The 71,279-nt window shown below is 49.7% G+C and overlaps 1 protein-coding gene and 1 non-coding gene across 2 annotated transcripts; one reads left to right on the top strand and one right to left on the bottom strand.

Moving 5' to 3' along the window:
* Nucleotides 1-17,142: 17,142 nt before the first annotated feature.
* LRFN2 (leucine rich repeat and fibronectin type III domain containing 2) lies at nt 17,143-59,537 on the top strand. The gene is made up of 2 exons (XM_065913351.1): nt 17,143-18,542; nt 58,574-59,537. The coding sequence occupies exons 1-2, from the start codon at nt 17,143-17,145 to the stop codon at nt 59,535-59,537; spliced, it is 2,364 nt and encodes a 787-aa protein (XP_065769423.1).
* On the bottom strand, nt 43,932-44,035 carry LOC136152007 (U6 spliceosomal RNA). Its single transcript, XR_010660167.1, has one exon. It is a non-coding gene; the product is annotated as a U6 spliceosomal RNA (small nuclear RNA).
* Nucleotides 59,538-71,279: the final 11,742 nt, after the last annotated feature.

Here is a 71,279-nt window from a genome sequence, read left to right as displayed (position 1 = left end):
TGGAAGAGGACTCAGAGATCGCCTTGCTCCCAAACTCCTCTCCCATGTACATTTGAGGCAACAGAGGTTGGTAGGCTAGCCATGGTTGGCTGTGGTCACACGGCAACAAGGATGGCTCCCCCTTAGCTTCAAGTTCACTCTGATCCCCTAATTTATCAGAATAATGATTTTTTTAACTTTACCTGAATTGGGATCTCAGAAGGAGCACTGGCTTGCTCAACACTGAACTGCCAAGGTTTACAGGAAAACATAAAACTTACTACCTCAACAGAGCGCTGATCCACTTCTCCAGTTCATAGCAGGAAGGTGTGAATCCTTTCCCTGTGTTGGCAGCCCCCCTGAAGCCTGAGGCCAAGTGATGGTGTGATTCAAACTCTCCCACTAAGGCCAGTAGGAAGGATACCACTCAGGAACAACCAGCCCCTTGACCTCTCATATACTTGTGTTCAAATTCTGGAAGCACTCTGACCTTTACATATCGGGGCAGGGAACCCCCACCCTGAAATTCTGAGATGAGCTCCCCATTTTCCTTCAGTTAAGTGTTTGATAATAAAGTGAGTGTGCTGAGTGTTGGGCTACAGCCCATCTGCATTTTGTTGGTTGGCTCTCCTGGAGAATGAGTGAGTCCTAGGGTCCCGAGACTGACGATATTGACAAAACTCTCGATTTGTCAACCCAGAGGGACCAGCGGCCACTGACTAAGAGGAGGATTTGGCAAGTCACCTAGACACCTCTCTGAGCCTCACTTGCTTCATCTGTAAAAGAGTAATGATTACTCTAAAGTGTTCACCATTAGATCATGATACATGATATTGATGATGGTGATGGTGTCATGTGCATTTCAAGTGCTGAAGAGTAAGAATTACTGAAGCCACATTCAAGTCATTGGCCTTCTGAGAAACATACCAATTTAAGGACAAACTTTTTCAAGATTCTCTAAGCACAGGTCCCCAATTAGTTCAGGTGGGAGAAGGCATCAGCAGACAGTGACAGCTGTGCCTAAGGGAGCCAAGTTTGGGGAAATAAGAGACACTGAAGGTGAGGCTCACTTCTGAATCTGAAGTTAACATCATAACATCACAGTAACTTTAAATCTAATGAATGCCCGCATTTACATGGGGGAGACAGATGCATGGACTGGGAGAATGCTGAGCTTGAGATTAATGAAAAGGTCAATTGGATATTCAGGTCTTTTTCTTCTATTTATTTGTTTGTGTCGGGTCTTAGTGGTGGTACTTGAGATCTTCGATGCATCTTCTGGAAACTTTCACTGTGTCTCACAAACCCTCTAGTTGTGTCATCAGGACTCAGTAGTTGTGGCTTGTGGACTAGTTACTTCACAGCAAGTGGGATCTTAGTTCTCCGACCAGGGATAAAACCTGCAACCCCTGCATTGCTAGGCAGATTCTTAACCACTGGACCACCAGGAAGTCCCAGGTGTTCATTTATTGCATGAAAGAAGCATAAACAGAGTATTTATGAAGAGTTATTATCATGAGAGTGAAATACAGGATTTGGGTACAAGGGAGCCCCATTTGCTGAGAGGAGACACAGCCCATCTTCAGGGAGCCCCAGTCTGAGGGGAGACACAGCCCTGTCCTCAGGGAGCCCCAGTCTGAGGAGAGACACAGATCAGCCCTCAGGGAGCCCCAGTCTGAGGGGAGACACAGCCCCACCCTCAGGGAGCCCCAGTCTGAGGGGAGACACAGCCCTGCCTCAGGGAGCCCCAGTCTGAGGGGAGACACAGCCCTGCCTCAGGGAGCCCCAGTCTGAGGGGAGACACAGCCCTGCCTCAGGGAGCCCCAGTCTGAGGGAAGACACAGCCCCTGTTTCTGGGTGAGTTGCAGGGTGAGGAGGAGACAGGGCAGATTTTGCTTCTGTCATTTGTCCTCTGCCAGGCACACCTCTCCCTCTTCCTCAGGGCTGGCTCTTTCTGTCTTGCCTTGAGTAGGTTGCAGTTTCCCAGAGGACAGGAGGAAACTGTTTATTGAGAAATTTGTATGGTGCCCAGCACAGCAGGTGCTCAATAAATTTATAGCTGCTTAATGATTTAGGACAATGAATATGTACACAACACCTAAATGGTGGAAGCCTAATGAACAGAGCATGGGGCTGCTGTTCTGGTGGGGTCACTGGTATCAAGAAACGGGCTGGGGATGGAATTACTAAGAAGCCTGGAGTGAGAAGAGAGGAGAGGCGGGGACACTTTCTCTATGGCCCCGTAGTGAGTGGCCTTAAAATACTTTGAGCAGAGCTTCATTATGACTTTCATAGGTTCTAAGCGCTTTTGCCTTTGAAGACTCTTTCCTTCACTTAAAAAAAAAAATTACTCTCTCTTCATTTCTGGCTACCTTTTCCCTGGGCTGGAGGCATGCTCCATCCAAAGCAACCCTCAAGCCTAATTCTGGAATCCGAGCAGCTGTGTTGGAGGAAGATTCAGTTATTGCTCCTAGACCCCAGCTTTCCTGGCCTTAACTCCTCCCATGGAGCCTACAATGACTAGATTTCTTAAGCTAGTGGCTGAGGTCCCCTGGGGGTGCTGAGTTCTATGAATTTGTTTTACCTTTTAGTTTTTGATTTTAGTAGCAACCTAAGAAAACATCCAGTTGTGACTTAAAGACAATCCCCAGAAGAAGAATTATAGTGGGCGACACAGGAGATTTCACTGTGTGGCCCTGCTGAGGTGTTTGACACGGGGAGGCCCAGTCAGCGTTCACAACTCTGTGAGATCATCCAGTTTTACACATGTGCACACCGAGGTAGTGGGAGGGGAAGCAACTTGCCCAAGGTCACGCGGCTTGTGAATGGTAGCCCTTGGCCCTTCATGGGGCCGGGCTGGACTCCGGAATCCACGTGCCTCCAGGTCCAGCTTCTAACCACAGTGCTTCTCAAACTGGGGCCTTCAGAAGCGCCTTCCTTTTAAAAGGTTTCTGTAATTACCCAGCTTCATTAAATCCTCCTTAGTCTACTGAGTACTGTGATTCTTTGTTCTTCTAGGATAGTCTCTCTAAGAGAATCAGCCTTAGTTGTTGATATCCTATCACCCATCCTTCAAGACCACAGTTTACGCCCCTTCCTCCAAGGGGGATTCCATCACTCTAGTTAGGAGGGATGTCTTCTGAAGAATTCTGTGAGGACGGTGCCATCCGTGGTAGGGTAGGGCATATCTGGACTGAAATTACAGCTCTGCCTTCTGTCTTCAGTCATTGTGCAAGTTATAGAAGCTTCCCAAGCCTCAGTTTCTCCCCCTGTAAAATGGGTAAATAGTATTGCAGCGGCAAATGGTTTAACTGAGATGCCATGTGTAAAGTACCGGTTGCGCTCTACACACTCCCCTCTTCTGGTGGCTCCCAGTTATCCAAGTATATGTGTGTAAGCTCCTCTTGAAGAGAGGGGAGATATCCCATCTGACTCTGTCCACCCTCATCCCCACGCCCTGCTTGCCACATACAGCAGGTGCTCCACGGAAGCCTGATGGAACGACTGAGCCCTTGCTGCGGGATCAGGCTCATCCCCCTGTCTGTAGGGGTGGGTGGAAGGTCATAGTGGGGAGGGATTGACTGTACCATTCTAGATCTCGATTCCAATATCTCCAGAGAGGAGGCCAAGGGCGAAAGGAAGGAGAGGATGGAGCATACAGGCAGAGGGAGCTTGGGAAGGATGGAGGATTATGCGAGAAAGAGGAGCAGGAAGAAAAGAAAGGAGGTAAAGAGGAGGGAGAGATGAGTCTGCAAACAGAAAAAAATAAAGGAAAAAAAGAAGTTCTTTGAGATTTTCAGACATTAGGATGGAGAGGGAGGCAGCCAAGGTCTCTCATTTCCCACATGTGAGGAAGGGACCAGGTTCGGAATGGGCTAGGGTGCTCAGCTGGTCTGAGTCTCCTTTGCTCCCCACCCAGATCTCACCAGGCTGGGGCAGGAGATGGATTTGAATAGACGACCCCTCACAACCCCGGCCCCCCACACCATCCAGCCAAATTGCCCAGATGAGGAAACCGAAGCCTGCAGAGAAGAGGCAGCTTGCTGAAGCCCCGGGCAGGGCCAGGATGGGACCCAGGTCTCAGAACTCCTGCACCGAACTCTTCCTGCCGAATGAGTCTGCCCCTGGGAGCCAGAGTGCTCCTATTCCGACATGAAGAAAGGCAACATTAGGAATGCAGAGAGCAAATCCCAGGGTAATGGAGCCTGGTGTTTGCAATAAAAATTTAAATGTGCCATCCTGGTGGCAATAGAGGCTTTTATCTGATCAGCCTGTCAGCGCTTAAGAAGGCTGGGCTGTGTAAATGGCAAAAGCAAATTGAATTCATATTTACTGCCCTTGAGTCTGTGGGGTTTATTGTTTCCAATGGATTCATGTCTCTCTCCTCTTTCTCCCCTTCCTCCTTTTCCTCCCGGTTCTCCTTACACTTACAAGTACTTTTATTATCCGACAACTCACTGGGAAAGTTGACAAGAGAGGAGGCTCTCTCTGTGTGTGCAGATTTTTTTTTTCCATCTGCTGCTCCAAGTGAACTTTCCCCCTTTATCTGCCCTGCCCTGTGTCCCGGGAGGCTGGTCTATATGAACTGCCTCCTCCAGTATCCTTTGTCCTCTGGCTTCCTGCATATGGTTGCTGGGTCAGTGGGTTGTATCCATCCCTGTCTCTCTCCCGTGGCTGTAACCCTGCATGGGTTCTGGGAACTGCCCTCTGCCTTCACTCCTTCAGGCCAGGGGTGAAAGCGTTTGACAAGCCCCCCTTCAGTTGCCAGCCCCTGGGGGCCTCATCACCCCTCTTGGATTTCCTTAACCCTGCCCATATGTGCATGCTCAGTCGCTTCAGTTGTGTCCAACTCTTTGCAACCTCACGGACTATAGCCCGCCAGGCTCCTCTGTCCATGGGATTTTTCCAGGCAAGAATGCTGGAGTGGGTTGCCATTCCCTTCTCCAGGGGATCTCCCCAACCAAGGGATCGAACCCACATCTAACCCTGCCCACACCTCTGTAAATAGTCGCTTCATGAAACATCTCTTAAGTACACCTTCGATTCTATCATCTGTTCTCCCTGACTGATGTTTCTTTGTCCCTTCTTTTCAGAAATGGGAGGGCACAGAGGATGCTTTTCATAAAGTGGGAAGAAGCCTCAGGGGCTGGAGCTAGACCTGGACTGTGAGAAGGAGTTTGCAGGGAGGTGGAGAGGGCATACAGGCCTGGCACCCCAGACGACCAATCACCCAGAAGGGCTGAACAGCCCTGCCTCACCACCCCTCCTGCCCTGGTAGTGCGGCTTGCCTGGGGCATGCGACACAGGCCTTTTCTCTAGCGAGACTTTTTCTCGAGACTTATGTCTGCTGAGGGAATTTGTGGGGTTAGGGTTAGCAAAGGTAGCCCCCACTGAAAAGTCCTCTTGCTTTCATGTGTCATCTTGTGAGTCTAGGTTGGCCAACAGGTGATGAGGATTCTGTCCCAAGGCCAATTAAAGAGCAGACATTGGAGGCGGCAGCATGGGAATCCTTGTCTGTAACTGTGTCCCCGTTGCAGCAGCCCCCTCCCTACTACCCACAAATAACCAAATAAACTCCCATCAAGCCAATTTGATTGCCTAAATTCTTTTTATTTGAATAATCAGAGGTGTTATTAGGAGTCCAAGATTAAATATGCTATGCTCGATGTTGTACCAAATGCACAATAGCAAGGAAGGGTCGTAACCACCGGCCTGCGCAATGAGACGGCGGCCTGCTCAGAGCAGCCTGTCAGCTTCCATGATAGAATGCCGGCGGGCAGCCCCTGTAAGGCCCAGCCGTGGACCTGTGGGGAAGGGCTGCTGCAGGGAGGCCGGGCCCTCACCTTGGCTTCCCAGGGTGGGGCGAGGAGAGGGGGCTGTGAGGAGGAGGAGGACACTGCTAATAATCCTCATCCTAAAGGAAGAACTGTGGGCAGATGCTAGACACAGCCCTGCCCCTCAGGGAGCCCCAGTCTGAGGGGAGACACAGCCCTGCCTCAGGGAGCCCCCGTCTGAGGGGAGATACAGTCCTGCCCCTCAGGGAGCCCCAGTCTGAGGGGAGATAGAGCCCTACCCTTCAGGGAGCCCCAATCTGAGGAGAGACACAGCCCTACCCTTCAGGGAGCCCCAATCTGAGGGGAGATACAGCCCTGCCCCTCAGGGAGCCCCAGTCTGAGGGGAGACACAGCCCTGCCCCTCAGGGAGCCCCAGTCTGAGGGGAGACACAGCCCTGCCCCTCAGGGAGCCCCAGTCTGAGGGGAGACACGGCCCTGCCCCTCCCTCAGGGAGCCCCAGTCTGAGGGAGATACAGCCCTGCCCCTCAGGGAGCCCCAGTCTGAGGGGAGACACGGCCCTGCCCCTCAGGGAGCCCCAGTCTGAGGGGAGACACGGCCCTGCCCCTCAGGGAGCCCCAGTCTGAGGGGAGACACGGCCCTGCTCCTCAGGGAGCCCCAGTCTGAGGGGAGACATGGCCCTGCCCCTCAGGGAGCCCCAGTCTGAAGGGAGACACGGCCCTGCTCCTCAGGGAGCCCCAGTCTGAGGGGAGACACGGCCCTGCCCCTCAGGGAGCCCCAGTCTGAGGGGAGATATGGCCCTGCCCCTCAGGGAGCCCCAATCTGAGGGGAGACACGGCCCTGCCCCTCAGGGAGCCCCAATCTGAGGGGAGACACGGCCCTGCCCTCAGGGAGCCCCAGTCTGAGGGGAGACATGGCCCTGCCCCTCAGGGAGCCCCAGTCTGAGGGGAGATACAGCCCTGCCCCTCAGGGAGCCCCAGTCTGAGGGGAGAAACAGCCCTGCCCCTCAGGGAGCCCCAGTCTGAGGGGAGATATGGCCCTGCCCCTCAGGGAGCCCCAGTCTGAGGGGAGACTCACCCCTGCCTCTCAAGAAGCCCAGTCTGCTGAGTGAAATCCAACCCCTACTTCTACTGACCTTCAAGGCTGATATCCTAGTCAGATGTTAGCCTATAATTAAGTTCCCTAGCTGGACTAAACTTCAGTGCTATTCCACCGTTGCCTACATTGTAGCCTGGGTGGCTTGAAGAAGAAAAGCCAATTTTAATTTTAGCCAGAGCCAAACATAATGAGGAGAGTAAATCATAGAGTAACATTCCCCAGCCAAATGGAAATGAGTTTTGGATTATCTGCCGCTTTGAATTATCCACCCCACTGCTCCTTTCATCACCAAGGTCCTAGAGGGGACCACACACTCCATTTGCTCCCCTGAGTGTGGGGACTAGGGAGAGGCTAGGGGTACTTGAGGGTGGTGCTGGTGAGTCAGTGAACCTGGGGATGCTCTGTGATTTAGAGCAGAGACGAATCAAAGGGCTAAAATGGCAGACTGGGTCATTGGATGTGAATCTGCTGAAGAAGTCCTTGGGAGAGAGAGCTAGGACTGAAAGGCTGGATTGACTAGAAGTGCATCCCTGTGTATCCACATTCTCCACACTCCACCTCTGAGGTACAAAGGAAGCAGACCACCCAGGTTCTGAGAGCTGAATGAAGCCTTGCTTGAGGCTTCAGGCGACAGAATCGAAAAGATGCTTGAAATGGGGGCAGGGGGTATCGCAGAGATAGAGTCTTGAAAGTCATGACTGAACCAAAGCACAAAATCTCTATGTGAAACCAGAGCCCCCACACACTCATACCTGAGGGCTGGAGTGGACGCTGACAGGAGGATTATGGGGAGGAATGCCGAGGCCTAAACTGCTGTTGTGAGCTGCCAGCCCTGTGGGCTGTCTGTGTCCCCTAAGCAGGGCCAGATCACAGGCAACCATGGAGATTAATGCATTCATAGTTGACAACACGCCCACAAAGCAGTATTTGTCCCTATCAAAGCCGAACGAATAAGCTCGCCTCCCGTCCCTCACACACCCTCTCCTCGCAGTTAGCCTCATTCACATCCAGGCCCTCATTCGTAAAACCAGGCCCTCCTTCACCCACACAGCCCTTCATTCACAAAGCACACAAGTTCTCTCAGTCATCACCTCCATTCATGCTACGCCCCCTCTCTCACACACAAAGGCACATTCAGTCAGACACGCCCGCTTCTTCACACATACACACACCTCTCCACTCACACTCCACACCCCTCCGTTCACAGGTCTTCTTCATTCACACATAAACACTCACCACGCACAAACACTCATCCACATATTGGCTCACACAGGTCTCAAGACAAAAGAGGACTAGTGTTCCACAACCCCGGTTGTGACTACACTGGGGAGAAGACATATTTCCATTCAACTCTCAATACCGACCATTTGCGTGGCAACTAAAAGTCCCTTTCCTTCAGTGAGTGGCCTGTTTGTGCTAGTCTTTGACAAGAATGTACATGGCTTTGGATCAACATTTTTTTTTTTATTCCCAATGGTCCAGGCTCAGTGGATATCTTAAATCCTGAGAGTTATAATTAAGAAGTGTCCCCTGGGCTGGATTCCCCAGAAATGGCCTTGAAACAAGGATTTGAGTATGAGTGGTTTATGCGGCCCGTGATGATAGGGCACCCGGAAAAAAGGAAGATGGGTAGGAGGTGAGAGAAGGAGGGGGACACAGCCAGGTCAGGATGTGTAAGAAGCAAGTTACTGCGAAGGGCCCCCAGGGCTCATTCTCACTGGGGACCTGAAGGAGAGTGTGCAGAATATGCTTTGAAGTGGTCCCGCCCAACCAGTGAAGAAGCTGAGGGGTTTATCCTGCATCCCCCTTGCTGGCCTTGGTTGGGGGTCTTGCTCTCCAGAGCATGAATTTGCCCCAGCCTGCCTGGCCTGCCCCAGATGGGAGTGAGCACGCCCCTGCAGTAAGAGGGCGTGAATAGAGCATCGAAGGTGCCCAGGTATATGCTGAAGCACTCATCCATCCATTCATTTGGTCATTCATTCATTCCTTCTCTCCTCGATCGTCCCTGGTGCCTGCTCTGTACTAGGTACTGGCCTTGCTACTGGGGATTCAGAACTGAACAAAATACAGTTCCTGCCAAGAAGAGGTTCCCAGGTGAATGGGGTAGAAGACAGAGAAACACATAATTACACTGCAATACAATAAAAGCTACCGGGGATGCTTTACACGGAGGCAGAGTGCTGTCACCCAGAACAGAGAGGAAGCAGTTCTGAGCTTAATAACTTACTTACCGTAACAACTGCTTACCTTGCACAATAGAAGTTTACACAGAATCTAAATGGGCTCAATCTGCCCTCGGATGTTTTAGATTCCATTTCCCCTTTTCTTTCCTGTTACCTCTGCTATCTAAGACCACTCTTTCCAGCTAGTTTATGAAGCAGTCCCGGGAGTCAGGATGTGGTTTCTGTCTCTGTGGCCTTGCCTGGGGACAGCACAGGGAATGTTTTTGCCCATCCTGTGTGGGTGTCTTTCTGCAGCCACGGAACTTGGACTTTCCAAGGGCCGAGGAATCCCTTGGGGATTTCGCTTTTTCTGTTTCTCTCTCTCTCTCTCCCCTTTTCTCTCTTTAGACTAGAAGCTGTGATTCCAATATCAAAATTGAAGCTGCCTGAGGTCAAAGACTGAACTTCCCAGGTGGAGCCAGTGGTAAAGAACCTGCCTGCCATTGCAAGAGGCATGAAAGACGCAGGTTCGATCCCTGGGTCAGGAACATACCCTGGAGGAGGGCATGGCAACCCACTTCTGTATTCTTGCCTGGAGAATCCCAGGGACAGAGGAGCCTTGTAGGCTGTAGTTCATGAGTTTGCAGAGTCAGACATGACTGAAGCGACTTAGCATGAGGTCAAAGACTATGCCTCCCCCATCAGATAAAGAGATCTCTGAAGTCAGGAGCTATCTTCTTCTCCAACACATTCATTGAACTTGCCCCCTCCCTTCTTTCTTAAGGTTCTAGAAGGATTCCTATACAAGGCAGCATCCGAGAGGGGAATGGGAAATATCAGTTCTCTGATAATAACTCATTTTCCTTACCCTTAGAAGAAACCCCAAACTGTTACTTCTGGATGGCCTGGAAGGTGGTGGTGCTGGCGATGGGGCAAGGGCAGGGCTGGAAGCTTCAAACTGGAACCACACACCAGGCTGGGGGCAGGGTCGCCACCTGGCAACTCCTAGACCAGAGAAGCAGCATCTTCTGGAAGGCCATGTCTGGAAATCAAGTTTCCTTTTCCAGTCCCCTGGCTCCAGAGTCGGTCCCTTCAGGGCTGTCTTGAGTGGTATGATTTATGGGGAACAGCCAGCTCTCTGCGAGGGTGAGATGCAGGCCTCTCCTAACAGATTCAAACCCCTCCCACTCTTATTAATTCACACTTTCCCATCAGCCTGGAGCACCCTGGAGGGGCCATTTCTTTTTACCTGAAGCAGAGACAGGCATCTTACTTGATTTACAGGCTCCAGGGGCGGGTGGTTCCTCGGCTGGTTGCTAAGGTATCTTTTAAATGGAAATCGGGGTGGAGAGATATCACATATATCGTGCCAGCCATCTGCTAAGTGTTGCCTCTTCTGTCTGGAACAGCTTGAGGTGGTTCTGACAGGGAAGCAAGGCCCAGGGGCTGGGGGAAGTGGCGGAGGGAAGTCTGTGGTCTCCACATCAAGTGAAGGAAGGGGAACTTTCATTTTATGCCACCATGTCTGCCATGTCCCTTAGCTTTCCCCTTTCTGTCCTCATCTTTCTTTTTTCCCTTTTGTTTTAAATGTAAAATCCCATCTGGAGATTCTGATTACAAACCACCAGCCTCGTTCCATAACTGTAAATTCATTGCCAGTATATTTAATTGTGTGCGTGCATTGCGTGCGTGTGTGTGTGTGTGCGTGTGTGTACATGAATGAGTCACTACTGTTGGGCCTGACAGGTGGGTCTCCCTGAGCCAATGAGGCCTCGGCTTCTGAGAACACCAACATTCCTTCCAGGCCCCTCCCCAAGCAGGAAACACAAGTGCCCAAATTTAGTTGAACAGCTGGGCCGTCCCAGGTTACTAAGCAATCTCGTAGTAGAGGCAGACAGTTTCTATGTACACCAGGCACGTGGAAGCCTCTCGAGTGTCTCTTCTCTATCAGGTTCTCCTCTCTCCTCTTCTACTATTATGACGGCCCGGAGCTAGACTTTCCAGAGTTCAGACTGTGATTCTTCTTGGGGGAGCTGGGAGAGTTTGGGCAGGTCCAAACCTCTTTGAACCTCACTTCCTGGTGGTTAAAATAGGGGTAGCAATACTCAGGTCGTCAGGTATGGAAGGGCAGGTTGCTCACTGGACAAGCCTGCTCAGCTAAGGAGCTCTCCAAACACCCAGTGGGGACACCTCTTTTTAATTACACAAAAACACCATTGGACCAGCCTTAGCACTCACCTTGCAGAGTTGTGAAAACCAAGTGCAGAACCTAGGGAAGGAGAGAGGAGGAGACACCGTTCCTATCCTGGGTAAACTCCTAGAGCCGTGCTGATTTTCTCAGGCACTGTAGGTCCAGAGGAGACTGTTTCTCTTCCTCTCCAGCTCATCGCCTCTGTTTCTCTGGCAAGTTCCCCGACTCACCCCTCCCCTCCCCAAGTCCTGGCTCATAGACATTCTGAGCAGACAAGGTCTGGCTCCCTTGCAGATGGATTCTTCCCATGAAGGCTGATTCTGACATTTGATACCAGCATCCATTTCACAGCCTCCTTCGGATCCCCACGCAACTCTCTCAGTTTTGCCCACAAATAATCCTATGGCCCCTCCTGCCTGCTTTCATCAGCTTCTTTGTTCCTGATCCCAGCCTTCTACTCCTAATCTCCACCTCTGCGTGGTCCCCTCCACCACCTACACCATTCTGAGATGCTAAGAGGGACCTGGGTTGCTCCTTCTAGCATTTGCTAAAATCACTTCTCAAAAGAGAGAGCCCTCTGCCCCCTAGGGTGTGCACTAATTGCCTGTTATTCACCCTGTTCCTCTCACCTCCCTCCCAACTTGGGGTTTAAGCTGCTTTTTGTTGGCTATATGAGAGTAATATATTAAGTGACAGTTCTCAGAATACAATTTTAATTAAGATTCAATAGTCACGTTCTGTCAGTAATCTTCCATGCTGATTACTTAAAATATATTTACCCAGCTCTATTATGTCACTGATTTGAATTCATTAGACGTTTGTTAATCCTCAACAAACTTTTTTTATTGTAATGTGGTTTGTTTAGCATAATTTACAAGGACAAAACTGTTTGAAACCATGGGCCCCATGCATCCCAAAGTGTCTAGGGATGCCTTGTCACTCTCTCCCAGAGGGCAGCCAATGGAGGCAGGTGGGAAAGGGACAAGGATGCCGTGGGACAGGGCGGTCGGTCCATGTGACACTGATGTTGCTTGCCCATACTGGTCAGCCTTCCAGAACGCAGGGCAGGGCTGGAGAGGGTGGAGAGAAGATATGGAGGGGCAGTGGTGCATACCCCCCACAGGCCACCAACAGCCTCGGCCCTGAACTCATACATACCTGACAATGATTATTACCGATTCCTGTGTATGCTATGATGGGAAGATGCTGGGTAGTGCTGCTGAGCCTTCAAAAATGCAGGGTTGATGGTTGCCAGAGGGGAAGGATGGGAGGAAGGGAAAGTTAGGGAGTTTGGGATGGACATGTACACACTGCTGTATTTAAAATGAATAACCAACAGGGTCCTACCATATAACAGGGAATTCTGCTCAATGTTATGTGGTAGCCTGGATGGGAGGGGAGTTTGGGGGAGAATGGATACATGCATATGTATGACCGAGTCCCTTTGCCATCCACCTGAAACTATCACAACACTGTTAACCAGCTACACTCCCAATACAAAATAAAAAATGTAAAAGAAAAAGAAAATGCAGTGTGACAAGAGCTCATGAGGAGGATGCCTTTCTCAAGCCCTGTCCCCTTCCTCCATAAACATACACATGCACATACATACATGCACACAGTCACCTCCAACTTAACTAGCAAGGGATATCCTGGGTGTGACTGTCACTGTCCCTGTGTCCCCAGTGGGTACAGGGGATACCTCTCACCTCTCCTTGAGCAGATGCAGTGGCCAGAGACACATTCTATGACCACAGTGAGCCAACCTGGAGAGTATAGCAAATGACTGGCAGAAGATGCTTCTGAAGCTTCTGTGTGACCAGGCCATCCCACAAAAATGGTTTTCTCAGCTGATTAGCCAAGTGAGTGTTGGCTCTGCCCAGTGTTGATACAGAACTCAGTGACAATACCAGAAATTCACTGGGCTCAGCACCACAATTCAATCATTCATTCATTCATTCCATACCGATTGGGCAACTTACTATTAGGTAGGTGTGGTATTGGTGCTAAGATACAGCGACAGGTGGACATGATAAATACATTCCCTGCCTCATGGAGTTTCCAGTCTAGGAAGGCAGACATGTAAGTGATTAAGGAACTATGTCAGTGTGGTGAGTGATACATAGGACAAGTATAGGGCTGTTGTCGTTCAGTCACTCAGTTGTGTCTGACTCTTTGCAACCCCAAGGACTGCAGCATGCCAGGCTTCCCTGTCCTTCACCATCTCCCAGAGCTTGCTCAAACTCAAGTCCATCGAGTTGGTGATGCCATCCAACCATCTCATCCTCTGTTGTCCCCTTCTCCTCCTCCCTTCAGTCTTTGCCAGCATCAGGGTCTGTTCTAATGAGTCGGCTCTTCGCATCAGGTGGCCAAAGTACTGGAGCTTCAGCTTCAGCATCAGTCCTTCCAAAGAATATTCAGGGTTGATTTCCTTTAGGATTGACAGGTTTGGTTTCTTTGCAGTCCAAGGGATTCTCAAGAGTCTTCTCCAACACCACAGTTCAAAAGCATCAACTCTTGGTGCTCAGCCTTCCTTATGGTCCAACTCTCACATCCATACACGACTACTGGACAAACCATAGCTTTGACTAGATGGACCTTTGTTGGCAAGGTAATGTCTCTGCTTTTTAATATGCTATCTAGTTTTTTTGAGTATAGGGTACTAAGGGGAAAATAGCAGGAGCATCTGTTTTGGTCTAGAGAGGCTTCCTGGAGCAGGTGATATTTAAGCTGAGCCTGGAGGTAGACTAGGAGTTTGGTTAGGCATGACTGGAGGTGGGAGAGAAACCAGTAAGAGACCAGAACAAGGAGGAATTCCCAGAGCAAGAGCAGCCTGGCATTTATAAGTGAAAAAGGCTGAGTGTACTTGGAGCAAGAAGAACAAAGGGAGACAGAGTTGGGAGAAATAAAGTGAAAAAATAGGCAGAACCAGCTCTTGCAAAGACTTGTTCTTATGCCAAAAAGATAAGAAGGTCAATGTGGATGGAGGATATTCCTGTTTGTGTTATTAGGACTCAGTTAAGTGTGAACCTAGAAGGTCAGACATACTTGCTTGTTGAGAAAGTGGCAAGCGGACACCTCTGGGGCAGATGTGCCTGGTGGGACCAGGGTCAGGGCAGGCTGGTACCCTTCATGGAAGAGGTCAGTGAGAGCAGGGACTGGCAAGGTGGGCAGTTGCTCATGGGACTTCAGAACAGAGTCGCATGGAATTAGGCATGTTGACAAAGACTTTTAATGAGGGTGACCGTAATGAAGATGAAAAGGAGAGAAATCCTGTGGAACAGAGGTAAGCAATTTTTTTCTGTAAAGGGCAAGACAATAAATATTTTAGGTTTTGCTGGCCCCATTCTATCTGTTGCAACTACTTACTCCCACCATTGTAGCATAAAAAAAGAGCCATAGACAGTTTGCAGACATGTGCAAGGCTGTGTTCTAATAAAACTTTATTTACAACTACAGGTGGCAGGCTATATTTGGCCCCTGGAATACACTTAGCTAAACCCTGCTCCAACGGTGCTGTCCAGTGTGGAAGCCCATAGCCACGTAAGGCTATTGAGCACTTGAAATGTTCTCTAAGTGTTAAATACTCTTAGATTTTGAAGACTTAGTACAAATAAAAAAGAATGCTACATACCTCATTCATAATTGTTTGTATTGATTACACATTGAAATAATATTTTAGATACAGTAGGCTAAATTAAATACCTGACAAAAATTGATTTCACTTGTTTCTTTTCACTTTTTTAATATGGCTGTGTAATTTAAATGTAATTTAATATGTATGTAATTTAAAATTACATTTATGGCTCATGGTACATTTCTATTAGACAGTGTTATTCAGGAATAATCCTATAGATGAAATGTAGAGTAAATTTCTAGCCCTAAAGGATCTCAGGTGGGAGATTTACCTTTAAAGAGATACAATGATGGAATTCAAATCTTAACAATAAAGTAATACTCAATTGGAATAGGTTTTTTTATTTACAAAGCATTTTTTTTTAGAAAACCATAAACATTTACTGAGATGTGAAAAGAAGTCTTTCTATATAAAGAGATGTCTCATATTTCATAGAAGATAGGCTGACAAATATGTTAATTATTCTAAATTAATTTAGAATGGGTTTTAAAATTTACTATATATCTGGGTTTTTTGTATCAGCTAGTTGTCTGCATCTGTGCTCCTCAAACAGAGCAATGGAGCTCTGCTTTCTCAAGATATTAATAGTTGTTATGAAAAAAGGAGTATATTTAACTAAAAAAAGAAGCCACACGGAATTAAACATTAATCCAAATTTCTTTACTGCCACAGAATTTCTCAACCCTTCTGAACTTGCTAGTGTGTAGAGAGCTTTCGCTAGAGAGGGTGTGCTTCCCAATTCACTGGCCTTAGGCATTTTCCTTGTAGAACTCAATTCACACTCCTAGAAGGCAAATTGAGACGTGCTGGTCCGTGTGATGCAACAAAACCAGTGTGCATGATTTTCCAAAAGTCCAGCTCAGTGGATGTTTTTAGCACCACGTAAATAGAGCCACACTGGGTGCAACATGGAATCATGAGAAAACTAGAAGATTTGAAGGTTCAAAGACCTGAACCAAAGCCCCACCCCTTCCTTCCCTGGATAGCCATTCTTGCAAAAGCACGTTCTATGTGCCAGGCTGTGCTTTAGGCCTTTTATTCGGGGGTGAGTTAAAAACAAGTCCCAAATGTTTGGAGCTTTGTTGCCATTGAAGAAGACAAACAGTAATAAGACACATAGATGAAATCTACAGTAAGGTAGATAGTGATCGATTCCAAGGAGAAAGCAGAGCAAGGAAGAGGGATATGCACAGAGGGTAGGGCCTTGCTGAGAAAGTGACTTTTTCATAAGGACCTGAGGGAGGCTCTCAGGCTGCGGACAAGTTCTCATCTATATACACTGATAAGTCCTTCTCTGTGAAGGGTGTTCCTGAAGCTCAGATGAGGTAATTTATATGAAGATCTGGGCAGGGGATCAGTACATACTGAGTGCTCAGAAGAAGTCTATGCCTTGGTTTCCCATCCCACCCCCTTCTTCACTCCCCCAAACTCCCAGAGACTTACCCACTCTGTGGATTCTCCATGATGAAGAATTTATCCAAAGCCAGTTCCCCACTTACCCTGGCGGCTCCCAGGGACAGCTCTCTCCTTGTCCACCTTCTTGTTCTTAGGGGATGCTGGTCCGATCTGATTTCACAGTGAGCCTAATCCAGTTAGCAAAACCACTTCAAAAGGCTGCTATAATGTACGTTTCAAATCCAAAGATTACTAGACAAACCACCGCTATGGAATTATCCATTCATCCATCCATCCAACAAGTATTGAGCACCTACTGTGTTCCAAGCACTGTGCTAGATGCACTGTTGTTGTTAGTCACCAAGTCGTGTCCTACTCTTTGTGACCCCCTCAAGGGCTGCAGTCTGCCAGGCTCCACTGTCCATGGGATTTCCCAGGCAAGAATACTGGAGTGGGCTGTCATTTCCTTCTCAAGCGGATCTTCCCGACCCAGGGATTGAACCCATGTCTCCTGCATTGGCAGGCAGATTCTTGACCACTGAGCCACTGAGTGATTAGAGTGATGAACAGAACAGACAAAAGTGCCTGCCCTCCTGGAACTGACATTCTAGTTGGGGAGATGGAAAATATTCCCTAAACATAATTAACAAGTAAATCAAGTAGGCTGTTCCAAGGTGATAAGAGCTAAGGAAAAAGGAAACAGAATAGTTATCAGCAGGATTGCTAGAAGAGATCACTCCTGCATGAGCAGCTGCCGTTCTCTCCTGCTCCCTAGGGCAGCCGGTAGGTGTAAGGGAGGGTGCTGGGTGTGAGGGCGTTAGGAAACCACCTCCTGACCCTGACCTTGTGTCCCTCCATTCCAGGCACCACGGCCTGAGTGACCAGACCATGGAGACCCTGCTTGGCGGCCTGCTGGCGTTTGGCATGGCGTTTGCTGTGGTCGACGCCTGTCCCAAGTACTGCGTCTGTCAGAACCTGTCTGAGTCACTGGGGACCCTGTGCCCCTCCAAGGGGCTGCTCTTCGTGCCGCCGGACATCGACCGGCGGACAGTGGAGCTGCGTCTGGGCGGCAATTTCATCATCCACATTGGCCGCCAGGACTTCGCCAACATGACGGGGCTGGTGGACCTGACCCTGTCCAGGAACACCATCAGTCACATCCAGCCCTTCTCCTTCCTGGACCTGGAGAGCCTGCGCTCCCTGCACCTCGACAGCAACCGGCTGCCCAGCCTGGGGGAGGACACGCTGCGGGGCCTGGTCAACCTGCAGCATCTCATCGTGAACAACAACCAGCTGGGTGGCATCGCCGACGAGGCCTTCGAGGACTTCCTGCTGACACTGGAGGACTTGGATCTCTCCTACAACAACCTCCACGGGCTGCCCTGGGGCTCCGTGCGGCGCATGATCAACCTGCACCAGCTGAGCCTCGACCACAACCTGCTGGACCACATCGCCGAGGGCACCTTCGCCGACCTGCAGAAACTGGCCCGCCTGGACCTCACCTCCAACCGGCTGCAGAAGCTGCCCCCAGACCCCATCTTCGCCCGCTCCCAGGCCTCGGCTCTGACCGCCACGCCCTTCGCCCCACCTCTGTCCTTTAGTTTCGGGGGCAACCCGCTGCACTGTAACTGCGAGCTTCTCTGGCTCCGCAGGCTGGAGCGGGATGATGACCTGGAGACGTGCGGCTCCCCGGGGGGCCTCAAGGGCCGCTACTTCTGGCACGTGCGCGAGGAGGAGTTTGTGTGCGAACCGCCACTCATCACCCAGCACACGCACAAGCTGCTTGTCCTGGAGGGCCAGGCGGCCACACTCAAGTGCAAGGCCATCGGGGACCCCAGCCCCCTCATCCACTGGGTGGCCCCCGATGACCGCCTGGTGGGGAACTCCTCCAGGACCGCCGTGTATGACAACGGCACCCTGGACATCCTCATCACCACGTCTCAGGACAGCGGCGCCTTCACCTGCATTGCCGCCAACGCCGCCGGGGAGGCCACGGCCACGGTGGAGGTCTCCATCGTCCAGCTGCCGCACCTCAGCAACAGCACCAGCCGTGCGGCGCCCCCCAAGTCCCGCCTCTCGGACATCACCGGCTCCAGCAAGACCAGCCGCGGAGGCGGAGGCAGCGGGAGTGGGGAGCCTCCCAAAAGCCCCCCGGAGCGGGCTGTGCTGGTGTCCGACGTGACCACCACCTCGGCCCTGGTCAAGTGGTCGGTCAGCAAGTCTGCCCCGCGGGTGAAAATGTACCAACTGCAGTACAACTGCTCCGACGATGAGGTACTGATTTACAGGTGAGCCGGGGCTGCCGCAATGCAGGGGGATGTCCAGATGGGCCTGGAGGAAGTGATCAGGAGGGTTTAGAGCTGTTCCTACCTATGCCACGCCCCCCCGCCCCCCAGAGGTGTTTGTGCGATTCCAGGGACAAACTGTGCCATTTGTGCAGGTGAGAAGAAATAGAATGAACATTATGTACAAGTTTAAGGAGAGGGTACCCTACATGTGCAACCTGAAGCGATGTGTGTGTGGGCAGATGGTGCCTCCCAGAGGTCTGACGGTGGTAGATGGTCTCCAAGACTATGAGCTCCGAGTTTTCTTCTTATTTTTTTTAATTAATTATTTTAATTGGAGGATAATTATTTTACAGTATTGTGATGGTTTTTGTCATATATCAACCAGCATGAATCAGCCACATTTGAGCCTTAGATGGAGGGTACGCAATAACCATAAACAGATCTCTTGGCCAGAGGATCTGACTCCCTCAATGAAGGATGAATTTGGCCTTCATCTAGATTCATAGGCAGTCATGGCTAAGGTCAGGAAGTGTAGAATTCAGATCATCACTCTGCCATTTGCTAATCATTTAATTCTCTTGCCCTGCCTCAGTTTTCCTCATCTGTAAAATGGGGATAATCCGTGCCTGACTTAGTCTGCAGGTGAAAGTGAAACTGTTAGTTGCTCAGTTGTGTCCAGGTCTTTGCAACCCCATGGACTGTAGCCACCAGAGGCCTCTGTCCTTGGAATTCTCTGAGAATACTGGAGTGGATAGCCATTCCCTTCTCCAGGAGATCTTTGCACCCAAGGGATCAAACCTGAGTCTTCTGCACTACAGGCAGATTGTGTACTGTCTGACACACCAGGGAAGCCCAAACTGGCTGAAAGAAGAAAAAGGGAGAGGTGATGTTCACGTAACTGAAAACTCGACAGCCTGCCTCAGACCCAGCTAGATCAAAGGGCCCACAAGCGTTCTGCACTCAATTTCTTTGCTTCCCTAAATTTCGTTTTCTTCTGGGTTTGCCTTCATTGTCAGACACCTCTTTCTTCTGGGCAGCCCTAGAAGAAGAGCCTCCCTGTCCCAGTTGTTCCACCAAAGTCCTGGATGAACTCTGATTAACCAGAGAAGGTCATGTGAGCCAGTGGATATTAGGTCATCCTCCCCAGCTGTCCTGACCTCTCTGGGTGTCAGTCTTTTCATCTGTAAAATGGAGACAATAGTGTTGACTTTGTTGATCTGCTGTGAGGATCAAAGGGTCATTTCTTGAGCTGGTAGAAGGGAGGTAAAGACTCAAAAGCTGCAACAGAACTGTTTAAGTTGTTCAGAAGGAAGTTGAAGTTCAGAAGTTGATCCATCAGATGATGGATCCAAGCTAAAGGGTCAGGGTCTGACCACAGGTGTGAAAGTTTCCTTTGCCGCCAGATTCCCGCTTGTGTTAAACATGACAGATGTGGCTTAGAGTTTTACAGCTCAAGGAATGTACGGTTTCTTTTGAAATCCTATGTGTTTTATCTTATGCATTCAAAATGATTATTCTGAGAAGGGATCCCATAGACTTTACCAGACAGCTGAAGGGTGCATAGTGCTAAAGAGCTCAAGAACCTTGATCCCTTGATGAGGTTTCTTCCAGCTCTGACTTTCTCACTTGATGAATAGGTCTCTGGATGGAAAGGTGTGGACAAAGAAAGGCATTTATTCACCAAATGAAGTTCATGAGATGGAGGGTAGGAGCACCAAGGACTCTGGTGGAGCCAAGGAACTTCCCTTACCTTGTGTCATATATGTGGCTTGTCTGGAGGGTGGTTTCTTTCTCAGGATGTAAAGAAAACAGCAGTAGAACTTAACTGAAGTATACGCATTCATATATATATATATATGAAATTAAATGATACACATTTTTATATATGTGACATACATGTGAAATTAAGCAATATACAAATGTATTTTTCTGCTTACAAAAGTAATAGTCTTTGTAGAAAACTTGGAACATTGACAAAATGATAAAGAGATAGATAAAAATTGCCTGTAATCCCAGCACTCATAGTTAACCAGAGCATTTGGTCTCTAAGTTTTATTTCAGTTTAAAACAAAACTCATGATCAATCTAATGTGTCCTTTTGTTTCTTAATTCTTTCCACTCAACATTGTACCTTGCTTAGATCTCATGATATTAAAATATTTTTCATTTGGCTATAACATAATTTATTTAATCAATCTTTTATTTTTGGACATTTAGGTTGTTTCCATTTTTCAGTATTAAAAGCAAAAAAGCAGTAAAGCAGCAATGGATATATCTTTTTACATAAATATCTTTATGCAAAACTTCAGTGATTTCCTTAGCCTATTTTCCTAGGGGTTGAGTCACTGGTTTCATAGGTAAATAATGATCTTTATAAAAAAAAAATAATGATCTTTATACTTTGCATATAAACACTTAGTTATCCTCTCATCAGTGAGAGGTACCTATTTTGACCACACCCTTGCCAATTATAGCTATATAATTACTTTCATTTTTGTCAATCTCATAGGTGAAAAATGGAACTTGTTTTAATTTGCATTTCTTTGATAGCGTGTGAGGTTGACCTTTTGAAAATAAGTATATTTCTTCACTTGTGAATTTATTATATGGTTTTGACTTTGATATAAAGTGTAAAGGCGAAAAGCTACCAGCTCTGAGGCCTACACAGGCATAGGATGAAAGGAAATGCAGTTTGTGAGGGAAGAGATGCTGGCATCAAGGTGGCAAAAAGCCAACATTGCCAAGATGGAGTCCCTCCCTAGGACTCAGGAATCCTGGGAGGACCCCAAGAGGGGTCGGAGTTATGCTTCTGAAGTCACTCAAAGCTGAATTCAAACCACTTTTATTTGGTGATTGAGATCTTGGAGACACTAGCTTTATAAATAGAAATATAGGCAGACCTTGGATATATTTTGGATTGGGTTCCAGACCATGGCAATAAAGCCAATATTGCAATAAAGCAAGTCACATCAATTTTTTGGTTTCCCAGTGCATATAAAAGTTATGCTGACACTATGCTGTAGCCTATTAAATGTGCAATAACATTATGTCTAAAAAAACAATGTACATACTTGAATTAAAAAATACCTTAATGCTAAAAAATTCCAACAATCATCTGAGCCTTCAGAGAATCATAGTAGTAACACCAAAGATCACTGATCACAGACATCATAACAAATATAATAATAATGAAAAAATTCTGAAATTGTGAGAGAATTACTGCAGTGTGACAGAGAGACATGAAGTGAGAAAATGCTGTTAGAAAAACATCACCTATAGATTTCTTCAATGCAGCATTGCCCCAAATCTTCAATTTGTAAAAAATACAGCCTTTGCCAAGTGTAATAAGCAAAGCGTAATAAGGAAAAGTAAATGGAAGCATCAGAAAGCTTAGGGGAAAAAAATGCAGATAGCAATGCTGACTTCCCCTTATTGAGGTCTTGAAGATTAGAAGAGAAACATCATGGAAAGCTTTCTGAATCGTGCGGGCACATAGTAAGTGTTCAGGCAATACAAGTGGTTATTGTTCTTGTTACTAGCAATAGGGGTAGGAGAAACAGTAATGGTGAGAGTAAGACCATTATCTTGTCTGCCATGCTGGGGGGCAAAGGGAAGAGAAAGGTTAGATACACAGCTCAATCTTGAAGAAGCCAGATATCCAAAATTTAAAGGAAAAGGACAGTGTGAATCTGTAGCCAGTTAATAGTAATGGCAATCACTAGACAGCATTTTTGTCAGCTTACTGTGGGTTTTACACGTAGCTTTCCAAGAAGCAAGTATCTCATTTCATTCTCCTGGACATACCAGGAAGTATAAAAGACCAAGAGAATTAAACTCTCCCAAGGTCGCGCCCCTGACTTCAGTTCCGAAATTCAACCACCGTGGCCATTCTACTCTTCATCCTTACAGTACAACTGGCTGTTAGGACAAATAGGAGACTCCGAGGAAGAAGCAGTAGGTTTTTAGAAAGCGAATTGTCCCCACAGGAAAGACGAGGCCCCAACCGGTCTGCACAGTGGCTCTGCAATATGCTCGGCCTTCAACAGGGACGTGTTCACAAGAGGGGCAGAGAGGTTTCTACCGGAAGATGAACGTGACAGCACTCAAAAGACTATGATCACGGCATCTGGTCCCATCACTTCATGGCAAATAGATGGGGAAAAAGTGGAAACAGTGACAGATTTTATTTTCTTAGACTCCAAAATCACTGCGAATGGTGACTGCAGCCATGAATTTAAAAGACACTTGCTCCTTGGAAGAAAAGCTATGACAAACCTAGACAGCGTGTTAAAAAGCAGAGACATCATTTTGCTGACAAAGGTCCGTGTAGTCAAAGCTATGGTTTTTCCAGTAATCACGTATGGATGTGAGAGTTGGACCATAAAGAAGGCTGAGCGCCAAAGAATTGAAGCTTTCAAACTGTGGTGCTGAAGAAGACTCCTGAGAGTCCCTTGGACAGCAAGGAGATCAAATTAGTCAATCCTAAAGGAAATCAACCCTGAATGTTCATTGGAAGGACTGATGCTGAAGCTGAAACTCTAATACTTTGGCCACCTGATGTGAAAAGCCGACTCATTGGAAAAGACCCTGATGCTAGGAAAGATTGAAGGCAAGAGGAGAAGGGGACGACAGAGGATGATATAGTTTAATGAAATCACTGATTCAATGGACATGAGTCTGAGCAAACTTTGGGAGATGGTGAAGGACAGGGAAGCCTGGCATTCTGCAGTCCATGGGGTTGCAAAGAGATGGACAGGACGGAGCAACTAAACAACAATACATGGTACAGAGATGCTCACGGCAGGGTTTTTAATCCATGTTTGTCGCAGGAAGGACAAAGCTGCTGGCTGAGAAGGAGGCTGCAGGAAGAATAGACAAGAGCAGCAGGCAGAGCCACAGTTTCCAAATTGCCTCCCTTTCCCCGGTAAGAACAGCCACAGCAATAATGGTACAAATTTGCATTGAGAGCTTGTTTGAACCGGGCACTATTCTGAGGACTTTGTACATATGAACTCAACAGTTTTCTCAAAACCCTGGGGGGTAAGAACTACTGTTATTCCACTTTCCATATAAGAAACTGGCTCAAGGTTTCAGAGACAGAATTTGAATCCAATCCAGGCCATGTGGAAAGGGCAAGACCAATACTCAGGGAGGGAACCGAGGCCAACAGAGACACGTCATAGAGCCCTGCGTTTGTTCTGGTCCCCAGGCCCCAAGGGTCATGTCCCAGGACTAGAGGACACAAGCCAAGGTTCCAAGCCCATGGGAGTGAGCTTGAGACAGCAGGAACAGAAAGAGAAGTGCCCAAGATGGGAAAAGTGCAGATATTCTGCTTTTGAAGACTAGATGCTATAAAGCTTAGGATGCTAGGCTGGGCGTTGACATTCCAAATTCCAGAAAGGATTGCTCAACAGAGGGCTGTAATCCCTTGGCAAAGAATGATGACTGCCAGAACCCCACAAGGAATCCCAAGGGGCAAATCATGCCCACGTATTGAGTTGTCTTAAGGGGACACTATGACCCAGTTCTTTTTCTTTTTCATGTTTTAATTGAAGTATAGTTGATGTACATAATTTACAGATGTACAACATAGTGATTCACAATTTTTAAAGGTTATATTCCATTTATAGCTCCTGCAAAATACTGGCCATATTCCCTGTGCTGTACAATGCATCATTGTAGCTTATTTATTTTAAACATCATAGTTTAAATTATTCTTAATCTTTGAATCTTTAATCTTCTTAATCCCCTATCCCAGTCTTGCCCCTCCACCCGACTGGTATAACTGCCAGTTTGTTCTCTGTATCTGTGAGTCTTTCTTTTTGTTATGTTCACTATTTTGTGACCTAGTAGTTCTTTTCATCTGCCTCCCTCATCATTCACAAGGACAGCCTTCTCAGTGACATCCCTCCTGACAAGAGATCCTCTCCGTGAGACCCCGTCCCCATGCGTCTCCACGGGGGAGGTGGACCAGAGTCTCTGGGGTGGTAGATGCTGCTGGAAAATGTCCTAATGGGTTTCCAGTGGCTGTGACTCAGTGCCATAGACAGAGTGCATCACGATTGTAAAGGACAGTCGACAAAAATCCCACCCTGAGTTTGGGTCAAAACAGAGATGCGTAAACTGTGAAATGAACCTGTAACTGGTCAACCAGATTATTTTTTAGTTCCATTTTTTTCAAAAATTTAGTTTTAATTGGAGAATAATTGCTTTACAATGTTGTGTCAGTTTCTGCCATGCGACACTGTGAGTCGCCTGCAAGTATACATAGGTTCCCTCCCTCGTGAGCCTCACCCCCCACCCCACTGACACAATATACACCACCGTGCGTAAAGAGACAGCTAGTGGGAAGCTGGTGTACATCACAGAGAGCTCAGCCCGGTGCGCTGCGGCCAGATTGCTTAACAAATTGATGTGCACGTGCGAGAAAGCCTCTGGCTTGTACCTCCACAGCTGCCCCATTCTGGCTGCTCAGAATATTTTCTCATTGACATGGATAATGACACAGAAAATATGTTTTCTTTTTGGTTCAAAAACTCAGCCGCCGTAGTTCAAGATGAAGAAAATCTGGCTTGATGGGAGTTTTGTGTGGCATCGGCTCAGAGTTTTAGCTGATCTCAAGGATGTTGTGGCTGAAAAGTGATGGAGCTGCCAAAAGACTCCTGTAACTGGGGGCTGTGCTAACAGAAGTCAAGTGCTGAGATCATGGGAGGTCGCAATTTTAATCACTGAGTCATTTTGAGCTGGGTCAGAGCAGAGCTGTAACACATTTACTATAGGAAGACACAGTCTTCAGAGATTATCTTCACCAGTGGCAATATATCCAGAGATCCACTGATGAGATTGGGATTCTAGAATCTTGTGAGATGGGCAGAGGTTGGAGATGACAGGATTTGGGAAAGAAGTCATATCTCCTTTAATTTATTCATAGAATGTACGAGTAGAAGAGAGCACACACACACACACACTCGAAAGCAGGCGTTGGCCCATTACAACAAAAACATTCCAGTAGCAGCGCCTGTGCATACCTTTCTCGTTGCTCTCCATCTGGCTGCAAAATGACTTGGCTTGCATCTTTCTTGCTTTCTAACATGTGCCGCTCATGCATACTCATCTCCGTATCCCCAGCTCCTAGCAAGACCTGGCCCACAACAGCTAGTGGGTCAATATCTGGTGAACTGAAAAGAATGAAAGTGAACATCAGGGCTGCCCAACAGCAGACAAAACAAGAGCTGCCATAAGGTACCAGGATGCTGGGTACCAAGAGCTGCCCGTACCAGGATGATTCAAGTGGAACCCAGCTGATTCCACACCAGGGATGCCCAGTGGGCAGCCTGACTGCAACATTTGACTTAAATGATCCCACCCTGACGGTCTGTGACTCTGTTTAAGGCTTATTATCCAATGATCAAGACAATATGGTTACCATAGTTGCTAAATCCACCTGCTTTTGCCAATTGGGCCCACATGGCATCTTGCCTCTCAGGGTTAGGGTGCCCTGTCTCATAGGGATTTGAACCCAGGGCCTGAGGTCGCAGACAGGGACCTTAGTGAAGACTTAATTGTCCAGCCAGATTGGACATGTCATTGACAGATCACCATTGACTGACACCATGGGCCTGCAGAAACCGTGGGAGCTGGGAGCTGTGTGTGAACCATCAGGTTCTAGTCAATACACCTAGGCTTCCCTGTTAGCTCAGCAGTAAAGAATCTGCTTGCAACTCAGGAGATGCGGGTTTGATCCCTGGGTCAGGAAGATCCCCTGAAAAAGGAAATAGCAACCTACTACAGTTGAAAAGACCCTGATGCTGGGAGGGATTGGGGGCAGGAGGAGGAGGGGACGACAGAGGATGAGATGGCTGGATGGCATCACCGACTCAATGGGCATGAGTTTGAGTAAACTCTGGGAGTTGGTAATGGACAGGGAGGCCTGGCGTGCTGCGATTCATGGGGTCGCAAAGAGTCAGACACAACTGAGCGACTGAACTGAACTGAACTGAACAGTTGATTTGCCTGGGAAAACCAATGGACAGAGAATCCTGGTGGGCTATCATCCATGGGGTTGAAAAAGAGTCAGATACAATTAGTGATTGAACAATGACAAAAAACAACGATCTACATACCAGGAAGGGGAAGCAGAGGCCTGGTTAATCCCAAACCATGGATAACTCAGGATTTGAATTTGGCTATGAAATAGTGTCTTGCTTTTTTTATTATCAGATGATTAGCTCCCTCATTATCTAAGGGTTTTTGCTGACCTCCCAAGGCATTTGCCTTCCCTGATACCCATGACTGAGCCCTACAGGCAGCTCTGGGTCATGCTAGACACAGACAGTCCACAAGTGGGACCATGTGACTGGGGAAGGCTGGTTCCTGCATCTGTCAGCCCCAGGGCCTGCCCTTTCAGGAAGTGACTAGCATTCATGGGGACAGTGTCAGAAGCGGGGGAGTCAAGGTGGGGAAAAAGCCTGGGAGAGGGGAGTCAGAAAGAAGGGGGCCTCCCCTCCTCAAGGAGAGAGCAACAGTCCATCCCAGCTGTGCCCCATCCCTGGTATGACATGGTAAGTTAAGTGCCCCGCATGTCATTATCAGCCCAAGTGACACTCTCTAACACTCATCTCTAAGAGTCATCAAGAACATCTGTCACCAGACGTGATGTTGAAACAGTCCCCGGGAGGGCCAGGGGAATAGCCAGCGTACTTCTGAAGCACAGCGTGGAATTAGCCAGGATGCAGCCTCGTCTTCGTGAGGCTTATTCTGCTGTCATCATCTTCACGTAGCAAAAGTGAGGGCTTATGAGGCAAGAGACCCTGAAGGTGGTGGAAGATAGTAGCCATTCTATGACCCGCTGCAACTTTATCTTTAACCCCCTTCCCGTACCATATTCCTCCATGACATAATCTCCACCTTGAAGGAGACTGGACCACCTTATTGAGTTTTACATTGTTGGAGTGGGGCATTATTATTATTATTATTATTATTATTATTGTTGGCCTGTCTCCCATCTAGGGAAAAAATAAGAAGGCAGATTCAACCAGTTTCTACTCCATCATTGTGAATCGATACCCCAGTGGAGAGTGCCCTTGCCCCCCACCCCATGAAAATGCAGCTAATTGGAACATCACAATAGGGTAGAGGGAAATTTACTAATGAACCTATGATCCTGTGGGTTTGGGGAGAAACTTCTGGGGAGGGTGCTCCCTAAAGTGTTCGTCGCTTAGTTGTGCCCAACTTTTTGTGACCCCATGGTCTGTAACCCACCAGGCTTCCCTGTCCATGGAATTCTCCGGGTAAGAATACTGAAGTGGATAGTCATTCCCTTCTCTAGGGAATCTTCCCAACTCAGGGATTGAACCTGGTCTCCTGCATCGCAGGCAGATTCTTTACCATCTGAGCCACCAAGGAAGCCAGGGAGGGCCATACCAGATATAAGAGCTCCCATCTATTCAGGGGAAGATTCAGCTGCTTCCACAGACATCTCAGCTTCTACTGAAAGGTTGGATTGGACCCCACGGTCAGGGAAAAAATGTGTAAAGGAGAAAGTTAGGGTGACTGGGGTAGAAAGATTGCCGGGAACTCCCTGGTTAGAGCCAAAATCAGCCTGCCTTGGATTTTATATTTTTTTACACTATTTGACTATTGAAATCTGACATCAACAAGCAGGGATGGACAAGACAAATATTATACCCATTTTATAGCTGGTGAAACTGAGTCTTTAATGAATTCAGTAGATTTCCCAAGGTTCCACAAACTAAAGACTAGAAACATCATGCCCACATCCAATGCCAGGTACATGCTGTGAGAAACCTCTCATTAATATCCCAAGGAGTTTTCCTTAAGGCTGGAGACTTGGGCTGAGGGACACCAACTGTGACTGCTTTTTCTCAGAAGGATGGGGTAATTGACTGGGAGGCTGCTGAGATTTTCTCTTCCAGTTTTAGTTGCTTTCCTCACATTTCTAAGGCCTAGCCATAGCAATTAGGATGAATAGAAAACTCAACCAAAAGTGATTTAAATTCTTAAGGGTTTGTGTCTCTTGTGTAAAAGAAGGCAGTGGAAGGGAATTTAGTCTGGGTTTCTGGGCAGCCTGGCCACCAAGGACCCAGTTCCTACCTTTCTGCTCAGCCATCCTCAGCACAGGTTCTGTCTTTAAGGTTTCCTCATGGTGAGAAATGGCTGCTGGCACGCTAGCTATCACATCTCCTTCCTATACAGTGGTAAAGATGAAAAACAGAAGGATAAGAGGGCGAAGGAAGTTCTCCCTCCAGTAACTTCTACTTATATCTCTTTTGGCCATATCTGTCTACAAGGGAGGCTGGGAAATGTAGCCCACTACCAGTAATATAGCACTTCTAGAACCTGAGTTTGCACCCCAACTCTACCATTTACTAGTCCTGGGACCATGGGCAAATCACTAAGCCACTCTCATAATTTATACCAGTAGTGGCATGAACTGGATGAGATGACATATTTGGAAGCTCATTTACATGCGGTCAACAATGAAGTATCAGAAACATGTCAGTACTTACTGTTATTTGGAGCCTAACAACTTTCCCTACTTGGCCCCCTTTTCTTTTCTTTGTTCTCCAAGCTTCTTCTTGTGGCTCCGTTCTTCAAAACTTATTCCAAGAGAGCTGTTAACTGGGAAAACAATCTGATAAAGTTTTAAGAGATCAAGGTATAGGCATAATCCCTTTCAGAAATCTTCATAGTTCAATTGGAAATTCTGGAAAACCCAAAGGAGTGAATCTCTAAGGATGTAATTTCAAAGCCCACAGCAGGTTTGAGCATAGGAGAGACATTTTTCAGGGGTGCCTTCCAGGAGCATCTCAAATCACATCACTACTTTCTCATCCTGCCCCTCTTGCTCCACACAAAATGAACACCACTCAGGTGCAAAAACCTTCAGGGCATCAGTTCAGAGGTGACTAAATTCTCTATGTGCCATTCCATCTATTCTCAAAAAGTTCTGTCTGAAGACATCTCTGAAGAGAGAAAAATTAGCAGGAGTAAAATTATTACAGTGTGTATCCAGCCTGCTTTTCTTTTGGAATGTGGCTTTTCCCCCTTGTAGTGAAGGGAGAACCAGAGAGCCAGCTCCTTTCAGCCTCATAACAGCTCCAGGAGAGCCGGGAGTCAGACAGGTGTGAAACCCAGGCAATCTGACACCGAATCTGAGGTTTCCCACCACCTAGTGTTCCCCAAGCCTGGCTGTGCGCTGGAATCCATGGGGAGCTGCATCCTGTCTCCAGGAGATCCCAAGCCAGTTTCAGATGGGGCCCAAGCATATGTGTTTTTAAAACTCCCCCAGCGACTCTCACGTATGTTCCTCATGGGGCCGTTGTGCCTGGGGAATGGGCATTGCTAGGAGGTGATCTATAAATCCCACAGCTGGGGCTTTGGTATCTGAACTTCTGGTGAGAGAAGTCAGCAGACTGAGGTTCTCATCTCTGCTCTCACATGCCCTTGTCATCTCATCTCTCTTAGACTTTGTTTCATCTATAACCTCAAAATACAAATTCTTCAAATGGAGTCATCTCCAAAGAGATAAAGTATGTGAAACATTTAGGAAACAAAAGCACCATGTGCATTTTAGTTGCTGGAGTCATTTTTCTTACCCCTTCGGCTGAGGCTGAGTGATGAATACCAGGAGGCTAGAATCAGGGGCTCCAGACGTGGGCTGTCATCTCCCTGCCCCCCTTTCCTTCTCTGAGCCTCAGGCTTCTCATCTGCAGAATAGGGATGCTAGTGACTCCCAAAGGTGTTGTGAAATGTGAAGAGATGTAAGGTGTGAAGAAGAGCATCTTCAGATAGTGTAAAGTGCTTCTTATTGCAAAGATCTGACTATGGTGGTTTCACCAAACTGGGGATTTGTTTCTGTCATGTAATGGAATCCCAGAGGGCTGGCGCTCAGGGTTGGCATGGGAGTTCCATGGACCTCAGGGACTGAGGCTCCTTCTCAAGTTGCACAACCTTTAACATGTGGCTCTCCACCTCTGTGCTCGCTGAGACTTCCCCCCAGGACTTCCTCCTGCGTGCCTAGCCCACAGAGAGGGCAGCTGAAGTGGAGGGGAGCTGATGTCCCCAGAAGCAGCCCCAGTCTATGCCAGAGAGAATTGGAGGATTAATACTCCAGCTTCCTCCCCTAGCGGGGGAAGAAGGACAGCTGAGGCATATTCTATGCAGTCCCCCAGAGGGTCCCTATACGACTGAGCCCAGAATGCTCACGATGGTAACTTGCTTAGCAGCACACCCTGTATGGACCTTCCCTAAAAGAAGAGAGTCCTGGGCCCAAATAAACTGTTGGCACTCAACTCCTTGTCTTAGTGTCTGCTCCCAGGAAAGCCAGATGAAGGAAGACAGGCACCAACCTTTCAGATGAGTCAGTTCCTTTATTTATTTAGTTTTTGAAAGTCTTTATTGAATTTGTTACAATACTGCTGCTTCTGTTTTATGTTGGGTTTTTTTGTTTTTTGTTTTTTGTTTTTTTGGCTGGGAGGCACGTGGGATCTTAGCCCTGCAACCAGGGATTGAACCCACAACCCCTGCATTGGAAGGTGAAGTCTTAACCATCGAACTGCCAGAGAAGTCCCTGAGTCAGCCCACTGAAAGAGTCCCCCAGGAATCCCACCCCACAGCTCCTGCTTCTATCCCATTGTATTTCCTCAGTCTGCATCAGAGGCTGAGAAAGTTGTTTGTTTGTTCAGGTGTGTTGCTTTCCCAAATAAAGTCAGGGCTCTGCTGGAGGAGTCAGGGGAGGAGGGTGGATGTCCGGCCGGTGTGCAGCCCCAAAGAGCTATACGGGTGAAAGCATCGGTGTCGTTCATGTCTCTTGGCACCTACCTGCCCACACCATCCCAGTAGCCAGCCGCCTGCACGTGTAGCTGAAGCCAGCCTGGGGAAGGGAGATGATCTGGGCTGCTTTTCTGCTCTGTGTGAGTGCTCTTTTCTCATCTCTAGAGACGCTGAGCCAGAGAGAGAAGCCGAGGGGGATGTCTGAGTCTTTGCCAATTAGACCTATGGTCTGGCAAGTGCATGTGTGATGAGAGTGGGCACCCTGTGGATAACAGAAGGGCTCCAGACGTGAAGTCAGATTAACGCCCATCATCTTCAGAACCTCAGAGGTGGTGAGGGGCGGGTGGGGGGTGGGGGGTGAGCAGGATCACACAGAACCACAGACTGTGATGTGCCAGCCCAGGGTGAGAGCAGGGCCATGGAACGTGCAACGCGGATGAAGAAGCTCATTAACTATTTACAAAGGAGAGCTATTTCTAGCCGGGGTGGGCTCCAGAGACGGCCTCCCACTTCTGCTGTGGCTGCAGTGCTGACGCTGTGGGGTGGGGGGGAGTAAGGGTCCAGATGTGGGAACTCACTTCTACTGCCTTGTCAAGAAGATACCTGTTCAGAAATTAAATGTCACCCAGAACTATTAAACACTTAACCTTCTAACCAGGTAATTCATTAGTGATGATACTAAGTTAAGGGGCCTGTTCAGTTTAGTAATTGACCACCTAAAAGGTGAAAATGTAAATGAATTGCTTGGTGAAGGTGATCCATTTGAGCTTTTTCATGAGCTAATGGAAGTGCATTCACAAGCCTGGGTGGGGAGGGGTGTATCCTGTGACTGGGTGGGCAGAGCTTCTGGAAGTAGGTGGAGTGGGCTATAAGCTGTGTCCTGGGGAGTAGGTGGGATTTGGAAGGAAGAGGAGAGGGGTTAGCTGTTTTAGGTGGAAGCAATAAGAAAGAGGCCAAGGCAGGAATGATCAGGCCTGGTCAAGGACCCCTGAAATCCCTGGTGTATTAGTCAGTGCTGTCACAATAATAATGCTGCATGACAAACAAGTCCAAAATCTCAGTAGCTTACAGCCTATTGAATCTTCTTCCCTGTGTGTGTGATGGTCGGTTGGAATTCACTGGGTCTCAGCTGGGCTGGGCTCCAGGCTCCAAGTCTGGCTTAAATCTTCTCTATGTATTTTATTCTGGAGCCAGGTAGGGGGCCAGTGGTCATCCAGAGTATGGTTTTCTCATGGTGATAGCAGAAATGAAGAGGGCAGGTGAAGAAGCAAACATCGAGCTTCTGACGGCATTACATCGGCTAAATCCCATGGGGCAAAGCAAGTTACAAGGCCGAGCCCAAAGTCAAGGGGCAGGGCAGGCACATCACCCACTGTCAGGTCATGGCAAGAATGTGGAGATTTCATTTTATTGGCGTTTGGTTGCTCAGTCATATCTGACTCTTTTGCGACCCCATGGACTGTAACCCACCAGGCTCCTCTGTCCATGGGATTCTCCAGGCAAGAATATTGGAGTGGGTTGTCATTTCCTTTATCCAGGGGATCTTCCTGACCCAGGGATAGGACCTGCATCGCCTGCCTTGCAGGTGGATTCTTTACCCCTGAACAACCGAGAAAGCCCTTCCTTTTATTAAAGAGAAGCGAAGGAACGGGTCCCACAGCTCAGTCGACCATACCTGGATTATCTGGTGGAAATGCTGTCTCTAGTGCAGTGGGTCTCAGACTTGAGCACACATCAGAATCACCTAACAAACTTGGCACTGTTAGCACAGCGACGCAGGGCCCTACCCCCCTGAGTTTCTGACCCATTCGCTCTGGAGTGGGGTCTGAGAATCTACAAATCTAACATATGCTCCCAGTGATACCGATGCTGTCCATCCAGGGGCCACTTGCTGATACCCTCTGGTCTATGGAAACAATAGGAGGCTTGTTCAGAGAGAATGGAAGAGTAGACTGTGGGTGGCCTGGAGTGTCACACACAGTAGGTGTATTTACTGAGCCCTAACTACATTCCAGGTATTGTTTTAAAGATGTGTATTTCATTCTCTTAAGTGTTTCTTTAAGCCTATGACATTGCCATTTGACGGATGAAGACTCTGAAGGATAGGGAGGTATCGTGACGTACGTACAAGATCTCCCAGCTTGGAGGTGATGGAGCTAGGCTTGTAGCTGTCCTGACTTCAGGCTTTCTCCTGTTGGCTGTGGGGAGCCAGGGTCGAGCTCTGAAGGGAGAAACGACCTGTGACAGAAAAACTCCGGATTTGGAAGGTGGATGGTCTAGGCACAAATTGCACTTTTAGTCTTGGTATCTAGATTTTTTTATTTATTCAACCAGTAAGTACTTGTTGAGTGCCGGCTTTGGGGTAGAATCTACTCAAGACCATAGGGTTAGAACAAAATAGGCCAAGCCTTGGAGCTTCCGTTCTTTTGGAGGAGAGGGATGAAAAATGTTAAATGTGCACTAGGAGAAGAAATAAGTAGTGTGAGGATGCAGTGGGGGAGTTGCTGTTCTATATGGGTGGTCAGAGATGGCCCTTCTAAAGAGTGATATTGGAACAGAGACCCGGATAGAGTGAGAGGAAGAGCAGGCAGAGAGGAAACAGCAACGACAGAGGCCCTGGGGTAGGATGTCCCTGTCCTGTTGGGAGACGCAGCCAGACTCCACTGCGTCTGGAGGGAGACTGACAGTGAGTGAGGTCAGAGAACTGGATGCGGCTTGGTCAGATAGGGCCTCTCAGGCCATGGTGAGGCCTTGGACTTTACGTGGGGTGAGATGGGAGCCACTGGGGGACTGAGCACAGGAGAGTGGTGTGATGTGATTAAGAAAGACAACCCTGGCTGACTACAGTCTGGAGACCACAGCAGGCAGGGGCGGAAGCAGGGTGATCAGGCGCATGATGGTGGTTAGAGTCTTAGCTGTGTCTTGAGACCCTCTTGCTCCTAATGCCCGTATCCATAAAATGGGAGAAGGACCCCTTCCACTGAAATTTCCCCTCCTGGGCTTGTTATGATAGTGGGAGGGAGGTCAGGGTGTGGGCATATGAGTGAGCAGGAAGTACTCATGAAGGAAACAAAGCAGTATCTTGTGACGATTTTTCTGGCAGAATCCTTGCAGCTGCATCTGCCTGGCCCGGGAACCTCCCCAAGGCCCAGCCCACAGCCACGGCGGAGAGAGGAGTTTCCCGTCTCCCCCTCCAGAGCATCACAGCTCACCCATCACTCTCCCAGCTCCTCCCGTCAGCACCCCGCCCTCTCCCCGCAAGTCCTCTCACTCTGATAGGGGAGTAATTATTTATGTTCCTGTTTAATTAGCTCATTAGGCATGTGCTGCAGTATTTCTGAGAATAAATCTCCCTCTCTAGTGGCTCTTAAGAGCATTTTTGCTGGTGCCTGGCCGCACCGATTGGGGCGGTCCTTGTGGGTTTGAGGGTGGTTGGTGGCCAGGGGCTGGGTGACCTGTGTTCTGGCTCCTGGGTGTGTGTGTGTGTGTGTGTGTGTGTGTGTGTGTGTGTGTGTGTGTGTGTGTGGACAGGTGGGGAGGCTGCTGAGGCCCTGGGCATGGAGACAGGATCTTGGAAACTGCGATGGTGGCGACAGCCGGCACTGAACACCAGAGAGATATTTTTACCACCCGTCAGAATGCCACTGCGCGTGAGCCACTGCCAAGGGCTGCTTCCAAAGGCTGCTTTTCCCTCAAGCTTTGATTGTCGATCAAAGAAAGGTCTGTGTGAAACAGGGAGGCTTTGAAAATTCCCAGGTTGGCTAGGCGGGTGCTCCGCAGTCCTTTCCCTCTGGCAGGGAGGCTGGAAAGAAGCTTCGGTCCTGCAGCAAAAGTGAGTGTGTGGAGCCCGCCCTTCTGAGGTCAGGAAAGGAGTCCCTCCATCATCCCTCATCTTTCCTAGAGGGGGCCTAGGAATAGAATCCCACCCAGAAACACTGCCTTCATGTAAGATCAGGAGGTCTGACATTCCACCAGTAGAGATGTGTTTCTTTCCACCTGTCGTGGGAGATGCTCACTCAGGCAGTTTCCTCTGGGACTGACAAACAGAGGATACAGCCTGACAGAGGCCACCGTGGAGGTTCTAGCAGGAGGCGGGGGAGTCAGCAAGGGGTCCTTGGAAACCTCAAAGCCCGGTTGCCTTTTGTGGACATATTGCTAAGGGCTTGATTGAGTTCAGGCAGAGGGAGGGAAGTCAAGGTCTTGGGACCAATTCAGTTGTTCATTCTTTAAAACTCTTTTGTGACTCTGTTCTTCTGTCTTTAAAATGGGCATAGTTCTTGCTACTCCCACGGACTGGAAGAAGTCCAGAGTGATAAGGGGACAGTTCAAGGTCATCCAGGCCCGCCTTCCCCTTTCTTCACTAATCCTTACAATGCCCACCACCCTTCCTACCCATCACCCCCACCCCTACCACCTTCTTGGAATGCTGACTGGCCCCACATGGGGGATAACTTCCAGACACAAGAACTTGCCCCCCGCCCCCTTTTTTTTTTCAAGAGCCCAGACCACCAGTGGGTGCCTTTAAGTTGAGAGGTTTTTTTTTCAGGCCCCAAACTCCACCTCTCTCTACCGCCTGGCCTTAGATTCTGTCTTCATCCTCATCAGGCATAAAACTCATTCTTCTTCCACCCTATTTAATTTTGCAGATAATTCTCCTGGTTTGCCTAGTACTATTTGTATTTTCAGATTCAAGATCCTTCCTCCCTGCTGACTTCCACTTTTGCCTTTCACTTTTAGTCATTCTAGAGGTTTTTATTTGCTGCTTATGATGCCAGGTCTGGGCCACTCATGGAGAAGGCAGTCAGGAACAGGCCACCCTCACCTTTCTGCAGCTCATATTTCCCAGGGAGAGAGGCATTAAAGGACTATGTACTCGTGTAGTCACTGGTTCAGATACCACAGCTGTGATAAGCTGTGTGAGGCTTGGCAAGAGCAGATCCTGGGGAGGTCAGAGAAGGCTTCCTGGAGGAGGTGACCCAGAAGGTCAAGTAGGAGCTCAATGAGTGAAGAAATGTGGGAGGCATTGCAGTAAAGGTCTGCCATGTTTGTCCCTGGGGCAATAAGGGGCCTGGGGTGTGTCCCGTGGCGTGTCTCCTGGTCCCTGCTTCACATGTGTGTCAGGCTGTGGCCTCCTGCGTGGGTGGGATCTGGCAGCTGGATGTGGCCCGACCAGAGCAAAGTGGACTGGGGCAGTTCCTCATGGGCCAGGGTCCCTTGCATCTGAAGGCAGCTTCAGGCCCGCTGGTCTCCTCAGATCCAAGTCCTACACAGACAAGGTGGCCCTACAGAGCCACTGCCCTCACATGTTCTGAAGCCCTCATGCCCCCTCCTCCCTGGGCTCTTCCCAGGATGAAGTGGCCCCCAGGATGTGTGGCCACCTGGTTGGTATGTGGGCATTATACGTGAGGTCAGTGTTTGGACATCACAGCAAACATCCTGGGGTCCTCTAGTTCAAGCCTCTTTAATGACTTTTGATCAGTCATAAAGCATTTAAAAAATTTATTCATCTGGTTTTTATGTGTTTTTATGTTGCAAGTCCTTGTATGCGCTTGGTTGAAGGTCATGCATGTGTGCTTGGTCACTCAGTCACGTTGGGACTCTGCAACCCCATGGACTGTAACCCGCCAGGCTCCTGTGTCCATGGGATTCTCCAGGCAAGAATACTGGAGTGGGTTGCCATTCCTTTCTCCAGGGGATCGTCCTGACCCAGGGATTGAACCTGTGTCTCCTGTATTGCAGGTGGATTCTTTACCATCTGAACCAGCAGGAAGCCCTGGGTGGAGGTCAGTGGATTATAAGTCACAAAGTCAGTTGTTGGGGGTTAGGTCAAAAGTACCAGTGATTGTGGATGACCTCTTCTCCAGCCATGACAATGAGAGTGAGAACCGATCTTTCTGAGAAATGGTTACATGCCAGGTACTCAAGTGTTCATTCATTAGCTCATTTAATTCTTACAACATCCCAATGAAGAAGGTGCTGTTATTATCCCGATGAGAAAACTGAGGCCCAAAGAGGTTAAGAAGCTTATCCAAGGTGTCCCACCTGGGATTTGACTCTGGAGTCTACACCTTGAGGCCTTGATAATACGTAGTTAGCATCTGAGTGCTTGCCGTGTGCTTCTCAGGGCACCGAGCCTGCGTACCACCCCTGGGAGGCAGCTGTTACTCCTAAGCCCGCTTAACAGGGCAGGAATCTCTGGGATCAGAGAGGGTGAGTAAGCTGCCTAAGGTCTCCCAGCTTGAAAAGTGGCAGAGTCAGAATTCAGTGTCTAGGTTGGCTGTGCTCCAGAGAGCTCCTGCCCCTTTCTTTCCTTCCCAAGACATGAGTTAGGATGAAGAGGAGCAAGGCAAGTATCTCAGGGTCACAGGTGGTGTGTTCAAAATAGAGGTCGGTGGCCACATTTCCTTTCCAGACAGTCTAGCCACCTCTTCCCAGCCACCTGGTCTATTAGCAAACCCAGGTCACTGCCCGTTGTCACTCAGAAGCACCAGGGCGAAACAGGGGGAGTCTGAACCAGGCCAGACCATCCCCCTCCCATGCACACATAAGGAGGAACCTAGAGGAGAGGCAGGAGAGGGGGTGCTTCAGGGAGGGGTCTCACTTAAGACACGTGGAAGAACTTCCAGGCAGTCCTGGTGGTGTCTGACGGGCAAAGCCAGGCTTCTTTGAGAGCAAGAGGCCTCAGCTGCCTGAAGGGCCTGGAGGTTTCCATCTGAGGCAGGCAGGCTTTTTACTCCTTTATACTAAAAAAAAACTTATGGCCGTACCCTGGACGTTCTAATGTATGACTTGCCCTCTGAACCATGGCTGCCACCTCCCAGGACTGAAATGAAACCCGGGTCATGAGTTCAGCCCTGGTGAGGAGGGTACTCCGGGGACAGGAGGGAGATTTATGGCTCGGTCTCTGCCCTCCATGAGCCGTCATCCCCCGGAGCCACCGTGGCTGCTGCCTCCTCTGCCAAGCAAGGCCCAGGCCCAGCGCCGAGGGGCACGGGGTTGTGGGGTGGAGAGGGGTCGCCATGAGTCTCTGACAGCCCTGGGCTCCCTGGCTCACAGAAGGCCAGTGGGGGCAACAGCCGATAGATCACAGCTGGGCTGTTGACCTTGAGTCTTAAGCAAAGTGAAGAATAAAAGGTCATATTTATTCCGTCAGAGCCACGGGAGCCATGAAATATTGGAGTGTGAATAAAGACGGTGCTAAATCACTCACCACTGCTGGGGACTTGGCTGATCTGTCTTTTGGCCCCGTCATCACCCACTGGGTGATCTGGGGGTCAGTATACTCAGAGAAGGAGGGAAAAGAAGAGATGGGGACTCCAGGGGACTCCTAATGGAGTAGAGCGGTGCCAAGACCCCTGTGATTCATAGGCTTCTGGAGTGTAAGATATCTCTTGCTTCAAATGTCACCTCTAAATACCCCTGACCAGCCCACATGGAGCTGAGTCTGCCCTCCCTACCCGCCCCGCCCCCCCACCCTTTCACCTTCTTTTAACCTGCTATGCTTTTTCTTTTCCCTATAGCACACTCCACTTTCTCACATATTATGTGATTTACCAGTTGTGTTCATTCATCACTTACTGTCTGCCTTCTCCCTGCCGGGCGTGTCAGCTCCACGGGGTGGGGACTTGCGTCTCATGCTCATGGCTGTACCCCCAGCAGCAGCCCTGGCACACGACAGATAGATGCCCCATGAAAGTCAGATGAATAGATGAGTCTGGGAAGACTTTCAGTTCAGTTCAGTTGCTTAGTCATGTCCAGCTCTTTGCATCCCCATGAATTGCAGCATGCCAGGCCTCCCTGTCTATCACTAACTCCTGGAGTTGACTCAAACTCACACCCATCGAGTCGGTAATGCCATCCAGCCATCTCATCCTCTGTCGTCCCCTCCTCCTCCTGCCCCCAATCCCTCCCAGCATCAGGGTCTTTTCCAATGAGTCAACTCTTCGCATGAGGTGGCCAAAGTACTGGAGTTTCAGCTTCAGCATTAGTCCTTCCAATGAATACCCAGGACTGATCTCCTTTAGGATGGACTGGTTGGATCTCCTTGCAGTTCAAGGGACTCTCAAGAGTCTTCTCCAACACCACAGTTCAAAAGCATCAACTTTTTGGCGCTCAGCTTTCTTCACAGTCCAACTCTCACATCCATACGTGACCACTGGAAAAACCATAGCTTTGACTAGACAAACCTTTGCTGGCAAAGTAATGTCTCTGCTTTTTAATATGCTGTCTAGGTTAGTCATAACTTTCCTTCCAAGGAGTAAGCGTCTTTTAATTTCATGGCTGCAATCACCATCTCCAGTGATTTTGGAGCCCCCCAAAATAAAGTCTCTCCCTGTTTCCACTGTCTCCCCATCTATTTCCCATGAGGTGATGGGACCAGATGCCATGATCTTAGTTTTCTGAATGTTACTCTTTAAGCCAACTTTTTCACTCTCCTCTTTCACTTTCATCAAGAGGCTTTTCAGTTCCTCTTCACTCTCTGCCATAAGGGTGGTGTTATCTGCATATCTGAGGTTATTGATATTTCTCCCAGCAATCTTGATTCCAGCTTGTGCTTCTTCCAGCCCAGCATTTCTCATGATGTACTCTGCATGTAAGTTAAATAAGCAGGGTGACAATATACAGCCTTGCCATACTCCTTTTCATATTTGGAACCAGTCTGTTGTTCCATGTCCAGTTTTAACTGTTGCTTCCTGACCTGACCTGCATACAGGTTTCTCAAGAGGCAGGTCAGGTGGTCTGGTATTCCCATAGCAAAAGTCTAATCGCCACTTCTCACCAGGGAAGAGTGGCGACTCAGATTGGGGATGGGGCTTGCCCCAGGCCATCCAGCCTAGTGGGGGCTGCAGAGCTGGGAGATGAATCTGGGCACCTGCCTCCGGGGCTCAGGTGCTGTGTGGTCCAGGCTGCTCTCACCCATCAGAGGACGCGCTTGCTGGTCACACGCTATTAAATACCGGTAGGACCCCAGAGCCGTGCAGCCTGGGGTGGGGCGGGCTGGGGTCTGGCTCGCTTCCTCCCTTGATTAAAACAAACAAACAAACAATGACAACCAAAAGACCCCAAACAGATAGTAAATTTACTGATAATTAGGTTCCTAACCCAAAAGGAGCCCAAAACTATGGGTTCCATGACTGGAGGATGTCAGGGAATTTTCCTTTCTGGAAATTTTCAAGGCATAGAGGGGGAGTGAGGCGATAAGTGTGCATTAAGCACCTTCACCCTCGTGTAACCATCCCTCACGGGGATCATTCACTCGATTCCACCTCCCGGGCTGTGACGGAGTGTAGTAATAATAGCCAGCCCAAGTTCTGTGCCAAGCACTGTTCTCGGTGCTTGTAGGTGATTCATTCATTTTCCTTGCCCAACAGCTCTTCGAAGTGGATAGCTTCTGTTATGGTCCTCATGTTACAGATGAGAAACTAGACGCAAATACGCCGTAAAATAAATGTTACTGTTCTGGGTGCTCTGGATGCAGTCAGCGAACAGAACACCTGGAGATCCTCAGCCTCACGGGGAAACCGGCAACAAGCAGGATAAATGGGCAGATTATAGACGTGTGGGGAGCAGTCAGTGCTCTGCCCAGAAGAATCCATCCGCAGAGGAGGATAAGGGGCACGGGGCTGGGGAGGAGCGTGGCAGATGGCAATATTAAACAGGGGGGCTGGGCGGGCCTCCCTGAGAAGGTGAGACGTGGCAAAGACTTGAAGGAGGCGAGGCAAGCAGGGGTCTGCAGGAAGGGCATTTCAGGCAGAGGGAACAGCCAGGGTGAGGCCTCAAGGGTGGAGCATGTCTGGCGAGCAGTGGGAGCCAGGGTGGCTGCCACAGAGGAAGCCGGGGAGGGGCAGGGTCCCAGAGACTGGGCAGGGAGGTCGTGGGGCCAGACCACGTGGAGCCTTGCAGGCCCTTGGAGCATGTTTTCTCCATGTTCTGGCTTGTTCAAATGCTCGCCTCATCAAAATGCTCATGTTAACTGACAGCTTCAAGCCAGCACTCTCCTCTCATCTCCTCACACACTAATGAGGCTTCAACCCTAGTCAGTAGACACGCACACGCAACACACCCACACAGCTGCACACCTGTCAGTGGACACACACGCAGCTCCCCCACCGGGCTTCACCCTGCATCCTGCCTGTGTGGCTGGGAGAGTGGCAGGTCGCCCACCAGCCTTGCCCCCGCTGCAGCTGCAGCAGGACCCCTCCCCGGCCAGACCAGGAGAGGGAGAAAGTGAGCCTGGGGCCTCGGATCTGTGCACCCCCAATAAACAGCGCTGGAGAGACTCCCAGGAAGCTCCAGACCTGTCTGTGCTGTGCTCACAGGATTACTTCCCTGCTGAGATCAGAGACCGATGGGGGTGGGGGGGGTTGGTGCTTTCCTCCTGGGATCCTGAAGCACATTTGGAGGCTCATTGTCCTCACAGGAGCTGCTGCCCCTAGGCTGGGGGAGGGGATGAGGAAGAGGAAGATACGAATAGTGCTTTTAGTATTTCCCACTTAAAACCATGAGGATGCATGGCTAGGTCCAGGCCAGCCTCACTTGAAAACTCCCAACTCATGAGGAGGTCCCACAGCGAAGTTGATCTTCTTACTCAGTACAGGGGCGCCAACCCCCAGACACCCCACCAGTGACCCCAGGCCGTTCACCTTCGCCACTGCAAGAGATCCTACTGGGAGATGGGTGGGTTGGATGGTGTTCATGTTCTCTACAGAAACTATGATGATAGATAAATAGGTGATAGGTAGAAGACAAATAGATATGATAAACAGGTGATAGATGGATAGATGATAAAGTAAGCGTTCACTAGATACGTGCATGGTCTATTGAGTATATATCGCATGTCAGTGCCTACCTTACTTTATTTCTAATTCTCATGCAGCTCTGCAGATTAGCTTTGCTGACTGCTTTTACAAGCAAGATGACTAAGCTCTGGGAAGTTAAGCACTGGGGTAAAGATTATGCAGCCAGTAAGATGTGAATCAGGACTGATGCCCAGAGCACAGGTCACTCTGGTGTCAAATCCCATTCAGAACTGGGGACCTGGTGCCCGAACTCCCACAGCCCTTTGATGACTGTGCCCGGCCTTTCCTCCTCCTGCCTCTCCCTCACTCCCGTCACCCCTCTCCCAGTGATATTCTTGTGGAGTTCTAGATGTTAGAATTGGACACTGGAGCACAGAGAAGGGAAGTGACTTGCCCAAGGTCACACAGCAAGCCCATGAGACAGCCAGGGTTAGAGCCTTGTCCCTCCAGCTGGAGTGGAGAATATTTGGTGGGTGTGGACAGTTCTGCTTCTCCGTCCACTGGACAGAGTGGCCTCACCATTGCCCACAGAGCTTTTCTCCCTACCCTGAGTCATCCCTTCCTGGTCAGCCTGCTTGTTAGAGGCAGAGATGTCCAGGGAAGGATCAGCAGGAGTGCAGGCCGGAGAAGTGCTGGGCGGGCTCCAGTAGACCACCAGCTGGAAAGGACATCTCTTCGTGGGGTAAGGCGGCAAGCACGATGGCCCTGCAGTTCAGTGAGCCAGAAGTCAAGCAGTCCCCTTGGTCACCAGGTCCAGCCTCAGGCATGTAACTTGGAGCCCCTGTCAGTTTCTTAGCCCCTCATTCATGCAGAGCTGTTGAGGGTCCTCATTAAAAAAATGACACCTCACCTTTGCAAGCACTTTACCACGTGCAGGTAGGAGCTTGCTAGGTTTTCCCAACAACCTCCTAGTCTCACTCAGCTAGTAGCTGCTAGGGCCAGGGTTTGAACTTGATCTTCAGGCACCAAATTCAAGCATCATCATGACTGCTTTTTCTTCCCCAGTAAGCTCTGAGACCTCTAAGAAACAGCACAGAGAAACATTTGTTGCTACGTTACTAAAGGTAATACTGATTACTTCTATTTAATAAAAAAGTTTTCTTGACGCATTAATTTAAAATGTGTTAATTTCTACTGATGGCTGCTTTTTATTGCACTTTTTATTGCACATATCTTGAGCACTGTACTCAGTATTTAACAGATACTATTGTGTTTAAGTTTCACAAGATACTGTAGGATCCATGCTATTAACCCATTTTGCAGGCAAGAAAACTGAGGGATACTTAGAGATGTGAAGTGACTTACCTACATTGCATGGTTAATAAGCTTTTTTCACCCTAGCACAGCCTTACCTGGAGAGTGATATAGTTCCCTTCTTCAAGAAGCTTCTGATCTGATAGAGGGAAGGGATTACAATGGGTGTAAAAGGCAACAAGCATCTTTTTGGCCACTTTGTTACTGTGCTAAAATATACACAACATAAAATGTACCATTGTAACCATTTTTAAGTCTGTAGTGCAAGAACCTTAAGTATATTTGCATTGCTGTAGAACCATCATCATCATCCATCTTTACTTTTCCATCATCCTAAACTGAAACTCTGTACCCATCTGATGCTAACTCCCCATTTCCTCCTCCCCCAGCCCCTAGGAAACATTCTTCTACATGAATTTGACCACTCTAGGTACTTCCTGAAAGGGGAGACACGCAGTATTTGTCTTTTGTGTCTGGCTTATTTTATTCAGCATTATGTCCTCAAGATTCACCCAAGCTGTAACATGTGTCAACATTTCATAGAAATGTGGAATGTTTCATGGATCTGTGTGTCATCCTTGTACAAGGATCATCCTAATCTCTTCTACATCGTTCCAATTCAAGTATACCTGAGGCTGAAGCAAGCGCCGGTATGACATTTTTAAGGAGTTGGTGGCACAGGTGACTTTGCCCCTGTGCAGTGCCCCTGGGAAATCACAGATCTGCTGACTGGGCAGGGTTGTCTGATCAGGTACATCACTGGGTGGCACTGACTTGGCATCTGCCGGCTGTTCTAGTGCGTTTGGAGGCGGCTGGTGGGGAATCTTCATTTTGTTCACTCCTGTGTTTACAATGAGGTATAATTGGTCTGACACCTTCTGTGTTTCTTCTGTAAGTGATGAATTGTTATTGAGCAAGTTTTTCTCAGCTCCTTGAGGAGATAAATGGCAATGATCATCACCGTCGTCATCATCGTTGGGGTACCAAATGGCCCTGGGAAGGGAGAGGAGGGGCAGTGGTATTTTCCCCACACACATCATGCCTCACACTCACTGCAGGAGGTTGGTGCTGCTCTCCCCACTTCTCATGTGAGCAAACTGAGGTTCAGAGAGAGGAAAAAGTGAGTCCACACGGGGATAGAACCAGCCTTCAAAGAGAGATTTCTGCCAGGTTCCAAAGCCCACAGTTTTTTTCCCCTGAGATGTGCTGACCTGGTGGCTCAGACGATAAAGAATCTACCTGCAAAGCAGGAGACCCAGGTTCATTTCCTAGGTCAGGGAAGATCCCCTGGAAAAGGGAATGGCTACTCACTCCAGTATTCTTGCCTGGAGAATTCCATGGACAGAGGAGCCTGGCGGGCTACAGTCCATGAGTTCGCAAAGAATCAGATACGACAGAGTGACTAGCGCTTTGTATTTTGTATTGTGCTGACCCAGTCCTTGGGGGTTGGAAGCTAAGAACAATTAAATGCAGAGAAAATTTCCATATCCATAGGAACTCGGATGAGGAGAGACAGAAGGAGAGAAGGATATACAGAGAGAGAGAGGCCTGATGTGGGCAGGGGGCCTTGCCTGGGTTGGCTCAGCCTACAATGGTAGAAACGTGACTTCAGGGAACAGGATGGGAGTAGTATGGCTTAAACGTGGGAAATCACAGGGCATTTCCATTAACCACCTGCTCAGGGTGAGCAGTGGGTGCGATGTGGCTTCCCGAAATGAGTGTTGTCTTGGGTGGGGGGCCTCAGGAAAAGTAGGATGTCTTGTTGGGGGAAAGGGACACTTTTCTCAGAGTTCAAACCCACCCCCGACACTCATACATGCAGAGAGGAGGGCCAAAGACAGATGAGTGTGTGATCAGAGGGGAGCAGCTGGGGTGCAAGCTGGAAAGCAAGTCCCGAGGAGATGGTGAGGAGGGAGGGAAATGTTCACTCCGGAGAAGTGGAAACGCAGGGCGGGGTGAGAGAGCTGCCGCACAACTTGGGAAGCGCCAACATATGTTCAAGAAAGAAACGCCTTGTCCCGTGGGTGTCCCCACGGGGTTGAGCTGGGACCGGTGGGACCAAGCAGCAACTGTCAGACCTCAGCAGCGAAAGCAGGAATTCTGAGCTGCGGGAAACTGGAGGTGGGGCTGCCTGCTGTGTCCGTGGACGTGTGTGAATGGAGGGCCAACAGCCAGAGGGGTCGATGGCCCCCTCGGCCCAGCCTTCCTGTGACCTGTGAGTGGAAATAGCAGAGGGAGGACTCGAAGGAGCTGCAGCCTCGTGGGGGTCAACTGGAGACGGGCCAGGCTGGAGGGCTGGCTGGGCCAGTGCAGAGGCCGGCCGTCAGAGCTTGGCCAGCGGGCCTGGAGGGGGGCTGTGCCCCTGCCTCCCCAGCTAGTATTTAATCTAACCTCGTGCTGCAGATTCATCTCTGACGTCTTTGGGACCAGATGACCCCCCTCAGTCAGAATCGTTAGCATCCTCTAAGCTCGTGATGGACCAGGGGCAGTCTCCGTTGCAGGCACTGGCTCATTTCATCCTCCTAGCAATCCAGTGAGGGATGCTCTATTGTCTGTCCCCTTTTACAGAGAGGTTAAGTGGCTTGCCCAAGGTCGCAGAGCTGGCGAGTGATGGACTGGGCTTGGAACTCTGGGGGTCCAGCCCCAGGCTCACATGCTGACCTCTCGGCTTTACCCTCTCAATGAAGGGGTGCAGCGGAACAGGGAGGAATTCCTGCCCTGACCCTGTGGTCTCTGCCGAACGTGGGGGCTGGTGGTTGCCCAAACCCTTGTCAGGTAGCTGGGCCTGTCACACGTGCCGGGTCAGTGAGCAAAGGCAGGGCCTCCCCAGGTCAGATCCTCACCTGTCACCAGGGGAGCCCTTTCTCTGGGGAGGTGGGTGAAGAGGCAGCTTGCTGGGCCGTGGCTCCCTTCGGTTTGTCTTCCAGTAATCTCTGCAATCACTCAGCCAGGGCCGAACGAACGTCACCATGTGCCATCTGATAAAGACTTTTGGAGTCACATATGGCGGCAGCAAGGGGAACGGGATGAAGGGAGACATGCTGCTGAAGCCATGAGGTCTGCTGTCGGCCCAGCCAGGATCCAGGCACTCCCGCATCTCCCATGAAATGCTTGCAAGGAATTTGCCAGCCATGAACCCTTGAGGCCTGGATTTCCACTGTCAGAGATAAACATTCCTTTTAGCTCAGCATCACCCAGTCCTTTATATAACAAACCCTCCAGTGGCTCTTACTGTGTGCCAGACACTGATCCAGGTCCCTCATGAATCATGACTCATTTAAACTTTATAACATCCCCATAGAGCAGAGCTTATAAATGCCCTATTTCACAGAAATAGGATATTTCTAGGAAAATAGGCCCAGACAGGTAAAGGATTTACCTCCTCCCACCACCACCACCAGTAAGCAATTTCAGCTATGAAGGGGCAGAAGCAGTGTCTGAACCCAGCATCCAGCTCCAGGGTCACCACTGCCTGCTACCACCTCCCTTTCTAAAGGTGTCTATTCCTGAGAAGGGTGACAGGCATAATGGTGACTGGATTCATCACGGACTTTTCTTAATAGAGACACAGCAGAAGTCTAAGGATAGCTAGTAGATGAACAGTGGGAAAGCAGGAACGTGCTATAGCGATGGGGGGCACAGAGGGGCCAAAGCCTCTCTGGTTTGGCCTGGGGCTGGCCCAGCCTGTGAACCGTGGGTAGAGGAGGCTGCTTAGAAAGGGGCTGGACCACAGGCTGAGTGAGAGGCAGAGTCAGAGCATTGTGGGGGAGCGGCGACAGGCTTGAGGCAGGCCTGGGGGAGCCCCAGAGAGACCCCAGTGAACCCAGGAGTCCCAGGAGCCAAGGGAAGCTGGAAGAGCTGAAAAGAAGGGCTGCAACTCTCCAGAGTCATGGAGAGAACGCCTAGGAAGACAGAGAATACAGAGGCCCGGATTGATGCCTACAAAATCAATTGTCCTTGTTTGGAGGGTGTCTGTGAGCCTGACAACACTCCCCGGCCCAGCCCACATTTTTGGGGGTGCCACGGCTCACATGGGAAATGGCAGGATTCTTACTACCTGCTGGAGAGGGGCGTAGCAAGAGCCTCAGTGAGCAGAACTCTGAGATGGTGGGCTGCTTCCCAGCTGCGCTGTCCCATGTGGTAGCCGCTGGCCACGTGTGACCATTGAGCCCTTGAAATATGCCTAGTGTGATGGAGGAAGTGAGATTTTAATTTCATTTAAATTAGTTTGAAGTTAAATTTAAAAGGCCACGTATAGCTACTGCATTTTATCTACTTTATTTGTTAGTCACTCAGTCGTGTCTGACTCTTTGTGACTCCGTGGACTGTAGCCCTCCAGTCTCCGCTATCCACAGGATTTTCCAGGCAAGAATACTAGAGTGGGTTGCTGTTTCCTTCTCCAGGGTATCTTCCCCACCCTCCTACGTTACAGGTGTATTCTTTATCAACTGAGCTACCTGGGAGGCCCAGCTACTGGATTGGGCAGTGCCAATACAGAACATTCACTCATTCAAAATGTTTTTGAGGGCCTATTATGTGCCAAGTATTGTTCTAGAGGCTGGGAAATATCAGTGAACAAAGGAGACAAAAAACTCTGATCTTAACCCTGAACTGGGATTCTAGGGGAAGGAGAGAGAGAGAATTAACAGGAAGCCTAGTATATAAGCAAATGATAGTGTCCATCAGGCAGTGAAAGTGCAGTGGGAAAAGATAGAGCTGAATAAGGGGCTTGGAGGGGGCAAGGTAGAGATAGGGGAAGGTGGCAGTGTTAAATAGGGCAGTTAGAGGAGGTGACACTGTAGCAGAGTTGGAGGCGATGAGGCAGGGAGTATATGACATCTAGAGGAAGAGCATCCGGGTAAGGGCAACAGGCAGTGCAAAGGCCCTGTGGCAGCAGCACCCTTGGCAAGTCAGGAGTAGCAGGGAGGCCAGGTGACTAGTGCAGAATGGGCGGGGTGAGTGGGAGGAGGGGACCTGGGAGGGGTGAGAGGAGATCATAGAGGGCCCGTGGGGCACGTGAGACTCTGACTACGCGAGACGGGCCTCACTGGGGGCATTGGGCAGAGGAAGGACTTGACCTGACCTGAGCTTTAACAGGATGCACTGGCTGTTTGTAGAGGAGAGGTGGGGGTGGGGAGCCAGAGAGTTCATCCAAGGCCAGTGCAACTGGGGGTTTAGATCACCAGCCCTGCCTGCTGTTCTCAGGGCTGTGGGAATGGATATTGGGGTTCTCTGCCTCAGAATTTCACTTCTGTTGAATGTGGCTCCTTTACTTTCTGATGGGCAAAATCATTGCCAATAAGACAGAGTGCCTCAGGCACCCAGGTGGACCCCCATGTCCTCAGGAGGGGCAGGGGCTATAGGGCAGTGACCCAGCCTGGCCCCTGGCCCTTCTCAGAAGTTAATGAGAGGCTCTTGATTCTTGGAGCCCTCACTGAGTCGAACTGGCTCTGTGGGAATCCTGTTCTGAGGAGGAGCCACGGGCCTGCCCCTGTTATCACTCAGGGCCCAGCATTCAGGGGAGGCCAGCATCTGGCACAAGACCAGAAGAGGGGCTTCTGTGATACATATTGGTAATTACAGTCATTCTCTCTAATTGCTCTCTGATCCCAAGACCAGAAACAACAAATACAAAAGACAGGTCTTTCCAGACCCATAGCAGTCTGTCCTGCTGAGTTTGAAGACAGCCTCAGAATTCTTCTCAACACCAGCACTCATCTAATCCTCGGAGCTGGCACATGAGCAAAACACAGTGTATTTGCAAAGCCACTCGAACCCCGCTCCTGGCTCCTAATTTGGTGACTTCATTTCCCATCACTCTCCATTTCCATCACTCTGTTTTGGCCAAACCGGTCTTCTCACTGTCCCTGCCTCAGGGCCTTTACACTGGTGGTGGCTCCCTCTATGGGAAAACCACCCACAGAGAACCAGGTAGCTCCCTCATTTCCTTCAGACCTCCCAGAAGCTTTCAGAAGTAGTAGGATAACACTTGACCACTCATGGAACTCTTATCTCTAATTAGCTCTGTGGCTTCAGGTCCATTCAGTTAATTCCCATCTCTAAAATGGGGAGCATTATTACGAAAGGTACTTTAAGAGCGTTGATTGAGAGTGCTGGGTTCAAATCTTGGCCAGGCACAAATGTTTTCTCTGTGAGACCTTGAGCAGATCACTTAACGCCCCTAAGCCTTGATTTCTTTTTCTGTAAAATGGGGGTAATAATAGTACCTCCCTCATAGAGCTGCTGTGGAGATTAAATCAGTTAATACAGGTAGAGTGCTCAGAACACTGGTTGGCATATAGTAAGTGTTCAATAAATGTCAGTTGCCATTGTAGTCATATACATTTGTGTTTTTGTGTTTTACTTAGCTAGACACTAAGATGTGCTTCTGCTGTGATCTGATTCTGCTCAGTTCAGCTCAAGGTAATAATACGGTAGAGGGAAGATCACGCTGGGTGGCCCGGCAGCCCTGGGTTACGAAACTGGCTCAGCCGCCTTTCGGCTGTGTGAACGTGAGCAGGTGGCTGATCCGCCCGAGCCTCAGTTTCTGCATTGGTAGTGTGGGGATAATTACTCCTACTCACAGAGTCAGGGTACAGAATCAGAGAGACCCTGCCTGTCAAGTGCTGGGTGCATAGTAGGTACTCAATAAATCATATGCCAGATGGACCCAGCCGCATGGGCTCTGCTGCCTTGCAACTGTGCAGGGAAGCCAGCCGGCCCTCTGGGACTGGCAGGCAGAGGGAAAGGCTGGGGAGCCAGGCTGCTTGCCTCTGTTTAATGAGGCCCTTTCATGTGCCCTGAGATGTCATGGCCGGCCAGGGAGCTTGGCAGGCTGGTGATTCTGTGAAGAGCCAATAATGAGGGTGCAGAACCAGCAAAGTGGAGTGGGGGCAGCTTGACGTGGCTTCAAATTAGCGCCAGGGCTCGGCAGGAGGCCGGTGCATCACTGATGGCGGGCGGGGGGGGTGGGGGGAGAGAAGGGAGAGCACCTCAAAATGCTGGGAGCTGAGGGGGATGGAGGCTGGGGTGGAAGACGTGGTGTCTGCTACCAACTCCAGGAAGGCAAGAATTGCATTTCTTGTGTGGACACCAGCACCGACTGCTTCCTCTTACACAAACACACTCATTCCCCTTCAGTCACCCCCCAACACACTCACCCTGTCTTTTTCTCTGTCACACACCTACACATAATGGATTCCTCAGGGTCACCTCATCGTGTCTGCAGGGGGCTGGATTAGTCAGGAGAGGCCCACTACTGGGGTGAATGGAGGCAAATGGATAAAGGCTCAAGCATGGGAGAGTTTGATGTTTTGCTCTCCCTAGGGTCCAGGGCGGTCTCCTGGGTCTGTCAGGAGGCCTTCCTCACAGGCAGACTTGGGCACCAGGTTTGCGGCGCCCCTCAGGTGGGCCGAGGCTGGTTACCGCACCCAGGGTCCAGGGAGAAGGGAGCAGGGACTCCCGCTCTTTCCGGGCCTGGCCCAGAGGTACACACGCTGCCGCCGTGTTCCCCTCGCCAGAACTCACCACCTGGACCCCGCCCAGTGCGCAGGAGGCTGGGGGGGTGCGGTCTGGAGCGAGAGGGTCCCCCCATGAGAGGGGGACCGTCGTCGTCGTCGGGGGTCCGCTCACAGGCTTTGCCCCGAGGCTCAGGTGGCCTCTAAGAACCTCTCCCATTCCCATTCCCAGATATTCCAGGAATAGTATAGCTTTAATGGTAGCAGTAGTAGTAAAGCTAGTAGTAGCTTTAAAGGTAGCAGTTAGGGAAAAGTAGACTCGGCCTGCAAGTGTCTCTGGGAGAGGTCATGTGGGGGGTCCCCTCAGAGGTACTGGGGGACATGTGGAGTCTCTGGGGCCCTGGGGAAGCTGGGTAGAAGAGGGACATAGCAGTGACCAACACTGTACGTAACCAGAACCTTTGTGTACCATTTGTATGTGAACACTACACACACACACACACACACACACACTCATACACACACACTCACAAATACTCAGGCAGTCAACTCTCAAATGACAGACACACAGACATGTCTCCCACACATCTTTTCACACACACACACACACACACACACACACACACATTCACTTGCACTCACACAGTCCAACACGTATCTACATGCAAGTTCATAAAGATTGTCAAGGGTACCCTTCAAAGATGTAGAAAAATGCCTTTCCAGGAAGATTTCCTTAGGACCAGCCAGTGTCTGAGAGTCACCAGCCATTGTATTATATTTAACTAAGAATCCCTCAAATTTGTACAGGCCTTAACATTTAGCAAAGCACTCTTTCATTCACTGCTCAACCATGGGGTAAATATTTACTCAGCAGTGACTCAAGGCCAGATACTATGACTGGCAGAGGAGATGCAAAGATGAAGACACAGCCCGTGTCCTCCAGGGAGACATAGGCATCCGTGGAGCAGGGCTCTATTGGAGGAAGGCAGGAGGGGCTGTGGGAGCAGAGAACAGAGATGGGCTCAGAGGTGATGCTGAGTCAGGCCTCGAAAGATGGGGTCACCAGGTGGAAAAACCCAAGTGATTTCCAGGAAGAGGGGCTGCTCTGTGCAAAAGTGCCAGGTGTTAGATTTGGGGAGTGATGAGTGATTCCGAGGAGGTGGCAAAGTGCTTCCTTCAGCTGGAGTTCTACTAGATAAAATGTGATGCTACTGACATGAAGTAATGACAATATTCTCCAGAAATGCAATGAAAAAACAAATTTTTCCTACTTGTCATGTGAAGTATATGTTCTTGTGTCACCTAGGATTCACTCAGGGGAAAAAAGGAACACTCTAGATCTAAGAAGGAATCTGGTACTGGGGTTGGGTTACAGGTAATGGAATTGCTGAGGGGTCAGCATCGCGGAGATTAGCTATAGCCAGAAGCCACTGCCACCACCCACCCCACCCAAGGACTTCAGGTACAAGGAGGAGATGGTTTGATCAGAACCTAAGATCCAGGTCTATCTGGCAGGAGCTAGAACCCCTGAAGGTGGGATCACAGAGGAGGCTCAGGAGCTGACAAGGAGATCCCACTTGAAGCAGAAAAAGAGGAAGAAATGGCTCTCCCCTCCTCCTACCTGCTAGGGCCTCCATTGGCCAACTCTAAGAAAAAGAGGAAGAAATACCTGGCTATCCCCTCCTCCTACCTGCTAGGGCCTCCATTGGCCAACTCTACCTGGGAGGCAAAGGAGCCTGGGAACAGGCAAGAGAGTCTGGGAAATGTAGTTCCTCATTGTCCAGGGGAGGGCAGGTGAAGGGAAGACATATGGCAGAGAATAGCCAGTATGAGAATGATAACCACGATAAGAGAGTAACCAGTATGCTCCTGTGTGATTTCTTCTAAAATCTCTGCTATCAACTGTAGAAGTCAGCTGTAGATTTATTTGCTAGTGTTAAACTGAATGAACAAATACCAAAAGAATATTAATGGGGGGAAAAAAAGGAGGAAAAACAGCTCAGAAGCAGCCACTTAACGCGTGTTTTGTTTTTCCTGGGTAAGCGCTTGGGGTGGCAGTTTTAAATTGTGCTTTAGAGCGTATGAGCTTAATTAAATTTAACACTTTGGAGCAACTTAAAATAGCAATTCATGTTTTCTACTAAAAGAGATGTCGCCAGTTTATGTGACGGAAAGAAATCTATCAGGATTTCAGGATGGGTCTTTCACAAAGAGGGCTGTGACCCAATAGTTATGCCAGACATCTTTTTTTTTTTTTTTTTGCCTCTCCAGATCCATTTGCCCCTCCTGCCCACTGCTGTGTGCCCTGAAATGTTGACCAATGTGTGCCCGTGAACTCTGGCTTTCAGTTGGGTTCGATCATGGGGAGCAGTAGCAGAAGGCTGGGAAGAGGGAAGAGACTTGAGGCTGGGGTTCCTATTTGTCTGGTCCTCACCCTGTACGGTTGCCCCTGGTTGTCTCTGCCCCTCAACCAAGATTTTTAGACCGATGTGTCTCCACAGGCGGTGATTTTGTCCCCAGATGGTAATGTCTGGAGGCATCTTTGGTTGTAATAACCAGGGAGGGGGGCTACTGGCATCCAGCGGGTAGAGGCCAGGGATGCTGCTAATAAACACATACAGTCCACAGGACTGCCCTACCACCAAGACTATCGTCCAAGTGTCAGCGGTGCCAAGGCTGAGGCACCCTGCTTTGCCTAGGGCAGTGCTTCTCAAGGTACTTGTGGTGAAAAACCAGCTTTCTTTTCTGCAGACCAATGCTTTTGTAAGAATATCATAGAAACACTTTATCAGAAAAAAAAGTGATCACTCATTTAGGTGTCACCACCAGTGCTAAATGGCTGTAAAATGTTCTTAAAGCTTACTGTCAATGTCTGTGCTGTCTGATCATGGACCAGGAACAAACAGCTCATCAACAACCACCCACCTGTGGGCCACACTCTGAGTAGCGCCGACCTCCGTGAGTCTCCTTCCTGAATCTGGAAACAGCTTGGCTGCGACAAGTCCTGGGTTACTGCCTGTGCGCTGTGGTCCCCATCCCCGGCCCACTTCTCTGAAAGGAGTCCCTTTACAAGTGGTCCTTTATCATCCCCTCGCTCTAGGAGTGTGCCCTCTGCCCCACGGGGCCTGACTGATTCTGAGTTGTTCTAAGAAGGTGGGCTAGGATGAGGGTGTGTGAGTGGAAGGACAAGAATGGGATGGGAAATCTGGGTTGGGAGCCCAGCTCAGGATCCTGGGTGTCCCTTGTAGGTCATAGCTAGCCCTTGAAGACTGTTTCAGTGGCCAGGGGACGTGTCCAGAGTTATGTTTTAGCTGGAGAGTACTCTGGAGATGATGGTGCTGAGCACAGACTTCGAGGAAGCACAACTAGAGGTGGGGAGGCCAGTTTGGAGACCAGTGGCAGACTGGAAATGGTGAGGCCCAAGCAAAAGCATGAATGTGGTGATGGAAAGAGGGAGAGGTTCAGAAGGTACAGCCTGCCAGCCAGAGCACTAGTAGGTTGTGGATAGGAGTGAAGTTGTTAATAACCTGGGTTCTTGGACTCTTTAATCAATGGAAATTGCTAAGGACCAGATGAGAAATTCAGGCAAGGCTTTATTGGGGCTCCTGCTGCAGGACGAGGAAGCAGAAACAAGTACAGGTGCCCTTATTCACCCCCCAGGGGGGAGGGGTTTGAGCTGGTCCCTTAAATGGGACGAACGTGGGACAGATTGGTGGGCCAGGCTCAAGGGGTGAGTTGGGTGGTCTGCCCACCCCTGTGTTGGTGCTGCATGCAGAGATCATGCACAGGACCCTGCTTTTGCTTCCAGCACCTCAGAAGTGGCAGTTGGGTTTTGGCCTTTTTGTATCTTGTTGTTCATCATTTGCCCCCACTGTGCATGCACGCAGTTACTTTTAGTCCCTTGGAGCTTCTTTGTAGGGCTTCCCTGGTGGCTCAGATGATAATCTGCCTGCAACTGGGAGACCCCAGTGTGATCCCTGGGTCAGGAAGATCCCCTGGAGAAGGGAATCTTCTCTGTATTCTGATGCTCGAGGAGACGTTTGTCCAGGTGTAAGCACTGCAGTGCAGGGCCCAGGTCCCAGTCTGTCTCAAAGAGGGACCCAGGCTCCCCAGGTCTAGCCCAGGGGCGGTCAGTAGTCAGAAACAAAATGGGGTGGCCATGTGGTTGGTTCTGTCACTCGGGTTTGAATAGTGCCTGATTCACATGACTTTCTCAGGCAGGCCATCCTTTCACTGCCTGGAGTGAGGAGCAGGCTTGCTTGTGATTAAGAACCAGATCCAAATCTGGTCTCAGCTCCATTCCCCCAGGGGAAAGTGAAAACTGCTTAGCTTCTTTCTTTCCTAAGTGGAAATGATAACTTATCATTGTCAGGCGGCTAAATGAGATACTACATGTAAACTTCCCAGTACAAGGTTAGCACTTGGTGAACGTTGGCTATTGTCACCAAAGGAAAGCTTGACTTCCAAGGCGGTTTGAGCCAACTGGTTCTAGTTCTCCTGTTAGGTCCACACACATACACACACCCCCTCCCACCCCCACCCCCACCGCCAGAGAAAACAAGAGCTGCTTTTCTGCTCTTAATCCTGGGAAGCAGGCTTTTCTATGGGACCTTGCTTCTGATGGACCATTTACAGTGCACGGATTTCCCCAGCCTGACCCTTCATCCCGGGTGCCAGCTGCTTGCTAAGGATCAGCCTCACCCTGTAACACCTCCCTTAACAGCAGCCTAGAGGGATGGGGAAAGGCCAGGCAGGATCCACACAACGTCGCCCCGGGAGGGCAGGAAGACAGGGAAGTGGCTGAGAGGCAGCAACAGCGATCAGGAGTGGAGGCTCTGGGGCCAGACTCTCCCGTTCGGATCCCGCCTCTGTCACTTACTAGCAGGACGCTCTCAGGCAGGCAGCTTAACCTTTCTGTGCCTCAGGCTCTTACATGTAAAACAGTAATAATAACGACCTCCCAACAATTGTTGGATTAAATGAGCTAGTCCTCTTAACAATCCTGGCAAAGAGTAAGCCCTCAATGTTGGCTACTCTTCTTAGTAGTAGTAGTAATAGCCGGGTCTGCTTCCAAGATAAAACGGCTAAACACTGAGATGATTTCTAGGCTCAGAATCCCTCTCCTGTGTCCTGGGATTGTGAGGAGGTTTAAACACAATATTGAGTATGAAAACCCTTGTCACATACCAGGGGTTCAATAAACCAGCCAACCCATCCCTGCCCTGAAGGGATATGTTCTTTTATTGCTCATGACCCAGAGAGGTGGCCAAGTGAGGTGGGTCAGAGGGGACTGGAGTTGGACTGCCTGGGTTTGAATGCTGGCTCTCCATGTTGCGTTTGCCTAACACCTCTGCAGAAAAAAGACCACTACAGTGGCTGCTTCAGAGAATTGCTGTAGGGCTAAGCAAGTTGATAGACATAGGGTGCCTAAAACAGGGCCTGATCACACTTGCCATGAAGCATTTGCTCTACTGTCGTCGGGTTTCCCAGCGACCCTAGGGGTAAAGCACCTGCCTGCCAGCGCGTGAGACTAAGAGACACAGGTTCAATCCTTGGGTCAGGAAGATCCCCTGGAGGAGGGCATGGCAACCCACCCCAGTATTCTTGCCTGGAGAAACGCCATGGACAGAGGAGCCTGGCGGGCTACAGTCCATGGGGTCACGAAGAGTCGGACACAACTGAGCACACACGCTACTATGTTACCATCCTGGGTGTGCACAGCTCCTGCCGCCCCAACTCACGTCGCTCACACCGCTTCCCTGAGGTGGAAGGAGGTGGACTCTGCACAGCAGTGGGCCCAGCAGAACCGAGGTCCTGTTTGTGGAGGAGTGTGAGCCTCAGTGAGCTGAGTTGCTCCATGGCAGGGGCTGGCTGACCCGCAACAGGCCTGGGCGGGGTTTTCACTGAGAAGAGGAAAATCATCCTCATTTGTGGAAAGGAATAAGCCCAGACTGTGGATCTAGAAGCTAGTGTCAAAGCCCAGACTGCCTCATCCTGGCAGTCCCAGCTGTGTGACCTCAGGCCAATCACTTAACCTCTCTGAGCCTTGGCCAGCCCTCCTCTGTGACCTGAGGACCCAGGACTGCCGTGATGCACAGGTGGAACAGATAGACCTAAGGGGCTGGGTGCTGTGCCTGCTGATCCAGGCCTCCACCTCCTCCACTCACCTCCTCTGCCCCACGCACTGTAGCTATAGGATGGAGGCGGGGATGGGCCAGAGAACTCAACTTCCTTGTGTGGCTTCCCCAGCAGCCTAGAGGGGCCGAGAGTGAGGCGGGAGGCAGGAGCCTCCAGGGCTGCCCACTGACGGGACATCAATACCTGCCTGTCAGTCCCAGCCTCCATGCGCGGTTCCCAAGTGGAAGTCTTCAGGCTCCAGTATTTCGTGTTTGAGGTCTCAATTAAGCTGCCGGGCCCTGGGTGTGAGCCGTTGATGGGTACAGACAGCGCTGGAGTAGCAGGGGACAGAAGGACACCCAGTTCTTTGGGAGTTGGGGGGGCAGAGGGGTGGGGGAGGCTGCAGAGAGACGAGGCTCCTTCCAGCTGAGGTGAGTATTTCTGCAAGATTGTATGTGGGATGAGACAGACGTCATTTCTAGGAACTCTCACCAGAAGGCATGCTGGAGGGACCGAGGCTAGGGTGGACCAGCCCCAGTGCGGGGAGATTGCTGCCCCCTCTGACCCTCTCTGAAGGTGGAGGGAGCCGTCAAGTCCTCCCCAACCAGTGATGCTGCCCCAGGTGTCTTTGCCCCTGGCCTGCTATGGCAGTGACGGAGGACCCCGCTGCTCCCTCTGGGAAGCAGAGTTCCCCCCAGTCTTCACCACTGCACCACGCCCTTCCCCTCCAAGCAACGCCCCTCTTCGTACCTCCAGTTTGCTTCTGCCTAGACCCCCACCCACCCCCCAACCCATCTGCAGCAGTGAAGTTCTCCCTCCTGAGACAAGGGAAAGCCATCTGGAGCGGAGGGTGGCCTTGGCCTCTGAGGACAGGACCTTGTCCGTGACTCAGCACAGCTCAGGCTCGGAATGGGGCTCAGTCAGTGCTGGGGAATCTCCTAGGACAGATGGGGGTGGAGGCAGCCCTCGGGGTGGGCAGCCATGGCTGACCTGACTCTCACCCCCACGGCCCAGAGACCAAGGGGCTGTTTGAAGCAGAGAAGGCAGAAGTGGGGAGGTGGGCAGTCCCTCTTATTTAATTTCTGTGTCTTCACGTCTTTAATCTCTCTGCCTCCCCCTCCACCCCTCCCCATGTCTCCTCTCTCTTTTTTCCCTTGAATCTCTCCCCTTTGTTCTCCGAACCTCCAACTCCAACCACTCTCTACCGTCAACTACCTCCTGTTCCATTCCCTTCGTGGTCACACTCATCACCGATTTATTTCCACCTCGTCCGGGTTGTCTCCCGCACCTGGTTGCCAATGTCTGTCTCTCTGTGTACCTGGCTCTGACACATCTACCCCCTGCCCCGGAATCTTTTCCTCTCTCTTCCCCCCCCCCATCTCTGTTTTCTTACCTGGGTCCCCCTCCTCTCTGGCTCTCCCTTCTCCTGTCTCTCCACCTCTTACCTCTCCTCTCTGCCTCATTCTCTCTGCATCTGCGGCTCTCTCCCTCTCCATGTCTCCTGTCTCTGTCACCCTCTCTCTTTCTTCTACTTCTGCCCCTGTCCCCCCATCACCCTACTGTCCTTCACCATGCCTGCCCCTTTGGACCTATCCCCTCCACCTCCCAGGATGATCCCAGCCTCCAACAAGGCCTTTGTGGTCAACAACCTGGTGTCCGGGACTGGCTACGACCTGTGCGTGCTGGCCATGTGGGACGACACGGCCACCACGCTCACGGCCACCAACATCGTGGGCTGCGCCCAGTTCTTCACCAAGGCCGACTACCCGCAGTGCCAGTCCATGCACAGCCAGATCCTGGGCGGCACCATGATCCTGGTCATCGGTGGCATCATCGTGGCCACGCTGCTGGTCTTCATCGTCATCCTCATGGTGCGCTACAAGGTCTGCAACCAGGAGGGCACAGGGAAGCCCGCGGCTGCCGTCAGCAACGTGCACTCTCAGACCAACGGGGCCCAGCCGCCTGCTCTGGGCAGTGTGCCCAGCGGGGCCCCCACGCCCGGGCCACCCAAGGTGGTGGTGCGCAATGAACTCATGGACTTCAGTGCCAGCCTGGCCCGAGGCAGCGACTCCTCGTCCTCCAGCTCTCTGGGCATCGGGGAGGGGCTGGGTCGGGGCCCCTGGAGGCTCCCACCCCCCGCTCCCCGCCCCAAGCCCAACCTTGACCGCCTCATGGGGGCCTTCGCCTCCTTGGACCTCAAAAGTCAGAGAAAGGAGGAGCTGCTGGACTCCAGGACTCCAGGCGGGAGAGGGTCTGGGACGTCGGCCAAGGGGCACCCCTCGGACCGAGAGCCACTGCTGGGGCCGCCCGCGGCCAGGGCCAGGAGCCTGCTCCCCTTGCCCCTGGAGGGCAAGGCCAAACGCAGCCACTCCTTCGACATGGGGGACTTTGCGGCCGCAGCTGCGGGAGGGGTCGCCCCCGGTGGCTACAGCCCCCCGCGGAGGGTCTCGAACATCTGGACAAAGCGCAGCCTCTCTGTTAACGGCATGCTCTTGCCCTTCGAGGAGAGTGACCTGGTGGGGGCCCGAGGAACTTTCGGCAGCTCCGAGTGGGTGATGGAGAGCACGGTGTAGGCCTGGGGTGGGCCTCCTCCCTCCCACCCTACCAGGGTGGGAGAAGGGGAAGCATCTTTACCCACAAGTCTTTGTGGAGTTTCCATGGTGATGTTTACATCCAGGGACCATTTTGTCTCCCTGTCAACCGCCTCCCCCCGCCCCACTCTGCCACCCACACACACCTTCCCAGGCCTGTCCCCCACCACCCGTCGGGGTGTGCTCAGGGAAAGCGGACTCGATCGCTCACATGTCAGACTGAGCCCTGAGTGTTTGGAAAGGCAGGGGTCCTGCCTTTCTGATCACAAATGTAGCCTATAAGCAAGCGGCTTTGGATTGCGGATGGTTCCAGTGTTGTTTCGTTTCTTAATTTATTTCTCCCACGTCCTAGACTCTTCCTCTTCAGTGACACAGATAATGGAGAGTTTACACCACGCACAGAAGTGGGTCCCAGAAGCCCTGGTGGTGGGCAATCGCTGCCAGCTGAGCAAAGCAGGGAATGATTTGGGTGGCACGTTTGTTCGGGGGAAGATTGAAGTCCTCCGTCTAGACCCCATCATTACTCCCAAGTCCCCACACTCAAGAGGGCTGAGTGAACCCCCCATCGCGGGCCCCGCTTCCTTTGCTTCTCAAACACAATGCCCCACACCCAGCACATCAGCTTAAACCAGAAGGGTAACTTCCAGGACTCTCCATGTGGGAGAGGGAGAAGGGTTTTATGAGACCCATGGGTACAAAGCACCTTATGGAGGTGCTTTAGGATTTTTGCTTCTTTTAAGGGAAGCTGGGATGGGGGGGGGGCATGGTTGTGAGGGGGTTGCCAAGAGGTTTTCTCTTAAGGGGAGTGGACTCGAAGGAGCAGAAGGAGCACTGGACACAGAGTCCAAAGCTATGAGTCTGGGTTTCAGAGCCACCACCCAATACCCAGTTGAATACAGCAGGCAAGACCCTTTCTCTCTGGGACCTCAGGCTCCTAATTCATAAAATACTGAGATCGTACCAAATCCCCAACTCCCTTCCAGCTCGAAGGACTAAGGATTCTTCATGACTAAATGAGGTGCAGGATTTTGAAGCTCGAAGAGGTGTTTGCGATCATTTCACCCTTAACCTTCTCTCTCCTTCCCTCCAGAGTCCAAGGGACCTGCCCAAGGTCACATAGTGAGTGAGTGACCAAGTCAGGGCGGGCCCCAAGGCCACGTACCTCTTGGGGGTGGTGTCTGAAATCTGTTACCAAGTCTTCACCATGGCTAGGGCGTTTCTGTGTCTAGAGCCTGTCCTTCGTTTGTTCTTGGAGAAGGTGGCTCAGGGTGGGACACGGGGACACGGGGCTGCCTTCCATGATGCCAGTCAGGAGGCGGATCTGTCATGGACATGACAGGATGGTGATGGGAGGGGCACACAGGCTCCTGCCCATCTGGGGACTGAACCCCACATTCACAGACCGTGGTAAGAGGGGACAGATGACCTGTGGCCGGTGCGGGGGAAGGCATCTGGAAGCATCTGGAGGCTCTTCCCCCGCACCTCTGTCTCTCTTGTCCCAGGTCTCGCCTCATTGTCAACACACTACCTCTCCCCACCTCATTCCTTCCTTTCCCAAACCTCCACCACAGAACTCTAGCCTCATTCTCCCTCCTTCTGCCACTTGCCGACCGCACAGCCTACAGAGCATACAGGTGAGTCCATCTGGGGCTGAAACGTTCTGATGGGCTCAGACCTGGAGCTGGGCTGGTGGTCCCCCAGCCCCACCCAGAACACAGAGGCAGAGGGCGGGGAACCGTCTATGCAGGACAGCCTTCTGGCTCCCGCCCAGGAGCCTCCAGACCCCATGCCTTCCTCCTTCCTTGCCCCCCTCCTCTCTCTCCTCACCTCCCCTCCTCTCTCCTGTCTTCATTCCTTTTTTTTCTGGTGCCTCTCTGCCTCCCCCCAGTCCCTTTCTGGTCCTGACCAGGTCATCAACAGACCAGGCCGGTCTCTTCCTGAGACCACAAGCTCACTTCCAGCCCCAGTGCTGGAGCACAAGCTTTCTGCAGTCATGGGAGACCTCCAGCCTCGGTGACGTGAAAGAAAATCTCCCCCACCCTCCCTCTTTCTCTGCCCCATTTTCCTCCTCTCCTTTTTCCCTCTGCACTTTCTCACTCAGCCTTTTCTAAATGTAGCCATTGAGGAGGTGACCCCAAATACCACTCTCTTTTTGCCTTTGGGTTCAAGCGCCTAGAGGAAAAGTGGTAGACTTGGGAAGCGAGGGGAACCAGCTGTCTGTTCTCGTCAGCGGCTCCAAGCTCTGTCGTGACATGATATGTACTAGCACTTGTGTTTGTCAGGTTTGGAAAGCAACATCCCTGTGGGCAGAATACAAATGCCAACCTTCTCCTTTACTAAAAAAAAAAAAGTGTACAGTAAAATGTACAGTTTTAAAATCAACAACTAACCACACTTCTTGGGAGAGACAAAAAAAAAAAAGAACATTCCTGTGTCTGTGAAGTCTGCTGTTTATTTCTCTGGAAACTGGTTTTCTGAAGGTGGCTTCGAGATGGCATTTTCTCTCACACCTGCTTGGTTCTGCCTGGTGACAGCCTGCTTCCTGCTAAGTTCACATATAAGGCGGGAGCCTTCTGAGCTAAGAGAGAATGGGCCCGCCCTCTTGGAGTAAAGGTCTGTAGAGGCTCTGGAATGAAGCTCCAGGCTAAGAAGGAATAGTTCAGTCTGTCCAGGCTACCTACCACCTTCAGCCCTGCTTCCTTTTTCCTGGACAGTGGCCAGCACCACATGTAGCCACTAGGGGCGCCAGAGTACCTTCCACCCACTTTCGGTGAGCCCAAGATGGCTTTTATTTCCCTAAAGGGTCTTTTACTGGGGAAGCAGAACAAGGTGGGGCTAGTGGTAAAGAACCCGTTGGCCAATGCAGGAGACACAAGAGACGCAGGTTTGATCCCTGGGTCGGGAAGATCCCCTGGAAGAGGGCATGGCAACCCACTCTGGTATTCTTGCCAGGAGAATCCCCATGGACAGAGGAGCCAGGCGGGCTACAGTCCACAGGGCCACAAAAGAGTCTGACACAACTGAAATGACTAAGCACGCATGCACTCAGGATAACAAACCAAAGCACAGACCCACGGTAGAGAAACAAATGAGCTTCTGGAACACAGCTTCCCAACCCTACCTTCCTCTTAGTGTCTAGGTCAGCACTGTCTAAGAGGTATAAAGTCTGTGCTGCACTGTAATTTAAAATTTTCTAGTAGCCCATTAAATCAAGTGTAGAGAACCAGGTGAAATTAATATATAGTTTATTTAACCCAATATATCAAAAATATTTTCTTTTCAACATATAATCAGTACAGAATTATTAATATTTTGCATAGTGTTGGGAATCTGACGTCTGTTTCACACAGGCTAAGTGGCTTTAAAATGCTTGAGAACCACACGGGGCTGGTACAGTCAGCTCCACATGTGCAGCCACTGACTTGGAAGCACAGCTTCTGGAAGCGGAAGGAAGCTAACAGTTACTGAGCACCTACAGTTCCAGATCCTGTGCTGCTGCTTCATCTGCATGCATCACCAAACCCTCACAGCAGCCTCTCAAGGTACATATATTATGCCAGTCTTTCAGATGAAGGGGCTGAGGCTCAGAGAGGTTAAGTAACTTCCACAAGGTCACACAGTAAGTCTGGCTGCAAAAACTTAGCTCTTCCCATGACATCACACTACCTCCCCTATCCTTTCTTCCTCCCTTCAGCTCATTCGTTTCAGACAGTATTTTGTCCCGACTGAAGTAGTCAAATTTATAGTCTGATGTGAAAGCCTTTGGTATGGCTTCAAGGACTAAAATTCTCCGAATGTTGACTCAGGGTCCTCTTGGTTAAATGGTTTCTTCTGACCCCACGTTAGTCTTTCTGACCTCTTTTAGCTTGTATACATTCCTACTCTGGCCAGGAAAATCCACCCAGGCTTCAGATGGTCCTGCCCAGACCTTACCATTCCTCCTCCTGGCCTGGTGACCTCTAGATGTCCCTTGTTTAATAGTTTTCATCTCCAGCCTCATCTGGTCCCCTCTGCCCTGAAAGCCCGTAACTTTGTACCCTAAAGACAGAAAACCTCACAAAAGCTCACTCCAAAGACCAAACCAATCTTCCTGTCTCTTCCTAATTCAAAAACTTCTAACTGAAGAGGTGTTTGCCTACCAGATCCTCTTTCCTGATAGACAGAAGGCTTTAGCTCTCTGATCTCTTGCAGAAGAGAGGTAGCTGATACAGTCTGAGCCTGGCTGAATTATTAATCTTTCTGGCAAGACTTCAACCCTCTCTCCCCAAGTTCAGTCCACAAATTGATACAGTCCACAGATTCTCCTCAAAGGAGATTTTTTTCATTTTCCCATGATTACAGCACTAAAATTCCAAAAGAACTTAGACTTGCTTTTTTTTTTTTTTTTGAGTGACATCATTTCTAACCAGGTAAGAGGAAGGTCACTGTCTCAGATGTCCCCCTTCCCACATGGGTCATAACTTTTCTCCCAGAGTCTGCGGGTATCGATGTTTCCTAAGTACAGGCTGAGTACTTCTGTGTATTCTGCTGTCTGTTCTCAGTATGTTTGCAGTGAATGTCTCAGGGCTTCAGTAAACTGGGTGGGGCTTCCTCTGTTTTTGCAGCCATGAGGATTTCTGCAAACTGCTGCTGGTGAAATAGACACACTTACACAAAAGAAAGGGCTTCCCTGGTGGCTCAGACAGTAAAGAATTTGCCTGCAACACAGGAGACCCAGGTTCAATTCCTGGGTAAGGAAAATCCCTTGGGAAGGGAATGGCTACCCAGTCAAGTATTCTTGTCTGAAGAATTCCATGGACAGAGGAGTCTGGTGGGCTATAATCCATGCGGTTGTGAAGAGTCAGACATGACTGAGCAACTAAGCATGCCTGCATCCGAAAGAAAAGACTGTTGGCAAGGAGCAGGCAAAATCTGAACATAGTTTTACACATCATGCTTAGATCCCCAGACCCGTGTGACACAGTTGGCAGAGGAAAAGTTTGCTGTGAAAAGAAGGCTTCTCACAGGTAAACAACTGAGGTTTCTACCTTTGCATAATAAAATCAGACCCCTACATGGGTTGCTCTGCAAACATCTCAAAGGAACACTACCCCCTTCTCAGTCTAAAAATATCTATTTGTGTTTTCAGCCTTTAAGCCAAAGATCTTAGATTCTCAGCTTTCATTTTCTTATTTCAGGTTCCCCAGCTCACAGCAGTGAATGTTTACAAAGCTCATAGGTTTCCCTTCCCTGCAGCCTCTAGCAGAGGGAAATTAATACGTTTCCCAACAGACCAAATAGGGAAGCTGACCTTTCCCTCTCCGGCTATCCTGTGATTCCCAGCAGGGCCATTCAGCATCTTCAAACAAGTGCAGTGGTCTTGTCCCATGATCTTATTTGGGACAATGTTTGGCATCTTTCTTCTGCTCACTGACTCTGGGGAAACGGACCCAGATTGCAGGCTCTTGTCTGGTTATTGTCCTGCTTTGTTGGGATAAGGATCTTCTGATTCATTTAGCCAACAGTTGAGTGTACCCCTAGTGAATCACAGCCAGCATTCTTTCCACCATTGAATGCTGGAGTCTCTCTGGGGCTGTGGTGAGGAAGATCTTACTATCCAGGCCCTTCCTGGGATGTCAGTGCAGCCTGCAGTTACTTACTTGGTTTCCTATTGATGAGAGGGTGAATCTGGAATCTCACCCATCTCCATGAGACCCCCAAGCCCATCTGGGCCACAGCCAGTCAGCCTACTGACCAACCTCCCACAGCCCTGGGCCCCTCCGTCCAGGCTGCCCATCTGGTTAGGTGATGATGCGCACACCCCCTCTTCTTTTGTCACCTCCTCTGTAACATGTGTTCACTGCTTCTTTCTGGCACATACAGCAGCGACTCCAGCATTTATATGTCTCGCCAGGGTGAATGTCTTTGCTTTGAATCCCAGTGCTATATCTGAGGTGTCCTTGGTTCCCAAAACCATGGTTACATCTATCAGCTGACCTTTCTGTGACCAACCCCACTTTCTCATGAGACAAAATCTCAGAGCCCCACACCTGTCCCCTCCATCTCTGACTTGGCCTCTCCTGGTAACAAGCAAGTGTCTTGTTCACCATTTGAGAAGGAATATTACCAAGAAGAAGAGAATTAAGCCTTCAGTTACATTCAGTAATCTGGGTTCCCTATCATACCCTTTCCACACATTCTTTGGGGACTCTCTCAAAGATAATATTCTGCCTGTCTACCAGGGATTGGCTGGTTGCCTTAACTACCCTGACTAATTATGGGAAAGTTCTCATTCCTTCATAGGTTGACACAAACTTGGTATTTTCCAAGTTGATGTTGAACTGCAAGATTATATTGATAATAGCTAACATTCATTGAGTTTTCTATGTGCTATGCACTGTTCTAAGAGCTTCCTATAGATTATCTCAACTTGTCATCAAAACAGTTCAATCAAATGGGTTAGTATTATCATCCCCACTGGGGAAGCTAAGGTAGAGAGGGGTTAAATAACTTGCCCAAGGTCACACAGCTAGTGAGTGGCAGAGCTGGGTAAACATTCAATAAATTGATTTACACTGAAGTTACCTACAGAACTGCAGAGACTATTAGAAATGCAGAGCTTGCTGGGTTTTAGATCAGAGCCTGAATCTTGGTATATGAACCTTGAATTTGAGAAAATGATCCAGAAGTAAAAGTGAGAGAGTTGGAGCAATCAGCACTAGGTGTTTTCAGCAAGCATTTGATAACCTACTGTGTGCCAAGCACTCTCCACTATGGAGAGAAATCAAAATAAAAGTGAAGGACACTGGGCATGCACTGGGGGGCCTTACACACTTCCTCAAGGGGCAGGGCATAAGCTAGTTTCCAGACCTCTGGTTTTACAGAGATGGCCTGTTTTCACTCTTTTAAAGATAACCTATAGATGTACTACCCAGGAGGAGATGGATGGGTGGATGGATTGGCCTCAAGCCCACATGGCACCTCTGCCTGGAAGAATTCACTAGATTTTAAGTTCCAAAGGGACCAGCATGGTGACATGACCAGCTTTGGGTCAAAGGGACCCAGGCAGGACTAGAATCCTGCACCGGACAAGCAGGGGCAGAAGGATGACAACTGTGGTAATCCCAGGAGCTTCTGAGGTGGCTGGGAGGAGGCCTGGAAGAGGGCAGATGGACAGCTGCAAAGAACTGGAGGGTCCTGAGTAGCCCGAGGCAGGAGCACCTGCTTCTGGAGGAGGAGGGGCATCCAGCGCGAGGAGCTGGTTTCAGAGTCTGTTTTTTTGGCCTGAGTTTTCTTTCTTGTAAAGTAACAGTGGTAAGTATCATCTCTGGTAAGTATGCCTGAGGAGTTACCATTTAGTTATATAGATCACATATTGGGTTGGGAAAGGCAGAGTGATAACGGTCATTATTATTAATGATATGCATCTTTGAAAACATTATTATAAGTTACAGCATGTTAGCAATAATATTAGGGATCTCAGGCTCACAGAATCTCAGGGCTCACAGAGCCATTAGAGGTCATCCACGCTGGCCTCCCTCAATGGGTGTTAGAATCACCTGTTCAGTATCCATGAAAACTGTTAGTAATCTTATTACCGGCAAGCTCGTGCATGATAAATTTCAGAATTCACCCCAGACAAGGAGCAGCTCCCTGTACTCCAATCAGACCAATGCCTGATGGTTATGTTTCCTGGTGGGTCCTTGCAGAGCCATCAATCCTTCCTTCACAAGGAATCCAGAGCCCAGAGAGAAAGTAGCTGGCAGAGACTGCTGTGGCCCAACAGTGGTAGGAAACCAGGTATAGAGCCACAGTCCTGCAGGGAAAATCTCCCCTGGGTGCAGTCAGGGGAGGAGAGGAGCTGTTGTTTCCTCGCTGAATCAACCCTGCTCATGCCATTGAGAGAAGGAAGGAGGCAGGAAAGGAGCAGAAAGTACATGGTAGCGTCTGCAGTCCCTGAAGCTCCTTTAATTTCTGAGATCCACTGTCCCAGCAGTTAGAGGGGCCTGGAAGATTCCAAACCTCTCCCCTAGGTTCTCTCACTCATCAATTCCCCAATCCCTGCTCCCCCTTCACCCTTGTCCCAGGTCTGACATAATGATGAAAATCAAACCATCAGGGCTCTGGAAAGACAAGTGCTGCCACTAAAAACCTCCCAGTGGCTTCTTTTCCTTATTCCTTTGGGTGAAAAGACCCTTCTGTAATGTAAATACTCATGGGAAGACTCTGTCAGGGGCCAGGTAAACCACCCAGGGAGAGGCTGGCTCTGTTCAAGAAAGTAGAGGGGCCAGAGGGTCCCCACTGGAGTCAGGTGGTGAGTACTTCCAAGGGGTGGTGGGATGACCCCAGGCAGCCCTCTCACCAATCCTCCCTGCCTCTCCTTAACATCCAGGCCTCCTGTAGCAAAAACAGCACCCATCTGCTTGAGGTGGGAAGATCATAATTGGCTCCCAGTTTGGTTTTTACTTCTGAAACATCACACTAGTACCAGCTTGAATGAAGAAAGAATGTTAGAGAAACATTTCACTCACTCTGGAGGTAGAGGGGGCTGGCTGGAGCATGCATAGCTGGACAGGTCCCTTGCGAGAGCTGCCGGCACACAGCTGCTTTAGGAAGGGCAACAGGACACGATACTGGGGGTCAGTGACCCCCCACACACCAACAGCTTGGCGTCCATGTTGAAAAATAAATGGAGACAACTGTGGGTCACCCTAGAGGTCTGGGAGAAGGTGGGGAGTACCTCAGCAGCAATCAAGGGGCCTTATTCTTCCTTTATCTTCACACTTTTAAGCCTTCTGTTGAGATTCTACCTTCTGAGGAATCCTTCAAACAGCTGTAGGTTAATTCAGCCCTGACCTGCTAGGCAAGCAGGGGCTGGGACTTTTCCTGGGACTTTTCTGTTGAGCTCTAGGGCCTTCCATCCTCCCTGAGATTTATGGGAAAATGGGGGCCTGTGCCAGGCATCATAAAATCCCCTTGCCTAAGCTGCCTCCATCTTTGGTTTGGAGTAAAATACAAGATAGAGGGGGCCTAGGCAAGAGTATCCAATTCTACCCTGGAGGAGGAAATGGCAACCCACTCCAGTATTCTTGCCAGGATAAAGTCCCATGGACAGAGGAGCCTTGTGGGCTATAGTCCATGAAGTTGTAAAGGGTTGCACACAGCTGAGCGCTCACTCACACTGTATCTTCTTTGGTGAGTTGTGTTCTTTTTCAGGTGCCTTGGCTAAGATTTTAAAATCACACACACACACACACACTTCTACACATTAAGATTTTGATTGGCATTGCACCAAATTGCAGTGACCTGACATCCTTGCAATATTGACTCATAACTCAAACACGGTGTCTCACTCCACTAATTTAGATCTCTGTAATTTCTTCCAATATTTCCCCCACTTTCTGCATAGAGGGCTTGATATCTTTTGTTAGGTTCATTCCAAGGAATTTGATATTTTGATATGGTATAAAAGGTAAAATTTCAAAATTCCAAATTTTTCATTTCATACTCTTTAAAGTACTGTTTGCTGTTTAAAACAATAATACTTTCAATGTATCATGGGGTTCATAACATGTTGAAGTAACCTATATAACATTGATAATACTGAGGAAAAATAAAATTATAATTAGGGGGAAAATAAATAAAATTATAATTAAAGAGTATCCAATTCCAGGGCTGGTCAACCAAGGTTCCTTCCCTACATCCAACTTTGTCTGCAGAATGGTGGAGGATGAAATGTAACTGGAGACACTTATGATACAAAAAGTCAGCAGCAGAGGTAGAGAGACTGTATGGCATCTCACTATCAAAAATAAATTCTTTCACATGGATTATCACTCCTTCCATTCCTTACCTAAAAACTCCAATTTATACATTACTGCTTTCCCCACTTTATAGATTTTCCAAACTGAGGATGCAAGTTGCCCATTCCACCCCCCACCCCAGTTCTTATAGAGCTTATGAAGCAGAAGTGGGTCTCAAACTTTAAATTTTCTAACCCCACAATTGGAGTTTCCTTCACATGACACCGCTGACACTCAGCCGTCACAGTCCTGGCTGCCACAACAGGAAGGCAGGAAGCCAGAGGCCTCCACACAGGCAGGTCTTGGAGAGGCAGACAAAGGCTACAGGACCCGAGGGAGTTGAGAGATGGGATTGAGAAGGGCAGCTCTGCAGGAATTCTATGTGGATACGAGGCTTGGCCCTCTGGGGACAGCCCAGATGGGAGAGGGGTCATAGACTCTAATCCACCTTGGGATAAGCAAAAAAGAAGGGATGTGATAGGGGTCCAGGAAAGAATGAGCAGGACAGGAATGCAGGGCAGGATCGGAGGAGCAGTTGGGAGGACAGCTGTGCAGGTCCAAGGTGTGGATCCAGTCCATCTACCGTCCTCATCTAGAAGAAGGGGAAGAAGCAGAAGGCTGGGGTGCACTCCACAAGGAGTGCCCTTGAGGGCCCTCTGCATAGTGAAGCCAGGAGGTTAGCAGGGCCCACCAAGGAGTTGGTTGTTTTAAGATTTGAGTGAGTGTGCTGTATGCTTTGAGGCTCTGATTTCTCAAAGGAACCAGTCTGGCAAAGATTCTTGGCCCATGTAGTAAGAGAAGCACATTGAAAAATCGTGGTTATGCCTGCACCTGCATTTCAAGGTCTACTGAAGGAAGAAAGGGCTGGCTTCTCCATGCTACTGGAGGCTTTGGGGCACAGTTGCACCATCAAATCCACTTGTCTCTTCCAGGTCTCCAGAAGGAGATGACTGGAGACTAGATGAGCGGAGAATGATGGAAGGTGATGAGCCCCAGGCCTTTCAGATTGTTCCAGAATGCACTGGCCTGCCACAGCCAGTTTCTGAGAAGAGGGCTGCACAGAAAGATGGAAGTCTTTCAGAAAGTTTTATGGAATCTGGGTTGGCCTTGAACCAGCTTGGGGAGGGAGGACTTGAGATGCCTTCCTTTTGGCTGTGATACACCCTCAATAGGCTAGTTCTTTTCAGAATACAAAGGATGGTCCAAGCAGGAGAGAGGGAACTAGTGTTATTTACCAAACAGTGTGGTAAGCATCTCAAATACTTCATGTATTGTTCCTCATAGTCTTTGCGCATCCTGGTTACCTAGGGGATAGATCATCCATTTTCTGAGAAAACAGACACAGAGATGTTAACAACTGGCTGCAGGTCATACAACTAGTTAGGGAGAGGGCTGGAGATTTAATCACTCAATAACTGCAGCTGCCCCCAAAGTAACCTATGCAACAGCTAACGACATTAGAATTTCAGTGAATTTTCTGGAAGGTGAGCAATGAAAAGGGACTCTGACATTAAAAAGTACAAGACATGGAGAGATGCACTGAGCAAAAATTTAGTGACTTCTCCGTGCCTCTCCCGGTGCCTCCTGAGTTAAACTTTGTCCTGACAAACTAAGCACTAAATAAACCCCATGTCACTGTTTGTTTTTTTGTTTTGTTTTGTTTTCACTTTCTAAAGTGTAAGTGTTGGAAAGAAGGGAGAAGTAATATAGAACAATAAGGCAAGCACACTACACACCCCTCCCTTCAAAGGAGTTGGGTCTTTTCCCATTTCAGAAATGCTCAAAATGACCACAGTATCTCTCTGCCTCCAAATCACAGAGCTCTCTATAGCACAAATAATCCATAGGATTTGAGAAGTTACAGATTCATGATGATTGATTATATGGATCAATGGTAACACTGTTAGAATTTTCAGGCCACTAGTGATTATTTTCTTTCCCA

The sequence above is a fragment of the Muntiacus reevesi genome, chromosome 20 (assembly GCF_963930625.1).
Source record: "Muntiacus reevesi chromosome 20, mMunRee1.1, whole genome shotgun sequence".
Lineage (NCBI taxonomy): Eukaryota > Metazoa > Chordata > Mammalia > Artiodactyla > Cervidae > Muntiacus > Muntiacus reevesi.
This window is presented reverse-complemented; position numbering and strand designations above follow the sequence as displayed.

Excerpts from the sequence above, each read along its gene's own strand:
- LRFN2 (XM_065913351.1), top strand. The coding sequence starts at position 17,143 with ATGGAGACCCTGCTTGGCGGCCTGCTGGCGTTTGGCATGGCGTTTGCT. Across the intron at positions 18,543-58,573 it reads GATGAGGTACTGATTTACAG|GATGATCCCAGCCTCCAACA; the intron begins GTGAGCCGGGGC and ends TCCACCTCCCAG.